Source organism: Myripristis murdjan, chromosome 1 (genome assembly GCF_902150065.1).
Source record: "Myripristis murdjan chromosome 1, fMyrMur1.1, whole genome shotgun sequence".
In the NCBI taxonomy this organism is placed as follows: domain Eukaryota; kingdom Metazoa; phylum Chordata; class Actinopteri; order Holocentriformes; family Holocentridae; genus Myripristis; species Myripristis murdjan.
This window is the reverse complement of record NC_043980.1, coordinates 4,712,555-4,784,643: the sequence shown is the minus strand read 5'-3', so window position 1 is coordinate 4,784,643 and position 72,089 is coordinate 4,712,555. Positions and strand designations below refer to the sequence as shown.

Sequence of the window (72,089 nt, the reverse complement as noted above, 5' to 3'; positions counted from 1 at the left end):
AAGGACGGACAGTGAAGGAAGTGGAAGCACTGCCCCGCCTAAAGCAGGCAGTCCCTGGAGTTGATTGGGCTGGCTGTGGGATCTGTACCTGTAGGCGATCCACGGCCATGCGTAGTATGTCTGACATGGAGGTGTCCGACTCCCCAAAAATGCTCTGTGGGCTTCGTACTGAAGAACGGGAACCCAGTTCTGAAGAACAGGAGTGTTTGTCCTCTTGCATACCAAAGTCAGTGGCTGAGGCTGCAAGAGAGAGTACATCCTCCTCTGGAAGCAGCGAGGGCATAGACGGGATCTGACATGACATATCTGTGTCTACTGAGGGAGTGTCAGACTGATGAGTCTGAAAAAGGGACCTCATCTCCGCAAGTTCAGCAGAAAGCCTCTGTACCTGCTCAGCAAGCTTGCTATCCGACTTCCTTGCTCCTGATACCTCTCTCCAGCGCTTCAAACGAGTAGATTGGGCTGGGGGCAACTTACCAGATGGAGGGAGGTCGTCTCCACCCCTTGGATGGTCTACCTGAGCCAACATAGCAGCCCTTGATGCAAATGACATACCGCTGCAGTTCATGCAGGCATTGTCGGAGAGTCCTTCTCGAAGGTGGTCTGGGCCGAGGCACACAGGACAGTGGTTGTGGCCATCATCTTCTGGCAGAGCAGTCCCACAATCAACACAATAATGTACATTCTCCATCATCGGAGCTCTGGTCCAAGCACCTAAGCTGAGGGAAGGCTGCGTACACACAACCTGCACAGCAGAGGGGTTCTAGGAGGTGCGGGTCTGTAGCAGGAGTGAGGGCGACCGCACTCACCGCTACAATGCGTCCGGCAGGAAGCTGGCTCGTAGCAGGAGAGGGGAGTGTAGATGCTGCCTTCACTGCCTCAAGCGTCTAGGGTGGTAGTGAGCCTGTAGCAGGAGCTGGGGTGAGAACGAGAACACAACCTTCACCGCTACAAGGCGCCCAGCGGGAAGCTGATCCCGTAGTCACAATATACTAATTATAATGCAACAGTGCGCAACAAACAATTATCAACGAGTGGGAGTGGGCTGCGCAAACGCTGCCTTCACCAACAAAAAACTGTTCAATGATAAACCAAAGACAACCGAAGCAAAATACTTCAGCAAATTCCCTCTTCGGTAATAATAAAACTCTATTATTCAAACGAAATAAGCTTACAATGGGAGCAGAAAGAGCAACGCTGACGTCACCAACAAATGATATAACAATCAAAACAACACGGTAATAAACTTTCTTTGCAAGTATGCAATTCTGGGGGGCAAAAGCGCACACACCAGCCTCACCACAATGTATCGGTATAAATATAAATCAAACAAACATACCTTGAATCTGGTTGTGAATGGAAGAAACAACAAACCAGCAAACAATCCCGAAATAGGAACGTGGTTCCGTTGCAGCCTCTGGAGGGCGAATACTCTGCAGCTCCGATCTATAAAGATTACAAGGCTACCAGCAACGGTAAATTATATTTTTAGCAAAAAGCGCTTAGCCTGAGCTACTACTGCCTGCTACTCGCACACGAGAAGAAAACAGGAAATGTTATGCCAGTTGACCCCGGAACTTATACCCTTTCTGGGTCATCCAGGTGTGATGGGTGACTTTTTTGGTATACATACTCGAACTGCGCATGCGCAAAGGGTCTATTCAGTGCTTAAAGCACCGCCTCTGGCGGTCAAAAGGGACTAAATGTCATGCCCTCTGCCTCCTAGCCTGTCTTTCTGTGTGTGTGTGTGTGTGTGTGTGTGTGTGTGTGTGAGCGCTTGATTGCAGGATTGAGGCCTGGTGTGCAGGGGTTGGGTCTCCTCAGGTGCCTACCTTCTGACAATCACCACTCCACTACAAAAGGCTTCCTCCATCAACCAGACCTCGCCAGATTGTGATACAGTAACACTTTCCTCCCCGGCCTCCAGCACCAGACCTGCCTCTACTCTGCCACCCAGCCGTTTCCAGCCAGCCAAGCCCTCCACCCAGCCCTCACCTGGAGTCCCATAGATCCACAATCCAGCCACCTCTCATCCCGGACTCAGCCTGCACCTTCAGTTGAAATAAACCCCTTCTTTGAACTGATCAGCTGCCTCACTCGTTTCCTCTGCCTTGAGTCCTCCTACCATACCCGCTACACTAAATAGAACTGTAGAACAAGAGCTTCTGCATCACATGACACCAGCACCCAGTCTCTTGACCAATCAGGGCCAAAGTTATTAGCATATCAAAAGACTGACCAGGTGATGGCAGTAGAGGTGGGCCCATCAATATATTAATTAGGGATGGTCCGATCCGATCCACTGGACCAGTATCGGGTCCGATCCAGGCCAAAATGACTGGATCGGGTATCGGATTTTTATATTAGAACCCGTCCGATCCGATCCATAAGCCCAAGCTATCTCATATATCCTCAACTTCACTTTACGTGACATGCCGTAACACAGATGAGCTGTCGCCATGGTTGCCATGTGCCTGTGTTTTCGTCACGTGAGCAGAAGCCGGCAGAGCTGTAGTCATGTCCTCCATTAACTTTACGTTAACGGAGGACAAAAGCGCAACGTTTGCAATATGAGTGTCTCAAGGGGTGGTAGCAAAACCGGACGTTTTAACACAACAGACTTAATAAAGCATCTGAAGAAGCCTCACGGAAAGGAGTACAGAGACTTTTTACAGGCGAGTGCAAAGAAAAGCGAACCGTTTTTGTTTTGGTGCAGCAAATCTTGGGTCTGTTTCCCAAGCAGGTTTAGTGAAAACTCTGAGTCTGTTAACCCTGAAATGAGGGAAACTCTGAGTTTTCCGTTTCACAAAGGGAGGCAGCTCAAACCAGAGAAAGAGGGGTAACTCTAGCCTGTTTCACAGAGGGAGGTAACTTAAGCTCTCGGTCAGTTACCACAGTAACAGACTCCATGAAACTAACCTGGTTGGGACCAGGTTTTTCTCATGAAACCTCGAGTTTCTCTCTGTGTCCGCCCTCTTTCAGCCACACACCGTATTTAACTTCCTCATTCATTCAGTCAGCAGGCGAGTTTTGGCGTGGTGTATTAGTTCTTATTAGTATTAGAAGTCCATTTGTAGTTAGATGGCGTCTTTTTTTCACGAACATGGCATGTCCTTTCGACAACGATCCCGTGGATGAAGGTGCAGTGTTACTGCGCAGAGAATTAAATATTCGTCGGGAGATGGTTATCAGACCATGCATAGATGTTTTAGCATTTCCAGACAATTATCTTTTTGAGCGTTACCGTTCCACGTCACCTAAATGAAATAAATTAATAGGCCAGCAGTAATTCAAGCAGTTTTACCCTGCAATATTATTGATTGCAACGGACTACATTTAAACTTACGCATTGACCCGAGCAACAATGTTCTCCCTCGCCGTCTCCCTCTGCTTTGCCACTGCAGCGGTGTTGCACTTTCTTTAAAAAACATGTTCAAACTCGCTGTATGAAAGCATTAAGATTTCCAGTTCAATTGGGGTGAAAAACGCAGCCTGACGCTTCCCCGTTGCCATGGTGACTCGTCTTATAGCTGTTGTGCACGTGCTTAACTCCAGGTGAAACTACTCCGAGTTGATAAAACTAACTCAAATGCAAAATTTGCAACAAGTTGCACTTTTATTTAATGTTACACATGACTTCAGTTGTTTTCACATATTTTCCTTCTTTCTTTAGGGGACCAGAATAGTTGTTGTACAGTGAATGTGGTGTTTTTAGATTTCAGTATCAAGCAAATTACATCCACGTATTAACAACTTTTAGAGTGACAAAAAGAATCGGATCGGTATCGGTATCGGCCGATCCTCAAGGCTGCAGTATCGGTATCGGTATCGGATGTGAAAAAGTGGTATCGAGCCATCCCTAATATTAATATAATACGGATACTGTGATATGAGATAAGATATCATGTGGGATTTGGGAAATGGTAATATCTTATGGCATCAGTGTTCTCCTGCTTTTAAAGGCTGCATTACAGTAAAGGGATGCAGTTTTCTCAACTTATTAGACGTCCTCGCTGCTCTGTTATTGGCCTCAGCCTGCTCGCTCATCATATCCATATTACTAATGACTGTTTAGCACTAATTTACACTTTCATCAAAGCACCAACCAGTCATCCTAACAATATCCTCACAATATGGATATCACGGTATTCAGTCAAAAACATGGTGACAGTTGACTGCGTTCATATTCCTCAGTCTTAGGGATTATAGACAGAAAATATCCTGAAATATACAAAATGTTCATTTGGCGTGGTCGTCTGTCAGCCTGCAGAGTTTAAACAAAGTTTTGCATGGGAAGTAAGTGAGCTGTGAAAAAGTGTGTGAAGATGATCAAAACAATAATCAATGAAAAACAAGAAGTCCTAAAGGTTTAGTTGAGGTTCAGAACAGTTACAAGACAACAGTTACCATGAGGGAATGTGATCAGGATGGTAAAAGATGGACATATCAACTTCATACCATCATGCCTAATCTGTGAAAGATACCAGAACGCACTGATATGCCCACATGGGATTTTTGTCCTGATGATTCATCAAAGAAAATATTGGAATCCTTTGCGAGTCCATAGTTGGACCAAGACCTCGATGATGGTGTCCTCTATATGTTCTGTGGAATTACCACAATAAATATCAGATTCCCACAGACAGAGGCCATTTGGATGCCTGCATGTTGAAATAATGTACAATATCATCACTGAAGTTCACAGTTTTTCAGTTCAACACACAAGGATTGTGTGAAAATGCAGTTTGACAACAATTTGAGATGTAAGCCTGTAAAACTCCTCTTCAACTAAAAGAATATTACATGTTCACACATCATTAAAAAGTACAGCCTGACCTGAGAATCTCCAGTCTGCAGTTTGGACTCTCCAGTCCAGCAGACAGCAGCTCCACTCCTGAATCCTGCAGCTGGTTCTCACTCAGGTCCAGCGCTGTCAGATGGGGGTTGGACTTCAGAGTCGAGGCCAGCAAAGCACAGCAGCTGCCTGACAACCTGCAGTGCCTTAATCTGAATGAAGAAGAAAATATGTAGCTATAATTTCCAGTGTTTTGGATATTTATCAGTGAGAGATTTTTCAAAATATTAAAAAAGGAAAAACCAATGAAATAATTATTATCAATATCAATTATAATATTGATAATACTAATTTATATTTTACACCTTTAAAGCAAAGTTCCAAAGTGCTTTGCAAAACCATCAGAGTAAATGAAAAGATAAAGATAACACCTGAAATGAAAAGACATCAAAATATTAAAAACACAAATAAACAGACAATGAAAGCAAGAAATGATAAAAGGTCCAAAATAATTCAAATTCAAATATGGTAATATGGCATCAGTGTTCTCCTGCTTTTAAAGGCTGCATTACAGTAAAGGTATGCAGTTTTCTCAACTTATTAGACGTCCTCGCTGCTCTGTTATTGGCCTCAGCCTGCTCGCTTATCATATCCATATTACTAATGACTGTTTAGCACTAATTTACACTTTCATCAAAGCACCAACCAGTCATCCTAACAATATCCTCACAATATCGATATCACGGTATTCAGTCAAAAACATGGTGACAGTCGACTGACGGTGTTCTCTATAGGTTCTATGTAATTACCACAATAAATATCAGATTCCCACAGACGGAGGCCATTTGGACCTCTGCATGTTGAAATAATGTACTATATCATCACTGAAGTTAACAGTTTTTCACTTCAACACACAAGGACTGTGTGAAAATACAGTTTGACGACAATTTGAGATGTTAGCCTGCAAGGGAGTGGGAAGGGTGGTGCTGAGGGTGCTGCAGCACCCCCTGCTAAGGAGGGGTGGAATAAATGCCAATTAATATTACCACAACAATGACACACACTGGCAGCTTGTGTCATTTGCTTTCTTTTGAAGATGACTTGATTGTGGCTGTCACTTAGGGTGTGAACTGGGGGAGAAAGTAAAGTGTGCATTAAGGCTGAATTATGCTTCAGCGTTAGAAGAGCGTACGGGGGTTGTGCGAAGCACGCATTTCCTACGCAGCGCGTGTGTGTCCAACATACCTCTGCAACACACATTGAGCAATTCTCCTCCCACCAACGTAGACCCTGTGACGTATGGTCACTGCTCTTCTGTATTGGCGAGTGGACGAGTCGTATAGCTGCGGGTACTTGCGCACCTCCTCGGCCAGGCGTTCTTCCGCGAGATCCAGCACTCTCCAAAGTTTTCAAACACAACCGACGAGTCGAGACACAACAGTTATTTTAAAAACGGCGCTGCCGGCCAGCACAACAACAGGATGTGATGCCGGTTGCAACGAAATGCCGGAAATGATGTACTTCGGCGGACCAATCACAGCTCTTGTGGGGCTGCGTAGGGTCCGCGTAGTTACAATTTTTGGGAGGCGCGCGGCAAGGCTCTGCGGCGGTCGCACAACCCCCGTAAGCTTCGCACAACCTCCGTACGCTCTTCCTACGCGGAAGCATAATTCAGCCTTTAATCTACTGCACCTAATGCAAGGAAAACGAAAAACATGTATACTGCGTGCAGAGGGGCAATCACGCTGAGACGTATCACCAGACGTCTCAACAAAACCATGGTGCCCCTGTGGCAATGCAGTTTGACAACAATTTGAGATGTAAGCCTGTAAAACTCCTGTTCAACTAAAAGAATATTACATGTTCACACATCATTAAAAAGTGCAGTCTGACCTCAGAGTCTCCAGTCTGCAGTTTGCACTCTCCAGTCCAGCAGACAGCAGCTCCACTCCTGAATCCTGCAGCTCGTAGTTATCACTCAGGTCCAGCTCTGTCAGATGGGGGTTGGACTTCAGAGCCGAGGCCACAGTTTCGCAGTGAGTCTCTGAGAGTTCACAGCCAGAAAGTCTGTAATTACAGATTTAATGTCAAGTTTGTGATTTTCTTGTGTTTATATTATTGTGTTATATGATAGTAATATTAAATTGTACTACATGATAGAAATTTTTTGAAAGGTGCTTCATGTATAATAACAGAAGAAACCAAGTAGCAGCAACCTGATGCTCAAGTTCAATTACACAGCAAGAACTCTGATTTTGAAGTATTGTAAGGGTAAGCTGCTGTGGGCATCACCATCATGTTGCCTCCTTTTTACCCTGGACTGCCTGACGTACATTTTTTTCTCTCAGAATCAATCCTTTATCCTGAATATTTAGAGAACTACATATCTTTATTCTATTTCTGACGGTGTCACGTATGGAAGCAGCTCTACACTGTTTGTATAATGTTGATTTCCCATCAGGACTAACCGAGCCTTCCTGCAGTTCCTCACAGCTGGGATCAGTCTCAGTCGTCCATCATGTGATGTGTTGTACGCCTTCAGGTCAAACTCATCCAGAACCTCCTCTGACATCTGCAGCATGTAGGCCAGAGCTGAGCAGTGGATCAAAGAGAGCTCCTTCTCTGATCTGTTCTCTGACTTCAGGAACTCTTGGATATCCTGATGTACTGAGAGGTCATTCATCTCCATCAAACAGTGGAAGATGTTGATGCTTCTGTCAGGTGAGGCACTGCTGGTGTTCATCTTCTTCAGGTTTCTGATGGCTGTCTTGATGTCTTCTGGTCTGCTCTCTGTCTGACCCAGCAGGCCTCCTAAGAGCCTCTGGTTGGACTCCAGTGAGAGGCCATGAAGGAAACGGACAAAGAGGTCCAGGTGACCATTTTTGCTCTGCAGGGCTTCAGACATGACGCTTTGCAGGAAGATATCCAATGATGGCTTTTGGTCATCAAAGGTGTAGCAGTGGAAGATGAAGACTGCAGCGAGAAACTCCTGAATGCTCAGATGGACAAAGCAGTAGACTTTTCTCTGGAAGAGCACACACTCTGTTTTGAAGATCTCTGTGCACACTCCTGAGTACACCGAGGCCTCTGTGACATCAAGACCACACTCCTCCAGGTCTTCTTGGTAGAACATCAGGTTGCCTTTCTCCAGATGTTCAAACGCCAGCATGCCCAGCTTCAGAAGAACTTCCTTGTCAGTCTCCATCAGCTCCTGCTGACTCCTGTCATGTCTCTCATCATACTTGTGCTTCTTCCTCTGTGTCTGAACCAGCAGGAAGTGTGAGTACATCTCAGTCAGGCTCTTGGGCAGCTCTCCTCTCTGGTCTGTAGACAACATGTGCTCCAGAACTGTAGCAGTGATCCAGCAGAAGACTGGGATGTGGCACATGATGTGGAGGCTCCTGGACGCCTTGATGTGCGAGATGATTCTGCTGGACAGCTCCTCATCACTGGACCTCCTCCTGAAGTACTCCTCCTTCTGGAGGTCAGTGAATCCTCGGACTTCTGTTACCCTGTCAACACATGTAGGAGGGATCTGATTGGCTGCCGCAGGTCTGGAAGTTATCCACAGGAGAGCCGAGGGAAGCAGATTCCCCTTGATGAGGTTTGTCAACAGCACGTCTACTGATGACGTCTGTGTGACATCAGACACGACCTCATTGTTCTGGAAATCCAATAAAAACCTGCTTTCATCCAGGCCGTCAAAGATGAACACGACTTTACAGACAGCGAGCTTCTCTGCTGTGACCGTCTGTAATATTGGATGGAAAACACGGAGCAGCTGAAGAAGACTGTAGCGCTCATCTTTGATCAAGTTCAGCTCCCGGAACGAAAGCAGAACCACAAGACTGAAATGTTGGTTTTCCAAGCCCTCTGCCCAGTCCAGAGTGAACTTCTGCACTGAGAAGGTTTTTCCAATGCCAGCAACACCCTGCGTCACAACTACTCTGATGTGTGTGTCTTGGCCAGGTAAGAGTTTAAAGATGTCCTGGCACTTGATTGGAGTGTCACTGAGGGTCTCCATCTTGGATGTTGTCTCCAGCTGCCACACCTCATGTTGGGTATTAACCTCTTCCCTCCGTCCCTGTGTGATGTAGAGCTCAGTGTAGATCCTGTTGAGGGGGGTTCCAGTTCCTGCTGAAGCAGTTCCTTCTGTCACAAATTCACATCTCCTCCTCAGACTGATCTTATGCTCGTCTAAAACCTCCTGCAGACCGCTGTCAACTGGGCTGGTTTGACTGCTTGTCTGCAGTCCAGGTCTTGTTCTTGATCTTTCTCCACACTGGGGACAGGCAGGATCTCCTGATGGATCAGACTGGTCCCAGTATGAGGTGATGCATCGTCTGCAGAACCAGTGTCCACAGCTGGTCGAGACTGGATCCCTCAGGGCCTCCTGACACAAAGCACAGCAGGACAGCTGCTCCTTCACATCACCTCTACTGCTCTTCCTGTCCCTGTGGAGATGAAAGCACTTTGTTTATGTTTAGACAACATTACGTCTTAACTGAAATCTTAAAATCTAAAAAAAAAAAAAAAAAGTAAAAAACAAACAAACATGGCGATGGGACACTTGTAGGGCTGTAGTCTGTTAGTCAACTGGTCGATTTATTGGTCAATATGTTCTTGGTTGACCAAAATCTGATTGGTAGATTATTTGCCATGTTAATTTTATCAGGAGTAAAGCACTAAGTACTAATGGGGGTGTTTTCAGAACACCCTGTTTCACAGGTTACAGTCTATCTTCCCCCCTTGTTTTCACAATTTTGGATTAGTCCAACCCACTGGTGGAGACAGATAGGTAGACCCGTATGTTCTGAATTGAAGAAAAAATTAGGCTTGGTTTTCCGAATATTTGCTTAATTATGAACGTTTAATGAACATTTAGTCGTTTACCATGGCAAAGACGTCGTTATTGTAGCAGCATTTTACCAAAATAGATGGAAAAAAAAGTCGAATGCAAACTCTGCAAACAACAGTTTGCGTATCACAGCTCAACGACCAACATGGCATATCACCTAAAAACGGTAAGCTAACATGTCTGCATTAGGTTGCTCCGTCAGTTTTGAGTATAAACATATCAGAATTGGCATATTTCAAAGTTAATTGCTTTATAACTGCAGGCGTACACACCCGCGACAACGGTAGCTTCCCCCAGATACACCCAGACCACAATGGATGTTAAGCCTCCTCTATCATCCAAAGGCAAAAATATCACGCAGGGTATTGCTGATTTTATTGCACCGGGTAATTCAGCCTCACTCTGTGCGAGGACACGCACAGTGCAGGCTGGAATAATAGTGGAAGGTCCTGTCTATTATTATAACACATGACAAAAACAGTTGTCTAAATTATGTTGCATATACCTCAACAGTTCTTGTGCTGATGTCACTAGTTGACATAGTACTATTTTCGGAAATCATAGGCTATGATATTGCGTAGGTACACATGATGCAACGCTGTCAGAGCTGACCGACTTAAGTGTGTCATTCAGTGCAAAATAATTAGGTCAAAAACGATTTAAAATACTGCAAATACTAGTTGTTTATGTTTATTTATAATTTGTTTAGGCGGACAAGGCTACCAGATAGGCTACTGCCCAGTTAATTATTTTTTTCTGTATTCCCGCCGCGCCCCGATTATTCCACTTCTGGTTGAAATTTCAGGACTTTAGTTGACCAATATTTTCTTTGGTTGACTACATCCCTAGACACTTGATATTTAGCCAAGGTTATTACAATTGTCAAGTGGTCTCTTATGTCACTTTCAGTGACTACATTTACATGGACAAAATTTCCCCCTGGGGACAAATAAAGTATGATTGATTGACTACAATATTCTAATATTAATGCAATTAAGATAGTATTTAGAAGACGAAATGTCCATGTAACAACAAAACAACAAAAGCAAAACATCTGAACAGATTGGTGTGCTGCGTTTATTTTAAAACTCTCCAAACTAAAAGAGGGAATAGGTGCAACTTCAGTGCACAGCTACAGCACAACCAGCCCACCCAGTGTTCCCAGTTAAGAAAGAAAAAACAACAAGCCAAGATGCAAAGGGAAGTGTTGGAAGTAGGGTTGGGTACTGAAACGCGGTGCCAATAGGGCACCGGTTTCGACGTAAACGGTAGTTACAAGACCGAATAAGAACAAAAATTTCGGTGCCACCCCTTGGTGTTCCGGCGTCAACTTGCGGTTGTTGAACGTGACGTCAGTGCTGCTACTCAGCACACTTGTTGATCAGAACTGATGGTGAGAGGATCAATAAAGATGCCAAAGGCAAAACACTCTAAGGTTTGGCTCCATTTCACGTCTAAGGAGGATGCAGACTGTGACATGCAACAGATGCCTTAAAGCAATGTTATGCAAGGGAGGTAACACATCGAATTTAATTAAACATCTGGCAACACATGGAGCCGAACAATGCACCGTGTTTGATAATCTACGTCAGCGGTCCCCAACCACCAGCCCAGTACCGGTCCGCGGACCAGTACCGGGCCGCGAGACATTCCCAACCAGGCCGTGCAGCCCGACTGTAACGCCCCCTCCCCCGCGGTTGCGCACAAATGGCACGAGTTTATTATTGCCATATGTTATTTGTATTTATATTGTTTAAATATTTAAGTTAATATTGTGTTCAGTTTGGCCCTGGAAATAAAAGGGTATTGTTTTTTGACAGTGTGTGCGTTTTTGTTTTTTTAAGTACCAGTTCGAGAACCGTTTAAGCACCGGAACCGTTTAAAAAATACCGAGTAGGCACCGGTATCGGATAAAACCCAACCGATACCCAACCCTAGTTGGGAGTGTTGACTGTTCAGGAATGTTAGTCTCTGTGCCTCTCCACTTCAACGTTTTTGGTTGTGTTTTTTTTTTTTATTGCTGTGCACTTTTTGTTATCAGGGCCAGTTGGTCAATTTTTTTGTATTCATAAGGTCATTATTTATTCATTTTGGTAATTTTACGTTATTTATTTTGGATATTTAAATTTTCCATTTTTGAATATTCTTGTTGAATAAATGATTATTTCTCTTTAAAAGGGTGTTCTTGCATCATTCTGCCTTTATTATCATACACTCCTGATCAAAATTTTAAGACCAGTTGAAAAATTGCAAGAATTTACATTTTGCACTGTTGGATCTTAAGAAGGTTCTAAGTAGAGCTTCAAAAGGCCAAATATTTGCAAAAATGTGGATTCAGTGTCATTTTCTCTCAGGTATCCACACTGTCATGACCTCCTGATGGCAAAGGCAAAAAAGCTTTCTCTCTTTGAACGCGGTCGGATTGTTGAGCTGCATAAGCAAGGCCCAACAACAAGGCCCTTGCAGCGTGCCATTGCTGCTGAGGTTGGACGCAGAAAGACAGTCATTTTAGACTTCTTAAAAGATTCTGAGGGTTATGGGACAAAAAAGTCAAGTGGTAGACCCAAAAAAATTTCACCGGCCCTGAGCCAGAGGATCCAATTGGCTGTCCGTCAAGACACGGGACGATCCTCGGCCCAAATTAAGCTTGTCACTGGTGCCAACTGCAGTCCCCTGCAATTTGGAGTTTGCACGAGAGCACCAAACATGGGACACTGAAAGGTGGAACAAAGTTTTATTCTCTGATGAGAAAAAAATTTAACCTTGACGGTCCTGATAGCTTCCAACGTTACTGGCATGACAAGGAGATCCCACCTGAGATGTTTTCTACACGGCACAGTGGAGGGGGCGGCATCATGATCTGGGGGGCTTTTTCCTTCAATGGAACAATGGAGCTTCAGGTTGTGCAGAGGCGTCAAACGGCAGCTGGCTATGTGGAGATGTTGCAGGGGGCATCCCTCATGACTGAAGGCCATTGTCTGTGTGGTAATGACTGGGTTTTTCAACAGGACAACACTGCAGTTCACAATGCCTGCCTGACAAAGTACTTCTTCCAGAGAAATAACATCAGTCTTTTGAACCATCCAGCATGTTCCCCTGATCTAAATCCAATTGAGAACATTTGGGGTTGGATGGCAAGGGAAGTTTACAAAAATGGACACCAGTTCCAGACAGTGGATGCCCTCCATGAAGCGATCTTCACCACTTAGAGCAACATTCCCACTAGTCTCCTGGAAACACTAGCATCAAGCCTGCTGAAAAGAATTTTTGAGGTGATTGACAAGAATGGCGCAGCTACTTACTGAGCTACTTACTATTACTGAGTCCTTTTTAGAAAATAAATTTTATTTCTATTTTAGGGGTTTTTTTTTTTTTTTTTTTTTTTGAGATATGGTCTTAAACTTTTGATCAGCTGATGAACAGCCTATTTCAGTTTAATGGTTGTTTGCAATAAATTGCTTACTCAAATTTTTTTTGTCTCACTCCCATTTCTTCTTTTTGGATTTTGAAGCTCTACTTAGAACCTTGTCAAATGTCAAAATTACAACAATAATAAAAATGGTCTTAAAAGCATGTTATCGCTTATCGCAATAATTTCTGACACAATTCATCGCACAGCAAATTTTGTTATTGTGACAGGTCATCATATTCCATCAGGCTCACAGTCTAACAGCTGTCTTACTTTGTGTCTGAAGGTCCAGGTTCAGCACTGAACTCTGGAGGTTTATCTTTAGACCAGTCACTCCTCATGGACAGACAGCTGGACACTGCAGACTCTGCTCTGTTGCAGGAACCTCTGGAAACACAAATGTTTGAAACATGTTATTACTTCTTGTAAATCAGGGCTCCAGACAAACTTTTCCACTGGCAGCACTGGTGCTCCCAGCTTTCCCAGTCGCTCACAGCAGCACCCTTTTTTTGTGAGGTGGGGTCCAGCTATAAGAGCGGATGTGGCCATATTTTTTGGAGGTGTTTTAGATGCACACAACCTTTCTGTTGTTGCACTGCACCTCTTTGCACCTCTACATAGGTATGTACTGTATATACAGAGTCTGTTGATAGAGTAACCAGTGGAAACCAGAACGCTTCCAAGACCAAAATGGTAAAGATGAGAAAATATTGTAATACAGGCCTGCAGTTTGTCTTGTACCGATTCTGATTTGCAGATCAGTAAATCTTTACAGTGAATCTCAACTTCAGACATAGGTGTGTGAAGAACTTGTGAGTGCAAGTGCAAGTGGAAATGTTCTCAGGTGCTTTGGTGCAAAACATAAAACAGCATCATAGTTTGTGGAAAACAGCACAGACCAAGATGGGTTTTGGTTGAACAGCTGGATTGCAGAGCAGGAAGCAGTCATTTCTCTCTTTGCAGTCTCTTTTCTTGGTATCCTCACTATTTGCTCTGCTATATAATGTCATGTCATCATATTCCATCAGGCTCACAGTCTGACAGCTGTCTTACTTTGTGTCTGAAGGTCCAGGTTCAGGACTGAATTCTGGAGGTTTATCTTTAGACCAGTCACTCTTCATGGACAGACAGCTGGACACTGCAGACTCTGCTCTGTGGTAGGAACCTCTGGAAACACAAATGTTTGAAACATTTTATTACTTCTTGTAAATCAGGGCTCCAGACTAACTTTTCCACTGGCAGCACTGGTGCTCCCAGCTTTCCCAGTTGCTCACAGCAGCTCATGATTTGGTCGCACCCTTTTTTGTGAGGGGGGGTCCAGTTAAAAGAGCGGATGTGGCTCATGATCTGAAGCATCAGTTTTGGTGGCATGTCTACTTTCTCCATGCGCCACAAACAGATTTCACAAGAAAACAGTGAACGCACACTGCACTTCAACAGTCGCTCTCTCCCTGCCTGCACTGTCACCATCAGCGTCAGTCAGAGAGTCTCGGTGGCTCTCCCTCCCCACCGGCCTCCTCCTCTCTCTCCACATTTTGCTGGTTAAAATAATCAGCTACACACCGCTTCATTTTGGGAACGAGGTAACAGCCAAACGGACTGTTTCATAAACTTTTGTGTCCTTGACTTTGGACAATATTAACCCCGGGCAGGTGAACAGATGCAGCCACGTGAGACTTGAACTCTCACGCTGCTTGCAGTTTGGAGCCCTGAGTGATGAAAAAAAATGGTTTGGAGGGGAAATTAAGTTTTACTGTGCAGGAAATTGTACCAACAGACACTCTGAGGATTCTGCTCTCCACTTTTTTTTGGTAAGTAGATTTAAATGTTACTGTTCTGCATCCTGTTAGCCAGCTGTAACAACTGATGTGAAGAAGCTAATGTTTGTCCATCTGTCCAGCTACATGTGATCCAACCTCAAAGCCCAGCAGCTCTGGTCTGACGACCACGTTATCCTGTTGGGACGAGGGCCGACCTTTCAGGTTTAAGCAGAAAGAAGCCAGAAAACGCTTCTATTTCTGTGTCTTTGATGACCAGTCCAATGCTTCTCCACACAAAACACAAACAGCCATATTTTTTGGAGGTGTTTTAGGTGCACACGACCTTTCTGTTGTTGCACTGCACCTCTACATAGGTATGTACTGTATATACAGAGTCTGTTGATAGAGTAACCAGTGGAAACCAGAACGCTTCCAAGACCAAAATGGTAAAGATGAGAAAATATTGTAATACAGGCCTGCAGTTTGTCTTGTACCGATTCTGATTTGGATTTGCAGATCAATAAATCTTTACAGTGAATCTCAACTTCAGACACAGGTGTGTGAAGAACTTATGAGTGCAGGTGCAAGTGGAAATGTTCTCGGGTGTTTTGGTGCAAAACATAAAACAGCATCATAGTTTGTGGAGAACAGCACAGACCAAGATGTGTTTTGGTTGAAGCGCTGGATTGCAGAGCAGGGAGCAGTCATTTCTCTCTTTGCACTCTCTTTTCTTGATATCCTCACTACTTGCTCTGCTATATAATGTCATGTCATCATATTCCATCAGGCTCACAGTCTAACAGTTGTCTTACTTTGTGTCTGGAGGTCCAGGTCCAGCACTGAACTCTGGAGGTTTATCTTTAGACCAGTCACTCTTCATGGACAGACAGCTGGACACTGCAGACTCTGCTCTGCCCTTCTCTTCCTCCACACAGTCACTCATCTTCTGATTTAAGTCAGTCTAAGAGGTGCAAAAACACACACACACACACACACACACACACACACACACACACACACACACACCAAATGGATAACATATGGGTTGATGTTCTAATTTCCTAATGGACAACAGGCATTAACTGTATTAAATGGAGTCAGTCACATAAATAATGTGTGTTTCAACATATTTTTGTGGAAACGTCACAGTTATTTTGTTGCTATTTTATATTTAGGGTACATTTATAATAATTTTTAATGTTGTTTTTTTTTATTATTATTTATTTATTTATTTATTTATTTATTTATTTATTTAGGTCATTCTTTACACTGATCTCATTTATTTTATTTTTTTTATTAACGTCTTGCTAATTATTTGTTGTATTTTTTACAATAAATGCATTTTTTTACAATAAATGCATGAATCTGCATAAATGCAGATTCACAAATAATTTCTGAGGCACAAATTCACTTTAGGAATGCACAAATGAAAGAGTGTGAATGCAGCAAAGCTCATGGACATGTTTCCCTGTTTCTGTTCCAATCCAGAGGCTGCGTTCCAGATGCTGCGCTCACCAGAAAATCCTGGTGTCGAGTAAACGGAATTAAACGGCTTTAAAAACGTGGTGTCTGACGTATAGAATTGGCTAACATTTGTTTTTACCGCCTGGTGAGATTTTTTTTCATCACCACAAGGAAAATGGCCACTGCTTTATTTTTTTAAATTTATTTCTAAGAGATGAACTCAACAGTGAAAAATGCAGCTTGAAAATGGCGTCGGTCAAAAGTGGCGACTCACAGCAGAAGCAGAAGTTGGTCTCATGATGACGAGAGTTTCTTTCTTTCTTCTTGGACTTGAATGCAAAGATAAAACAGAAATCCACTCCTGACGTCCGAACGTGAGCAGCTCTTCTAGATCATGACTGTGACAGAAACGCCCAAACCTTCCACCAAACTTTCACTTTCTTCTTCTTATGTGATGTTTATTGGCGGTTGGCAAACCAGCTTGAGGTGCATTACCGCCACCAACTGGACTGGAGTGTGGACAAGAGATGTAAGTAAAGAAGTAAGATGTTAGATGCAGTAAAGAAAAAATACTAGATTCTGTTGTCTAACTTTGTGTCTTTGAATTTAACAGTGTCGTAGTGTATTTTCCTTGCTGAGTTCCCCAAAAGCCCTGCTATTGGAAAATTGTGATGTTTTCTTTTCTTTAATTCCTGTCTAAGAGTCCTCCACTGTATGTCACATTTCTTGCAGTGAATTATTACATGTTCAGCTGATTCTGGTTGGTTACAGTGTGTGCAGTTTCCGGTAGAGTGTTTTCCTATTTTGTGTAATGTATGATTGAGACCTGTATGACCTATTCTCAGATGTGTGATGATGTTTTCTTCCCTGCATTTGTAGCCCACTTTCCTCCCATCACCCACATGTCTTTGTATGCTATATAAGTGTCTTCTGGTTTCACTGTTGTCCCAATATTCATGCCATGTAGATTGTGTATATTTCCTTATAATTGATTTAACTTCAGCTTTACTTAGTGGAATTTGAATGTCTATCTGTGTTATTCGAAGTGTCTGCTTGGCCAGAATGTCTACCTGCTCATTTCCTTCCACACCCACATGAGCAGGGACCCAGATGAATTGTGTGAATATGCCCTTAACATGCGTTCTGTACATTACTAGGAATATTTCATAGATTATTTCCATTCTGAATGCTGATCTGCCTGATCTAACACGTGAGAGTGCTGAAAAACTGTCTGATGCGATAACTGTTATTTCCTTCTCCTCTATCCACTGTAATGCCAATAGTATAGGCACCAGCTCTGTGGTGTATACTGAAAGATGATCTGATACCCTTTTCTTAATGTCTGTGTCACTCACCGGGATATATACTGCTGCACCTGCACATCCAGTATCTGGATCTTTGGATCCATCTGTAAAAATAACCACTGAATCTGAGAAATGCTCATCAAAATCATTCTGAACTATAGCCTACGTCATACCGGAAGTTTTCCTGACTTTTCCTTCAATTCTTGATTTATACTGAGGTCTACAGTTGGCAACAGTAGCGGTTTTAGGCACGGGCGAACCCGGGGCGGCATTTTTTCATGTCACGTGGGGGGCGGCACGAGCGCCAAAAAAAAAAAAAAAAAAAAAAAAAAAAAAAAAATCATCAGCGCTGCAAAGCAGTTTTCTATAACCGTATTCATCTGAATATAAGACCAGTGGTGGTTCTGCCTATGTTGCCGCCCTAGGCGAAATTACTGGCTTGCACCCTTTCATGTTACTACTCCAACCCCCCCCCCCCCCCCCCCCCCCCCCCCCCGCCCCCGCGGCACCATCAGGCGGCATCACGCGAGCCGGCCGCGTTACTAGCTGGCATCAGGCCGCTCACCTGTCAGATCCAGCAGACCTGACCGGGTGGGCGCGGTACCGGCCGGTGCCGCGGCCGGCTCGCGTGATGCCGACTGATGGTGCCGCGGCATATTACGGGTCAATACGGTAGTCTAGAAAACTGGCGATTTTTTTTTTTCTCGTGCGCCCCTAAGTAGATTGCGCCCTGGACGGTTGCCCACACTGCCTATAGCAAAAACCGTCCCTGTATAAGACGATATTTTTTCCATTGAAAATGCCCTGAAAAAACACCCTCGTCTAATATTGGGGTCTAAACAAATGCACATGTATTGTACTTGCATATGTAAACCAGTAGGTAGGCTCGCCTGATGCCGCGATTACCGGCGAATAGCCGCATTGCGCAGTCAATAATCAACCATGTTGTCAGTGTCATTGTCCGCTGTGCTGCTGCAGCCGCGTATGAACAAAAGTTGATTTATAATGAAAGGTATATGGCAGTCTGTGTGCGCCGCTCACCTGTCAGATCCGGCAGACCTGACAGGGTGGGCGCGGCACCGGTCGGCATTTAAGGCCATGAATAGGTAGGGAATTTATTTTATTTTTTATTTTATTTAGCATTTTAAGGATGGGTAGGGGGGATTTATTTTATTTAAGGTAAGTTTTAAGGCATTTGTGTAGTTGCCAGGGCCCCTGCTCTGGGAGGGGCGCCTCTAGCGGCTGGAGGGGCACCGGTAGCGGTACCGCCTGGGAAGTTCTCGTTGTGTGTGTGTGTGTGTGTGTGTGTGTGGGGGGGGGGGGGGGGGGGGGGGGGGGGGGGGGGATGAACTACATTGCGTAGTTGCGAACATTGCGAACTACATTGCGTAACACGGAAGGGCGCAAGGCATTTTGATTTGATTCTGCTGCTGATATGTACGCTATACACCCATAATCAAATACTGATCTCATGAGTGCCCAGTATATATTTTGTAGAAATGATCTACTTGCTCCCCACTCCTGTTCCACCAAACACCACATTACATTCAAGACCTTTTTACTCTTACTTATAACTTTACCTAAGTGAGTGCTCCATGTAAGTTTCTCATCAAACCAGACCCCAAGAAATTTGATGACTTTAACCTGTTCCAGATGCTGTCCATAAAGTTTTAATGAGATTGGTGTAACTTTATGTCACCTTGAAAAGCAAATCACTTGTGTTTTTGCCACCAACAATCTAAACCCCCACTTATTTGCCCACTCCTCCACCTCAAGTATTGCATCTTGCATTTTCTTACCCACATGAACTACATTACGGCCTTGCCGCAATGTAGTTCAATGTAGTTCATGTGGCCTTGCCCACAGAGCCCCGTTGCCCACATACAAAGATATCCCTATGTTTCTTTCTACCTTATTAAATGTGTCATTAATCATTATATTGAATAGCAATGGACTACACACACTTCCTTGTGGAGTACCATTCTCTACCTCATATATACCACAGTATTCTGCCCCAACTCTTACTTGTATTTTTCTATTGATTAAAAAATCCAACACCCAGTTATACGGCCTTCCACCAATTCCCAGTGATTTTAATTTAATGAGTAGACCTTCTTTCCAGAGCATGTCATATGCTCTTTCGACATCAAAGAAGACAGCTATCACCACTTCCTTGTTGGTCTGTGCTTTCCTAATGTCTGACTTTAAACACAATATAGTCCATTGTGTTCCGACCCCTACGGAAACCGCTTTGATATGGACACAATAGAGCTTTACTTTCTAGGAAATACTAACCTTTCTGTGACCATTCTCTCCGTGATTTTACACAGATGTGACGTTAAGGTAATAGGTCTATAGGTAGATGGATCTGAGGGGTCCTTTCCTGGTTTTTGCACTGGTATTATAATTGCTTGTTTCTAATGTTGTAGTACTCGAGATCGGTCTTGGTCTCGAGACCGGTCTCGAGACCACTTTTTGAGGGTCTCGGTCTTGTCTCGGAATCGAAGGCATTTTCACTCGGTCTTGTCTCGGTGTCGGACTGGGCGGACTCGGGATTTTTGATCAAGACCGGCCGAGACCAGGCTCCCACTACTTTGATAAGAGAAAAAAGAAAAGTGCAGCTGCTGCCTTCCCGGTGTCACACAGCCTTTGCGACACCTTGAGTGACATGCCCCCTGAACACGCAGAGTGGGTAAAGACGGCTGGAGAAGCGGTGGTTATGTTTGGCGTCCCCAGGAAATCGCCATGAAAAAATGTCGGCAAACTCTGGCTCGCTTTCTCTCTTGTTGCATAAGTTCTTCATGGCCATGCATAAAGTTGCCACCCGTCCCGTAAAATACGGAACCGTCGTTAAATTGACAATGAAATGTTGCGCAATTTGTCCCGTATTTTCATAAATGCCCCATACACGTCTGTCACACACACATCAACACTAAATAATGAACCAAATAAAACACAGGACATGTTAAAGGCAGCTAATTTAATCGTGGCAGGACCCCCATAGCGAGGAGCTGATGCAAGGTACAGTGGATAGACCTCCACCTCCCATGGCTGCGTCTCTCTCTGTGTGACTGTCTGCCGGCCTGCCTGCTCCTGTCACTGGTTGCCTAGTTACACACACCGACGCTGAGCACTGCGCGCACCAGGGCACCCGCGTGTTTTAACCCTATAAAGCCTGAACTATGAAAGAATTGGCAGAAAATTCCAATTTTTTGAACCCTTTATTTAGTCCTATAACAAAATATATTTTAAAAAATTTCAAAAAATATGTTATTACACGACCTTTCTGGTGTATGATATATGATATGTACTTGAAGTGCCAATGGTATGGTCCAGGGTGAACAGGGGAAGTGTTCAAAGGTGTACAACAGTATTTTGGTCAAGTAGGCTATTGATTAAACTGAAAACGAAAAACGGAATTGAAAATGTGTATCGTATATGATACAAATGGCTTTATAGGATTAAAGATGTCGGCTACACCCGACACTCCACCACGTCCCAAAAAGCAAAAACGTTTGCAAAAGTACAGACGTGAATGCGAAGAGGCGAACCCGTGGCTTGACAGCGTCAGAGGCAACGAGTACAAGGCAAATTGCAAAACGTGGCGGCGAGTGTTTTCTGTGGCTCATGGTGGACTGGCTGAAGTGCGGCAACATGCAGGAAGGCAGTGTCACAGTTTTTCATAGCTGCTAACTTGATTTCCTATATGGTTGTGTATATAGCAGAAGATGTCAGTGCTTATGCTGATGTGGGCATATACCCTACAGCACAGTTTCTCAAATTGGGGTACGTGGAGGAACTCCAGGGGGTACGTGAGATTTTTAAAAATTATACAACATAGATCCGACCGAGCAATCTGACTGGTCAATCAGACGTTTAGTATGTGCCCAAATGAGCATGACAGCACGGCTAGCCGTGCTCAAATGAAAAATACCTAATTACTGAAAATATTACTCCGCCTATATCTTATTGCCCGAGTCTGTGTGGTTTCCATGGCAACACGGAACATTTCACTGAAACCCGCATCAAAAACCACTGTCAACTTGTTAGTAACTTTGTTATTCGGATAAATGGCTGAACGAGGAAGACCAGACAGAACAGATAAAGCCGAGATATGCGAGAGTGACGAGTGAAGAGCTGGATCAGCTGGAGAGGTCAAGAAATGAAGCCAGGACGGCCCAGTCAACGTCTTGGGCTGTCAAATGTCTACAAGACTACCTGAACAACACCGGGCAAACAGCTGATTTCTCATGTGTAAGTAAAGAAGAGCTAAACAAGATCCTCCGTGAATTTTATGGAGCTTTAATTTCTATAATAAAGAGAATGAAATGTACGGACAGCACCTGCTGAGGCCGATTCAGCACCACGGACAGTACCCGCTGAGGCAGAGTCAGCACCACGGACAGTATAGTACCTGCTGAGGCCGATTCAGCACCACGGACAGTACCCGCTGAGGCAGAGTCAGCACCACGGACAGTATAGTACCTGCTGAGGCCGATTCAGCACCACGGACAGTAACCGCTGAGGCAGAGTCAGCACCACAGACAGTACAGTACCTACTGAGGCCGATTCAGCACCACGGACAGCACCTGCTGAGGCCGATTCAGCACCACGGACAGTACCCGCTGAGGCAGAGTCAGCACCACGGACAGTACCTGCTGAGGCAGAGTCAGCACCACGGACAGTACCTGCTGAGGCCGATTCACCACCACGGACAGTACCTGTAAGATTTTCCACGGAGATGGTTATACTTTCTTCTTGTTATTAATGTGTTAATGTTATCAGTTATCAATTATTGATTACCCTATGAATCGTTATTCATTTATTTATTCTTTATGAGTTGCCTAGGCCATTGATTTAATTAATTTGTCAATTTGTTTGCATCTGTACATTGAAATGAACATTTAATAAATCAACACATCTGTGAAAAGTGTTGTCTTTATTTCAGAGGTAAATTGATAACAGCTTGAAAAGGTGATTAGCAAAAGCCCCTGAAAGGTGGGGTTGAAATTATATAACTCTGTTCAGCCTTAATGTGACCATACTGTCATTACTTTTGCTGCTTAGCCACATTAATCGGAGCTGACGTTAAATTGGAGTGACACACCCCCAGCTGAAATAAAACATCTGCCGGTGAGTTTATGAAAAGATAGGTGTTTGTTCTGGCGCAGACACTGGAAAGCAGTGGCCCATATTTAAATATAACTGTTAATATAAGTTGGTTGTAGATAAAGATAAGCTGTGTTGCTGAGTCACTGTCACGGCACCTGTTAGATTAAAAATGACTGAGAAGTCGGCAGAAGTTTAACTAGCAGTCCATGAAAAAATGTTTTTTTTTTTTTTTTTTCAGTTGATATTCTAGTTACAACATGATTGAGCTAGCAAAGCAGTTTTGTGTTGCTATGTGTGTGTGTGCTATGTATTTATTCAGTTTTGATAAGCCCAAGTTGGCTGGCTGACAAGGACTAGTTAACGTCAGATCTCACGCATTTCCACCGAAACAGAGAGAATACTATAAAAACTTTTATATTTTGAGAGCGAAATGCCCACAGTATGAATACATTTTGATTATACATTTTATTTTGTTGGTAATAGTTCTATAATCGCATTATTACACTCGAGGGTGTGCTTGACTGTCATTGTAACTTCACATCCCCTCATGTAATAATGCTTAAATATATGTTAAAAAATAGCATCCATGCAAGGTTCCTTAAAAATCATTATTTAGCCTAATAAATATTCATTAAAATATAAATGGAAGTTTATAAATGGAATTTACATTCAGTATTCAATTTCATCGTCCTGAAAAACCCCGAGCCCTTACTTTTTTGCATCTTTGGAAATCTACTTGTGTCTTTTATAAGACCAATGCAAAAACTAAAAGAAGGTGTATCTTATTTCAGATGAAGATGTATTAATCTCTTTACACTCATTATGAGCCATATTCACCTGACAAATCCAGATTAACATCTTATTTCAAAATATAAACAAAAAAAAAAGCCTTAATTGCTTGAAATGAGTCAAACTATATCTGTCAAAGCACCAAAATGCAAAATGTTCTCAAATTGCTTAAGTTAAAGATCCATGTTCAAGAAACCTTGCTGAAATGTTTTTTTTTTACTTAGTTGAATTTGATTTATTCCTTTTTCTTTTAATCTTTCTTTATGAAATGACATATTTATCATTGCTTGTCAGGTCAGTGCAGTTTTAAAAAGTATGATGACATACTTTTTACAAGAAGTCAAACAACAAAATTTTCTTAGATTTGAGATTTGTTTCATTGTACTGGTTAGAAAACAACAGCATTTTGTTTTTGTTGCTGTTGCATTTGTTTAAATGCAAACTTAGTTTAAAAGAGATACCTGTCATTTTGTTCGATTTTGTTAGGATTTTTCTTTAAGATACATGGTCTTGGTCTCGTCTCGGTCTCAACCTCCAAATGTCTTGGTCTTGTCTTGGTCTCGGTACTCTCTAGTCTCGGTAATGTCTTGATCTCGGTTGGTGCGGTTTTGACTACAACACTACTTGTTTCCACACTGAGGGAAGTTGGCCACACTCCCAAACCCTATTAAACAACCTCAACACTATGGTTAGTGCCTCCTCTGTTAGATGTTCCAACATTTTATAACATACATTATCTTTCCCAGGGGTAGTTTGCTGAGCATTAACGATTGCTCTCCTCAGCTCAAACATACTGAAAGGCAGGTCTAACTGATCTCCTGTCATCTCCATTTTCTCCAATATGTTGGAGTTCCTTACTAAGGTTCTACTTCTATTCTGCCTGGCGGCCTCTGTGAGATTGTCTGAACTGTGAGCTTTCCTTTCCTAGTAATTCAGCCTTTTCCAAGTTGTTAACAGCCATTTTGTCCCCACTGTTTAATACTGGTAATTCATAGTTTCTTCTGTATGTTGCATGAGTCATATTTCTTTTTAGGTGACAAATTGTTGCCTCAGCTGACTCAAACACATAAATGTCCTGACCAAAATGACCAAAACTGGCTGGCAATCTAATAAACAACAACCACAACAAATCCTCTTTGAAAACAACACAATAGAAACAAATGGACTGCAGAGAGAGGAAAAAGGGATTCACACTGGAGTTTGAGTTTTAGGTGTTTCTGTTATTCACATTACAGACACTAAAACAGGCACAAACAACAACAACAACAACAACAACAACAACATGCAATAGGTGTAGAGGTGCAGATGTTTCAATCGGTGATGTGTTCCTCAGTGCACCCAGAGAAATGCATGATGGGACGCCCTGCATGTAGGTTATGCACACAGATACACCTGAGCAGAAGCAGGTCATTAACACACACATCACAACAATAGGTGTTCATAGATTTTTACACACACACACACACACACACACACACACACACACACACACACACACACACACACTGGTACATACACATGCAGAGGCTGGTTTGTCGACTAGACTTTAAAACTGAAGTAATTCTTCATTTGTACCACCAGGGTGCAGCATTTCTAGATAAAAGATTTATCTTCCTTCACACTGCAGGGGAAGTTTTTTTTTTTTTTTTTGTCTTTGTGCTCTTTTTTGCTGGTAAAGATGTTGACTTTTTGCTATTAGAGCATAAAGCCCAATCTGAGTGAGGAGAGGGACCTGTGGTGTTGCTCTGACATCCCTGCCAGATAGAGGGTGTGTGTGTGTGTGTGTGTGTGTGTGTGTGTGTTTGTGTGTGGTGAACATCCTTTGCTCTAGAAAAAGAGATAAGTGGGAGAGAACTGAAGATCCCTTTGCCGATGTCACCACTTGGATGTGACCTTGACGACACAGACATGACCTTTATGACTTGGACATGATGTTGACACCTCTGACGTGACCTCGGCAAGTCAGATAAGAGCTTGACTTTGACGACTCAGACGTGACCTTGGTGACTTGGACGGCACTTTGATGACTCGGACGTGACTTGGCACCTAGAATATGATCTCAAATTTAAACACTGATGGTTTGGGACTTAGTTTCACACAACATTTATTAACTTCTGTTATTTTTCTTTTCTTTCTTTTCTTCTTTTTTGTCTGTTTGCTGTTTCCAACTCCCTCCTGATTTTCTCCAGATTTTTGTTTTTACTCCAATTCTCCATTAAAAGGCTGCTTGTCTCTCATAAAAAGTTGTTAATTGCACTGATGTAATTGGCAAATAGTGGATGCACTATGACACTGTCAGCTTATAATACAGATTTCTCATCATGTCTTATTTGTTTCCTTTGGCTCTACGTGCTGTGTTTGAGGTCTGCTTGTCACTCTGCACCACCGTCTGTGTCACATCACTGCACCAAATGCCACCAGGACGGATTTCCCACAGAGATGGAAACGGAGACGCCGTCCCCATGTATGCCTTCCCTCAGGACGTGAAGCAGCTCCTGTGCTGTTTGCTCCCGGCCCGTCCGGAGCTGCAGCTCCTCTGTCCTCACCTGACTCCTTTACACATGCCTGCATTTTGGGGGGGAGGTAAGGGAGGGAAGGAGGGGGGTACACTGGAGCAGCCATACTAACTCCACTGCAGCTCTCAGACCTGGTGACGTCATCTGCACCCCCACCCTCCCACCCACCACCTTCACTTCCCCTTGCTCTGCCTGCATCATTACCATTAAATTACACCTGTGCCCATACCTGCACACAAAGATTTAGCAGCCCGGAGCCGGCGTCTATTTGCGTCCTGCAAAGCTTATTAAAGGACTAGACTGCGGCGTGTGTGTGTGTGTGTGTGTGTATAAGAGTGTGTGTGTGCGTGCAAGTGCAAGTGTAAGTGTAAGTGTGTGTGTGTGTGTGGAGGTGTGTGAGCGACTCCCGGGCAGCGGAGGCACAGGAAGCCGTGAGAGTCGAACTGCAGCGCGGGTAGCTCGCTTCCGGCGCCTCGGTATCACCTCAGTGTCGCACCGGTCTCTCTCTCTACCTGTCTCTCTCTCTCTCTCTCGGTCGGTACACCGTGTCGGGTCGAGCCGCCATATCTCCTTCAGTGTGAACGACAAGGCACACCGGCGGGACCATGCTGACGCTGCTGACGGCCATGTATGTGGTGGTGCGGGCGGTTTCCTCGGAGGTGAGTTTTTTTTTCTCCACCTGGCAGGGAGCGTGGGCGAGCTGGCCGCATTTGAACGCCTCATTTCATTTGTAAATTGATCAACATTGCCACTGACGCGCAGCGGGGAGTCTCCTTCACCTGATTATGTCCGTGTCAGTTAGGCCGATCTCATCATCCCGACCTGAAGGGACTGCAGGCGGCGAACCTGGAGCCACAACCAGCCCCGTTTCTACTCGAGGAATTGTTGTTTTTTTTTTGTTTGTTTTTTTTTTCCCGGGAGATTTCAGGTGCAAATGTTTGTCTTTGTTTTTGTTTTGTTTGTTTCCCACACCGGACACGAGCGGAGTGTCAGTGCAGGTTGTGTGTTGTGTGACCCCGTCATCATTAATGCAGTGAGGAGGCTTCAGGCTCCGTGTTCAGAGCCACGGTGTCACCTGGCCGAGCTGCACCGCACCACATCCGGCTGACAGCTTCAAAGTAAAAGTCACAAAGATGCGGTGCAGTGGCCATTGTAGGAAGAAAAAAATTTACAGAGCCGTGGGAGGGGGTAACACTCAAAAAAAGAAAAAAAAAAAAAAAAAGAAAAAAGAAAGAAAGAAAAACTCTGAATTTACAAGTGGTAAATTTACACAAAAAGTGGGATATTCTCTGATATTAAAGCCGTAAATTTTTTAGAAAAAACTCACAAGTTTATGAGAAAAAAAAACTTTTAAAATAAGTCTCAAATTTGTGCGTAAAAGCTCAGAAATTCTCTGAGGTTAAAGTGATAAATTTATGAAGAAAAAATTCACAATTTTACAAGAAAAAAAAAACTCTGAGAAATTCTGAGATTGTAAAGTCAGAAAATTATGAATTATAAAATTCTGAGAAAATAATTTTTTTTCTGGTCACGAAGCCAATAATAACCATGAACCAGTTTCAGCAAAGTGAAGCAATGTGGTTCCTTGACAAAGAAAAAAAAGTATAAATTTAAGCAAGCAAACAAAAAGAGATTCTAATAAAACATGATATTGGGGAAAATAGATTTCATTCATATAAAATCAATATAGATAAAAATGCAACACATTGGTTATTCCTCTTTAAGGAGTTGACATTACAGGTTGACAGTATTATTACTTTTTATTTACTTTTTTTTTTTTTTAGTGTTTATAAGTTTAATAATCTTTATACATTCTGTAAATTCACACCAAAAATGTAACTGAGGTAAGCTTTGTAATGCTGCATTTATGAATGTGAAACTGACCGTATGGAATCAATAAGTTTATGAGATTTATCATGTCTGATTTGTGGTCGTGCCATAGACTTTCAGAGGTTGGGTCATCATTTGTCCCCGACATAGAAATAGAGCTGAGTAGAGTCGGTGTTGTGCCGGGAGGTGGAGCTGCCGCTGAGCCTCCATGTTTCCATCCTTCAGGAATTAATTCAACAACTTTAGTTAAACTTTAGTCGTGACAGAACGAACGCCTGGCCAGGTTCGTAGGTCGCTCACTCTCTGTCACGGCTACAGCAGAGGGGGGAGTTGAACTTAACTCATGAAATGAATTAAAATCATCAGTGTGCTGCTAAAGTTATTTAGAAATAATCAGCTTAAGTTAATCCTGATCACCTGGTGAATAACGTTCTGATGAAGCCACCAGCAGCAGCCTGCCAGGTGAAGTTCACCTGCTCTGAAAAACAAAAGTTTGAATCAAAATCAAGAGCCAAAAGCAACATTTTCAGTTTTCAGAATTATTTTATTCATTATGAAAACACAACATGTTAGCTCAACCAAAGTCGCCTTACACTGATCTGAAACATCCATGCTGGTTTCTATGGTACTAAATTTAAGAAACTACCAGATTAAAGATTAAAAAAAGATTGCTTATAGGAGGAAAGACTGGGATTTTCTTAATTCCTTCAAAGTAATTCACGGCATTTGGATGTTTGGATTCTCCTGGATTTTCCTGCGTTGATCTGGAATTCCATATGTGGGCAAAAGTTTGTACATCTGACTTTTAAGGTTTTTGTTGGATGTGCCATTTATACACATTCATACAGTGCAGACACCCAGTGTCACTTTATCACCTCCACCTGTCTAGTCTAAAGCAGTTCAGGTCAACAGCTCTGCCATAAATTCTACATTTTAACAAAGTTTGTAATGTTCAGTTTTTGTGTAAAATAAATTTTGTGTTTGTTATTGAGGTTGTAGTTTGCAGACGTCTGGTACTAGACTGCATTATACTGAGAGGGGTTTCTCATTTTTTGTCCTCACCTATTTATTATGTACATGAGTGGGGCAGAATATTGGAAACTGCAGTCCAGTCCAACAGCAGCACTAACTATGAGCTCATTGTCAAACACAGAAGTGAATGAACTCCTCTATTACTGTAACAACAAGAAAAGCTGAGCATTATAGGCAGCAGGGAAGGAAACTTTACAGCACAACAGTTGGATTGGATTAGATTAGATTATACAGGTGGATCTAATGAAGTGGACACTGAGTGTATATAAAATGCTCACATCAGCCTTTTGCAGTCTGGGACTCCTGTCAGCTCCAGTGTTTCCCATGTGGCGGACTGAGCTGTGTATCAGCGCAGGCAGCCAGCGCTGAGGCCAAGCTGGCAGTAAAAATAGAAATGATCAGTTATATCACACTAATAGAGTCAAAACTGCCTTCACAGCAAGAACTTAAAATGATCAAATCCAAAGTAGGGCAAGAAAAATACTGAATAAAAGTGAAGACACTGCAGGTGGTGTTATAACGGTGTTTCTGTGCTAAGGTCGCAGGAGCTCCTTTTGGTTTCTTCTTAAAAATATATCTTTTAGATCTGTGTCTATATGTGTGTATTGTAGAAACAGCTGGATGGTGTTTGAGATGGTTCGGTTCTGTGGTGGAAAAATAAAGAATGTATGTTATTAAAATGTTAATTAAAGACGATAGAGGAGCAATGCGTTTAAGAAAGCAAAATAAATATATCTATGATGAATCTACAGAACATTAAAATAAATTTGAACCACATTCCCATTCATGTAAGCCGTTACAAGACCCTTCCTAAGATTTTTCCCCCAAAACGTTGCTGCATTGTAGAACTTTTATGTAGGTCTTTTATTTTGAAGGCGGATTTATCGACATCCGGTGCTGCCACGCGTGTTTTCCCGCGAATTTGACGTGTTTCCCGCCTTTGCGGCGCGAGCACCGCGGACAGCTCCCGCCTCGGCCGCTCAGCACGCGCCGACTCCAGGCCCGTTTTTAGCTACCGGTCCGTTACATAACCGGAATTAAAACACCGGAACACACACACACACACACACACACACACACACACACACACACACACACACACACACACACACACACACACACACACACACAGTGACAGATGGAGGGCTGCGCGGTGTGAGGTTTCAACAAAAGCCTCACACCTCCTCACTCCAGCCAATCACATTCCTCCGCACTGGAAATATTTAAATATAATAAAATATTAATGTATCCATAAATTAAAATCTATCTGCTTCCTTCTCTTTGTCGCTCTCCCGGTAACGCTGCTGTAAAATGGCCTCACTCCTCTCAGTTAACCCTCTGAAGCCTGAGCAACTTTACCTGATTTCTGTCAAAAAAATCTGATTTTTTCTTTTTTTTTTTTTTAATTGAAGTTAAACGACTAGAAGATCAACATCAAATCACCCCGAAAAGCAGGAAACAAACTAACAACAAAATTACAAAAAAAAAAGAAAAAGAAAAAAAGAAAAATCTACAAAACTTATACAAAATGTATTCACACAAACCACCACATTACCAAAGAAAGAGAAGAAAATTAAAACAAAAAATGAGTGAATAAATAAATAAATATTACTATTTAAAAGCGGGCAAACGTTTAATGTAATTAGAAATCTGTGTCAGTGGGATTAGATAATCTCACTTGAATCCAACACACGTCGACTTGAAATTTCTTGAATCAAGTGTCGTTTTCTTGATCCAGTGGCTGATCTGCCTCATTCTGTCGTGTTTCTACATATTTATACTGGTTCCCAGAATAATCTCTGAAACTGCACTGGAGACCAGTGGGCTTATCTCATCCAGTGGTCAGATTTTTTTTTACTTTGTTGGAAGAAAAACCAGATTAGAGCTGTGAGGACGAGACTGAATGACTTGTTTCTGTGTTGCTGAACAAACTGACTCAAAGGTGAAAGTGATCAGATCAGACGGCTGTGTGTATGTGTGTGTGTGTGTGTGTGTGTGTGTGTGTGTGTGTGTGTGTGTGCCAGCTGCACAGATTAAGTGGCTGAGCTGCTTCCTGTAGACTGCAGGGTGAACTTGACCTCAGGTGACCTCTGACCTCTGACACTGAAAACAGCGTCCTCATGTTTCCCCTGTCAGCAGAGTAGTACTCCTGTAGTACTCCTGTAGTATACCTGCTGTATTCCTGTAGCATTCCTGCAGTATTCTTGTTGTATCCCTGTAGTATTCCGTACTATCCCTGTAGTATCCCTGTAGTATCCTAGTTGTATACCTTAGTAATCCTATAGAATTCCTGTAGTATCCATGTCGTATTGTTGTAGTATTCCTGTAGTATTCCTGTCGTATCCCTGCAGTATCCCTGTAGTATTCTGTAGTATCCCTGTAGTATGCCATAGTATTCCTATATTATACCGTAGTATTCCTGTAGTATCCTGTAGTATCCCTGTAGTATGCCATAGTATTCCTATATTATACCTGCAGTATCCCTGTAGTATCCTGTAGTATCCCTGTAGTATGCCATAGTAATCCTATATTATACCTGTAGTATTCCTGTAGTATTCTGAGGAGGACTCTGTGAGTTTTGCCTGTTTGCAGTACTGCAGTATTTTCTCAGTGTGTGTGTGCTGTGTGTTTTAATGTAAGCTGTGAAATCTGCTGCTACATTATCACTGGACTTTCTGACAGTAATAATGATAAGAAGAAGAATTTGATTTGATTCATTTGATTGTTATTGAGACAAAATGCACCTCACCGTCCTGCTCTTACTGAAAACACAATCCAGATTAAAACACGGCGTCAGGTTTGCAGGGCGTCCACTTTCACCGATTCATAAAAACAAATAATTTGACTTGTAGCTGCTTAAATTCCCTTTTGATATTTGCAGAGCGTTAAAATGTTTCATATATTAATAAACTCATGAGGGAGGCTCAGGGGGGCGGCGACAGCCTGCAGCATGTAAACAAACTCACTTTAATAATAAATGTGATGAATGATAAGAATGATAGGATGGCTATTACAAAGTTGGATATTTTGAGGGGATAATATCCCTCAAAAACATGTTTATAGACAGCTTACAAAATATTTATTAACTATGAAACAAAGTGTTATGAAATATCTGCTCCATCTAAGCAGTGTCTGGAGATGTTTAACAAACAATTTCTTGAAGCTTTACAAATCAACTGAGAATAATTTAGAAATGCATAATACAGTATATAAAATGTTATAATGTGTGCAACAATAAACTGCTAATAAATAGTCCATATAGTAAATCGTGCACTGTGTAACAAGTAAACATTATTTATCATTTCATTGTTTGTTAATTGAAAATAATGAACTAAAGTTTAATTAACTATCATTTTACCATTTACTATTGACGGTTATTATAAAGTTTTACACACAAACTCTTGTATTTTGTTCCAGTCAATGAGAGCAGCAGGTTTTTTTTCTTGACAAAGGTCAGGCCATGCAGAACATGGAACAGAAAGCAAAACTAATTGCCAGCATTATTTTGCAAAACCAAAGCACATCACAGCGTGTTGTGTTTTTGTGGACAGAAACAACAAAGTCATGAGGGAGTCAGGTTGGATTTTCCAGCCTGAGACTCTCCCAGAGGCAGAAGTAACTAATTACATTTATGCTCATGTTACTGTAATTCAGTAGCTTTATTTGTGTACTTGTACTTTTTGGAGTATTTTTTAAGTCAGTAATTAGCCTTTTCCTTCAGTGTATTTTTGCTTGAGTTCTGTCCTTCACTACATTTTAAATCAGATCCATTACAGAGAGCAAATGATTAATGACAGACTGTGGAACCTTTTGCAATAAAAGCGGAGTCAGCAAAGATGAGAAGAGGAACCTGCTTCTACTTTGTTGCTTCTACTTCTTGTTATTTTCCAAATTTCACAATAAAAGCTGCACAATGGAAAAACTGCAGCAAGGACCATTTAGACTCAATTGGCAAAAAAAAAAAAAAAAAGTGTGTGTGTGTGTGTGTGTGTGTGTGTGTGTGTGTTAGAAACTGTTAGAAACTGAGGGATGTTTTTGGTGAGATTTTGGTGAATCTGAACTTTTTTGAAGCATGAAACACAAGTCCAGGTTATGGTGCCGGCTGTAGGGGGCGCTAGATCAAAACATTTCCACTCACTCCCATTGGTTTTAATTTAGGACTGGTTAGCGATCGAGTTACACACACATACACCTTCACCTGGGGGACACACACACACACACACACACACAAACACACACACAAACACACACACACACACACACATCTCTGCAATAGAACCGTTCATGTGATGATTGTAGTGTAATAAGTTTTCTCAATTCAATTCCATTCAAACAACTTTATTAGTCCCTCTAGGGCAGGGGTGTCAAACTCGTGCCATGGAGGGCCAAGAGGCTGCAGGTTTTCATTCCAACCAACAACTCCACCAGGTGATTTCACTGATCACCCTACCTCGAAACAGAGAGGCGGGACTAATCAGTGAAATCACCTGGTGGAGTTGTTGGTTGGAATGAAAACCTGCAGCCTCTTGGCCCTCCATGGCACCAGTTTGACACCCCTGCTCTAGGGGTAATTAGCACGGAGCGGCACGTACATAAAATACATAAATAAAACACAGTGACATACAGACAGCAATAAATTATGCATAACAGCTAAAGTATGAAATAAAGTCTAAATAAATACTACTGTTAAGCAGACTGATGCAAACACCCCCTGCATTATAATAAACTAACAAACATTGAAAGCAGTAAAAACTAAACTAAAACTAAACATTCTTAAAATAGAAAAACTAAACTGAAACGATCACCGTGGAAACTAAATTAAACTGAACTGAACTGATAACAAAAAAAAGATGAAAAACGAAATAAAAATACAAAACTAATGGGAAAATGCAGATTAACGAGCAGAGGCAGCGTGTCAGCCTGCGGCGCTGCAGTTCCGCCGTCGGCCAGCAGGTGGCAGCACAGAGCGCAGGGCCGCCGGGCTGAACTGACTGAAACGAGCCGGATTCAGGATTCACTGCCATATTTGGCGAACGTGGGCGCGCTCACGACGCACACGGAGCGGTGCTTGCTGGGAGAATGTGTTCCTCCCGTTGACTCGGCGGGGTTCAAACGCCTCGAAGGTGGACCAGAAGAAGACTACAAGTCCCGTTTCCCGCGCGGCCGCCTGTCACGCACCGCATGACTTTTCAACACAAGCATAGAGGTGACCGTGACCCTCCGTCTAGTCCGAGCAGGGAGAACAGGCTGTGAACATCAAACGCACCCAACGCCGCTAGAGAAATGGTAAGGCGGAGGCTCCCCTGCTGCCTGTCCGACACTCAAGATGCACTTTATTTTATTTTCCTTTTACTGAGCATGACGCGGCTAATGCATTATTCTTAATTCGTCTTGTTTGAGAAAATTGATGTTAGTGTGCTAAATGGCGCCGCGTGGCGTTGACATTGACAAGAGGAAGAGAGCAGCATCATTGGTGTTTTTTTTTTTAATCTCAGTTTATATGTGCATTCTTATCAGCGTGGTTCAGCTGAGGTTTTTTGCAGCCTGCATTGTGAATAATTGAAGAGCCCAGGGCAGGGCTGGCATACGCAGTTTGCAGTTTGTTGCGCAGTTACTGCACGGATGTGAGAGATGTGTAGGTTTCTTATTTACCTGGGGGGAAAAAGAAAAGCCGAGACTGACACGACACGCAGTCGGAAATCATATTTTCTGCTGTGTGTTTGCATTGATTTCCGCTTGCTAGAACCCAGTTTGCCTCCATTTTAACCGCGACGCTGTGGCGCGGCGTCCCAGTTACATCATCGCCTATTTCCCTTTATTTGATCGGGATAGCCAATCATGATCGGAGCTGCATCGGCGTGGAACCTCATTCAAAAATATGTTAATTTACTGTCTTCTTGCGCATCGGCTCTAGTAGAGCCTCCTTAAAATGTGAGTGAAGAGCTTTGACGAGTCATTTTGAGACGATCTTAAATTCGGCGTATGAATAAAACACTAAGCATGACCTTTTCCCCGTCAAATGTCAACTTTAATAGTTCACTTCAGCATCCCGAAAAGCAGCGAACTCAATTTAAAGCTGAAATTTATTGATAAAACGCACTGCTTTCTGGATTACATCTGCGCCGAATTATACGGCGGCGTCTAAAAATTAAGACTCATCCTTGAATTATGACTAATCTTGTGTTTTTCTTTGCTAAAATGCGAGGCCTCTTTCATTTGAGTTTTTTTGTGAATGGAGTTTGGCGGGGCAATCACTCCTCTGCAAGCGCTGGAGTTTGACAGGAGCAGCGCCACTGTTTAAAAACGCTTGCAGCATCACTTTGGGGATTCAGCATCTTAAAAATAGACCTCATGATGTGCAGAAATGCAAAGTGAATTATTATGCAGTTCACATCAACAATGCTGCTTAGTGCCGCTTCACTTCCTGCCTCCTATCTAGGTCACAGGGGTCTCATTGTTTCCTTTTTTTTTTTAATCTGATTGAGGACTCTTCTTTGTTTTGTCTGATTGTCTTTCCAGGCCGAACCAATCCGTGTTCTGGTGACCGGCGCCGCTGGCCAGATCGCCTACTCCCTGCTGTACAGCATCGCCAAGGGAGATGTGTTTGGTAAAGACCAGGTAAGAGTCAGCCTGCACGCCGGTTACATAAGCAGCAGCCGAGCCTGCATCCCATTCCTTGTAAATCAGCTTTGGTCCACAGCGCAGACAGCTGGGTGTTGCCCCATGTAGGTTATGGCTGTTATATAAGAATAAGTGAATGATGTCCCTTCTGACACGGTGGGGCCTTCGTCTGTTTAGAGCCGTGACCGGTGATGTGGTGAAGGGTAACCGAACTCCAGCTGGGATCATTTATGACACAAACAAAAACCAGCAGAGACAATGATCAAGCGTGTTTCCAGAAAAACATCATCCTCATATAACCCACATTAGTTTGATATTACCTACCATGAAGTGTACTTTGAATTTACTGCATTTTATTCAGATTTGAGGTGAATAAACTCTGTTCTCGGGCTGCAACTAACAATCCTATCCATTAACATCCCTCGTGTGGATTGTTTTTTCACTTAAACAGTTAATAATTTTGTCTTACGTGGCGGCAGTAAAGCCAAAGTCTGATGGGAAGTGATCAGAGCTCAAAGTGACGTCTTCAAATGGTTTCTTTAGTCTGACCAGCAACCAAAAAAACCCAAAGTATTAATTTTTTATAATCCTGTTAGCAGAGAAAAGGGAGACAATCTTGGCGAACAGCTCAGCTCTAATAAAATAAAACCTGGAAACAGTGGATATGAAAAGAGAAAAGGACGACGGTCTCAGTGATCTTGGAGATCTTGGTGAAGCTGCAGGCAGATGATGTTTGGTGTTTTCACTTGATAAATAATTAAAACATCAGTTAGTGAGCAGAAATCCTGATCGATAGGTTTCCGTTGCTCTGAGTAGGGCTGGGCAAAATCAAATATCACATTATGTTTGACCAAATCCCTCAACATCAATATTGTGAAGATGATTATTGGTGCTTTCACTAAATATCTATCCTAGTGGGATTTTGATAAATGCCTAGAGCAGAATTAGAATCAGAATCCGAAATACTTTATTGATCCCTGATGGGAAACTGGGTCAGTTGCAGTTGCTCAAGTTCAAATCAGATTTTAAGAAATAGAAAAAGAAATCAGAAATATAAAAATATGTGCCCTAAGAAATTTGTCAAAGTGTGTGCATTATGTATAAATATGTCCAGTAATCCTATAGGATAGTGCAATACTAATAATAATAGAATATGTAAGTGGGTTATAATAAATAGTAGAATGGCTGGAGCAGACTGACTTCAGAAAACATCAGATCACATTATTATGATATCAAAAATCCCAGATGATATCTAATCTCATATCACAGTATTGATTTAATATTGATTTATTGCCCAGCCTTAGTTCTCAGGATAAAAATGTCTGTTTAGGTGGGATGAGCTTCCATCATATGTCGTCTTTTAGATTTCATGTTACCTTGACATTTCTCATGAAACAAGTGCTTGAAAGTCACTGGAAAGCCCTTGACGAGCTCCTCCATGTGCTTTATCGGACTTCCTGGTGGATAAAAGTTGGTTGTAGCTGATTGGTTGACTCCCTGCTTGCCTGTCTTGTCTCCAGCCAATCATCTTGGTGCTGCTGGACATCCCGCCCATGCTGCCGGTGCTGGACGGAGTCGTCATGGAGCTCCAGGACTGCGCCCTGCCGCTGCTGAGGGGTGAGGGAGAGACGCTGTGTGTGTGTGTGTGTGTGTGTGTGTGTGTGTGTGTGTGTGTGTGTGTGTATGACAGGGTTGCATTGAGACATCAGGCCGTTCCTTGTCTTTCAATCAAATGCCAGAATTTACTGATCGTCTCCCATTCCTGTAGTTTTTTCTTTATTTTCTCCCTTTTCTCCTCCAAGTTCTCCATCAGGAGGTATTTTCATGTCTCCCAGCTGTTTGGGGGGAAAAACACATCAGTCAGTGTTTCTCGGTGTGGAGACGAAGAGCAGCTGCAGTGGAACCTGCCTCACGTGCTTCATACCGCACTAACACAGCAGGGTTTATTTAAGGCCTTCGATACGGATATTTTTAGCCTGAAGCCGGCAGCGAGGGCTGTCATGATACCAAAAATACAGTAGTCAGTACCAATACTCTTTTCAATACGACAGAAAAAAGAAAAAGAAAAGAAAAAATGCCATTTACTTCAGCATACACTCCTTTTATTAAAATCTGTTGAACATTCAAATATTTAGCCGTCAGCTATTTAAAACAAACTGTAAGTCAACTGTGGTTAAATAGCAGCTTTTTAGATTGTACACAATTTCGACTGCAGTATCCAGCAGAGACATGAGGAAATATGGAAATAACAAGTACGCAAATAGGCTCCCACATAAACTTCAGTGGCACCGTTTGCATATTTTGTTTTGTGAATTTATTATTGTTCCATGAGCATTTGCCTCATAAGTGAGATCCCTCCAGGCCGAGCTCCCGTCTTTCACGTGTGTTTGTCTCTTCTTTAGCGCACACCTGAACAAGCGTAAATTGTGTGTATGCTGCCCCCGTCAGGTCTGGAAGAATACGTTTCTGCCCGCTGAAGGCTAAATCTAAATAAATAATGAATCTAAATAAAAATGTCTGGTGCCCACAGTGCTATAGGAAAATGGTTACTGTTGTGTATTTGGACTATTGGTACCGAAGTATTGGCTCTCGTCCTACCTACTGTCAGAATAGTCCTTTTAACTAGAGAGGTGCAGTTTCTGGGGAAACTGCGTGGGCAAGCTGGAAGAGTGACAGTGGTGCTTGGGAGAGAATCTCCTGAAAGTAGTGGTCAAACAAATGCTTTTTCCTCAATGACAGTAAGTCCGAGCAGAAAATAAAATGTATCATGAGAAAGGTAAGGCTTTTGGCTTTTAAACTGTGTAAAAAAATATTTTTCAACTCCCCAAAATGCTCACCCTAGAGCGAGTTGAAAAAGTGTGTGTTTCTCCTTCTCTCCCCAGATTTTGGGTTCCAGATATAATGGCAGTCTATGGGGGAGAGAGCTGGCACTCCTGCCTCGTTAAGGGTCACCGTTTAAAAAGTTCAAGCGACTTTGCTTTTGTTTTTACATTTTTCAAAGCAAAACTAGTTTCCCTACTACTTTACCTGAATTTATGCATGTGGAGTGAAAATTGTGGCCAGGAGAGCAAGTAAAAGACAAAATTTTTAGACGATTTTCCAGGGCCGCTGCACTCTAGCCGTGATGTCACTCACTCTGGCACTCCGAACATTCCGCCATTAGTGTGTATTGCGACCAAATTTCGGCTTCAAACTGGAATTGCGGAAAAACGGAAAGTCGGAGCGCCTTGAAAATCGTCGCGCCGCTTCTTCTCCACAAGACGCACGTTTTTCGTATTTGGTGCGTGGACGCAAGTCAAAAGCTCTGCGCCTCAGAACCTTGGGAAGTTTTGGCCATTCATTTTGGATGGCCGAAATTTTCCGTAAAATTGGAATTTCGAGAATTCCATGAGTCGGATTCCTTATAAAAGTAATAGCACACTTCTCCCAATCGGGCCGCACATTTTTCCAATTCATTGTGTGGGCCTAAAATGATAGCTGTAGGAGGAGTTACGAGCCAAAAAAAAAAAAAAAAGTACGGAATAAGAAAGAAAGAAAGAACGAAATACTAGGAAGAAGATGAGTGTGCAGCTTGCCCACAGAATATATTGAATATCAACATAATATCATGAACTGTCAGCAGCTTCAGTGCAGAAGTCTCAGTTTCTGCCTCCAGCAGCTCAAACTGTGTCTGAACAATAGTGTGTGTGTTCTGCTCTGTGGCCTGATTGTCTCAAATGCTCCCTGTCTCTGTGTGTGTGTGTGTGTGTGTGTGTGGAGGAAGGAGTGTCTGCAACAAGGCCTCCCATTGGCTGTTTGCTGAGGCACAGTGGGAGCCGGCAGCCAATCAGAGCGGTGGTGGGCCAGCGGTGGTGTTGGGTGGGGGGGCGGTGTTGAGCCTCGGCTGAAGTCCAGGCTGATTGCAGCAGAGTTCATCCCCTTCAGCCAGATACCAAACATCTTATCAACAGCATCTGCAACCCCGGCAGCTTCTTATCTGCCGGATGAACTCACGATGAGACGAGGAGTTAATAAAGAAAGAAACTGAGCGGCTGGAACAGTGATCTGAATATGCAACGACAATAATCATCGTTATCAAAATAATTATCAGAGTGATATCTGTGTGCTTAAGAAGGATCGGCTGATATCGACATGAAATAGACTCTTAATTTCTTGTTTTGATGTACACTGTATGGACATCAAGTCACCTCTAAATCACTGAATTCAGGTGTTTGATTCAGTCCCGTCGCCACAGGTGTATAAACTCCAGCAGCTAGCCATGCAGTCTGCCTTTACACACATTTATGAAAGAATGGCTCGTTCTAAAGAGTCAGGGTTAAATCCTGCCCGTCTGTTCACAGCCTGCAGTTCATTCATCAGTATTTCAAAATCATAACTACTGTATAAGCAGATGTCCTCAGATGATTTCTAACTTCTTTTTTTATTTATTTTACTTTAATTCCAGATGATATTTTGTGAGAGTGTGACGCTGTTGAAAGTGGAAGGTGTCTCATGTTGATGGTTGTCTCTCTCCTCATCAGAGGTCATCCCCACTGACAAGGTGGAGGTGGGCTTCAAGGACCTGGACGCCGCCATCCTGGTGGGCTCGATGCCCAGGAAGGAGGGCATGGAGAGGAAGGACCTGCTGAAGGCCAACGTGGCCATCTTCAAGACGCAGGGCGCCGCGCTGGAGAAGTACGCCAAGAAGACCGTCAAGGTGAGCGACTTTCACTCCGAGTGCCATGTTAGCTAATAAGATCATTCATTAACACAAATAACGAAACTGCCAACCTCTGAATCCACTGAACCATCGAGCAAATCCAAAAGCTGCTGGAGGAGTTTGAAGGCTTCCTGTTACAAGAATAAAGGTCCAAACCAGCAGCCTGGTTTCATTTTTACCGTCTGATGGACGACCTGATGGGGGCGCCACCACTGCACCACATGACTCAGCCTGGATTATATTTATATTTCCAGCAGATTAGATATAATTTAATTTTCGGTCTGTTTTACACACCAGAGGTTTGTGATCAGCAGTGATGTCCGATACGTTCAGAAAACCGTATCTCCGCCTCTAAAACCAGCAAAAAACATTTCATACACCACATCATCACGTCACAGCGTCCAAAAGCCCAGACCAGACCGAGTCTTATGTCACAGTATTGATCTCATATTGATCTTGTATTGGTATGTGCGCACGTGGAGTCCTGCTGAGTTCACATGTTGCAGATCAGTGAAGGAATGAACGGCCTCCAGAGCTCAGGGATCAAAGTGTCTCGCTGCTGCACGCCGTGTGGAGTTTAAAGTATGCAATGTGCAGCATGTCCACACACACACACACACACACACACACACACATACATATTAGTGCGTCATGAGGGCCTCTAATGACCAAAGTCCCTCGGTGTGACGAAAGGCTCCTCTGCTCTGAGCTGAAGGTCAGAGCTCTGGCCTGCAGGCGAAGCGTCTCCCCTCCCGCCGAGGCCGTTTGTCGGCGCTCATATGACGCCTCAGCTCAGCTTAAAGGGTCAATGCCACCAAAATTACACACTCATATCACATATTCCCACGTCAGAAATCAGGGCAATGGTACCACGGTCTGTGAACAGTGTCATGAAGCTTCAAAATGTGCAGCGTCTGCAAGGAGAGATCACATTTCCCAGCAGTTTATGGGCTTTTTTTTTTTTCCAATTTGATTTTATTTTTTCTACTGGTGTGATTCTGTTGGAAATGCAGACAGGAGGGACAAACGTGAAAGAGAAATGATGAGTGACTTTGGTTAAAATCTATCAGAGATAATGGAGGGGGGTCCTGCTGGTCTTTTTGAATTTAATTATTTTATTTGGAAATATTAACAGGCACACAATACGGTGATGATATAGTTATTATTTTTTTACAGCATAGAGCAAAGCCCCACCTCGTGGATCAGAGAAAAAAACTAAACAATGAGAAAAAAAACTGTATACAGGCATGTGCATATCCACACACACACACACACACACACACGCATATATGTGGTCTGCTGGTCTTTTTTAAGCGTCTTAAACACAACGTCATGCTCTGTATGTGATGTAATAGCAGCTCCTAAAGGTCATTAGCCAGGCTTTATCTGAGTTAAAGAGGCTTGAATTTCAACAAGAACATTTCATCTGGTTTCCACAATGGATCTATTTCTGTTCCTCTGCCGTTCTGAAGCTCTGATCCTGCAGAAAATAATCCTGCCTTCACTCCGACCTGCAGACAGAAACGCCTCAGGGCTCAGGTTGTGTGGTTTGATGGATCTGGTTAATAACTCGTCGTGTTCCTGATTTGTCTAAAAACGTGTTAAATTGTGGTGCAGTTTGTCTTTGTGGCAGCTGCAGACATGCCGTGACAGAGAGGAGTGTGTTTTTATTTTTTATTTTTGAAAGCTCGGATGTTTGAGGCGTTTTCCCTTGTGCTCCTCTCAGGTTCTGGTTGTGGGAAACCCGGCCAACACCAACTGTCTGATCGCCGCCAAGTCGGCCCCTTCCATCCCCAAGGAGAACTTCTCCTGCCTGACCCGTCTGGACCACAACCGAGCCTCATCCCAGGTCCTCACACACACACACACACACACACACACTGTGTCTCTATCTCTGTGGATGTAGTTTGACTGTTAAACACCAATAACCAATATTTAGGGCCGATATTCATTTTGTAATAAATGTGAAAATTGCTGTTTCAAAATTCCAGTTTTAGACACAACAACACACACAAAAAAAATGAATTAACAAATGTTTCATTAAGATTGCTTAAAAAAATTGTGGTAAAACAATAACAAAAAACAGAAAATTACCACCAAAAAAAAAAATCACATGTAATTAAAAAAGAAAATGAGTTTATAATTATATTTTAAAAAATTAAAATTGATATTAAAAATTGAGATTGGCTCTGAAAAAATGGTATCTCTACATCCCTATTAGATGTACTAGAAAAGAGGTTTATTATATAAATAAGGTGAATATAAAATGTAAATATAACGTTAAAAACAATAAAATATTTGTTTTGCTTAAAGTTGAATTAACTTAAGTTGATACTAGTGGCTGTTTGCCTTTATGTTTGTTTTTTTCCCCCAGTGCCTGTAGCTGTGCACATATGACATCACTCAAAACATCCAGATACATGATGTTTTAATGCTTCAACCCAAAAATAAAACCAAAACATGGAATCGTGTCACATTTACTCTGAACTGACTCTCACACACTTCCTGCTGCTGTTGCTGTGTGCGGCCTGCAGGTGGCGATGCGCTGCGGCGTTCCTGCCAACAACGTGAAGAACGTGATCATCTGGGGCAACCACTCGTCCACCCAGTACCCCGACGTGCACCACGCTAAGGTCAACGTGCACGGCAGCGAGATGGCGGCGTACGACGCCGTGAAGGATGATGCCTGGCTCAAAGGAGACTTCATCTCCGTGAGAAGATTTTTTTTTTTTTTTATTGATTTATTTATTTTTCTCCTTAAGCAAACTGAGGATACACTGTGGTGATAATACTAATGAAAATACTGTTAATTCTACTATTACTAGTTCTTATATTAATAATAATAATAATAGTAATGATAATTATGCATTTGTAGCTCAAAGTGCCACACACAAAATATTAAAAATGCTCATAGAGCTTTACAATTAAAAACAAACAAAACAAAGTTAATTATGGGTAATTAAACTAAACAGTAAGAGTGACAGGGCAGAACATCGTTATAGAAGGACAAAAATATATCCAAGATAATCCAAGTTAATCCAAGATTTTAGATTGATCTGACCTTTATTTGACCATCCAGGTCACTTAAAGGCACATTCCTTGATTTTCGCTCAGAGGCAGATGTTACAAAAATGTTGTTGTTTTGGTTTTGAACTGGAGAATCGGCGTCCGTCTGGGTTGGATGTCGGTTCCTTCCTCATTTACAGTCCAAATGGTCCTCACTGCAGTTTGTCATGGTGCAGCTTTTATTGTGAAATTTGGAAAATGACAAAAAGCAGAAGCAACAAAGTAGAAGCAGGTCCTTCTCCTCATCTTTGCTGACTGAGCTTTTATTGTGAAAGGTTCCACAGTCTGTCACTGATCATTTGTTCTCTGAGATGGATCTGATTTAAAATGAAGTGAAAACTCAAGCAGAAATGGGCTGAAGGAAAAGTAAAAATTACTGACTTTAAAGAAAATACTCAAAAAGGAACAAGTTACCGTGACATGAGGGAATGTAATCAGTTGCAATCAATCTTGAATCTCTCTGCTCACAGTTTGTCCAGTGCCTCAGCGTTGAGATGAAGGATCCAGTTTGTTTTTCAAATTTTTTGGGAGGAAACATTTTATTGTTTTAACGCTCTGTCTCGTCCTGCAGACGGTGCAGCAGCGTGGCGCCGCCGTCATCAAGGCCAGGAAGCTGTCAAGCGCCATGTCGGCCGCCAAGGCCATCTGCGACCACATGAGGGACATCTGGTTCGGCACCAAAGAGGTCAGTCTGCCCACAGCCTCACGTTTCTCCGCTCCGCTCACACATCCCACCGTTACCGGAACAGGTTACGGAACGTGACACATTTAAAAAGCTGGCAGAGAAAACGAAGAAACAACCACAGAAAGAAATTCAGGCCACGCTGAAATGCATGAAACCAGAGGTCTCCACGGGTCCAAAAATCCATGCTGGAACCCAAAAACACCTGGAACTGAACCAGTCAACCAAAACCTTGTATCTCCATAAAATCAACTCTTCAGAAACTTGACGACTGTTCATTTTTCAGTTTATGTAATTATTTTTGTAAAGATTTCATAACCCCAAAGGCTTGTAGAACTTTCTGAGCCAACAGAGGAGCATGGAAATAGTCAAATTAAACTAAAATGTGAAAATCACCAAAATTGGAGATACAAGGTTTTGACCAGACAGAGACTGTTTGCCATGGCTGCTAGTATTATAATATTAAAAAGACGGGATCTGCATGCAGGTCCCGGGGCGGGTCTCGGTCTCGGTCCAAGGCTTCAGGTGGACCCCTGAAGATTTGCCGAAACAAAAACCTAAATCTTCATTAAATCGTTGTACATGTCGCCTCATTTCTAAAACACCGAGCAGGGATTTGCTTTTAGACAATGTACATAACATAACATAATGCACTGTGTGTGTTGCTTTTGCATTTCAGTGTGGTGTGAATTTCTCCTCATACAGATGACACTAAAACATCACATGATGCGTTCAAGTCAGTCGCTTGTTTAAAATAAATAATTAAATAAAAGGCATACGTAGACATTTGGACTCTCACGGTTTGACTGATGTAGCTGTTTGAAGTCCAACAGCGTTATTTCTGTACATTTCTGTTCTCAGAAACATCAGTCAAAAGGAACCTGATTAAATGTGTAAACTGGACGACACTGGTTTTAAAAAGTTTTTTAAAAAGCAGGCATATCTGCCTCTCTGTGTCCTGCAGGGCGAGTTCATCTCCATGGGCATTTACGCTGCTGGGAACTCCTACGGCATCCCAGAGGATCTCATCTACTCCTTCCCTGTCCAGATCAAGGTGAGAAACCTCCAGAAAAACGGTCAGGTAAAAGGTGTAGAGGACATACCAAGATATAACACATTCCAACAAAACACATTTCCATGACGAGCCGCACAAGAGGCCAAGTGAAAATCTTTCCTTCTGAGGAAAAGTTGCAGGGTTTTCACACAAAATATTAAAAGGGATGGGATCCACTCGTGTGCTTTGGCTGCATCCTGGATCAGCAGCTGCTCACGACCTCCCAGTGGATTCTGCAGCTTTAGCCTGATAAACATTTACAGACCGACAAACAGGCGTCTGGGCCGTGAGGACGAAAAACAGACCAGAGTTTTGTTGGGTTTTAACCTTTAGATTTATGAGTGAGTTTATGAAAAGCAAATGCCCAATTCTCGTCTCTCACATCAAATCAGTCTAATAGTGACCTGCAGATTAATTTAATAACACCATCCATGTTCCCCAAGATCAAGATCCAGATTAACTTTATTGTCTCACAAGGTGGAAAGTTCGTCATGGGCTCTTCACCCAGACTACAGCCAATCAGCATCATACATTCAACATCAAATGTGAAACAATGACACTCAGTTGTAATAAATATTTTAAAAGATTCTAAAACAGGTAAATAAAATAAAATCAGGTGCTCAGTGCCGGTGCAAAGGTGCCTCCAAGCTGATTTGCCACTATTGAAGAGCTTAATAGACACAGGGATAAATGAGTTTTTCAACCGCTTCAGTCTACAACGAGGAACTCATATATGCGATAGATAAGCATCGCCTTGAGGGAATTTCTTCAGGCATCCTCTTGGACTCAGGGATGAACTGATTACATTTTGATGCTCAGAGGTCAAAGTTCAAGGTCACTGTGACCTCACAAAACACATTTTTTTCTGGGCCATCACTCAAGGCTTCAAATGCAAATTACGACAAAGTTTCACACAAATGCCCTAACGGGATAAAATGATGATGTTGTGACCTTTTTTTTTTAATGTCCAAAAGGTCAAAGGTTAGCTTCACTGTAACATAATAATGTGCTGCTCTGTTTCGTCTGTATCCGTAAGCTCCCTGAAAACAGCACAAATCTGGACGAAATGAAAACGGTTTGATTTCTAAAGTTTTCCTACAGGCCGTGAGGGAGCTGGGAAGCAAGACGAGGCGTTTGGGAGTTGATTTATGTTCTTTTTTTTTTCCCCTTCTCTCTTGGTTGCAGGCCAAAACAAACAGATTAAATTAAAACCCACAGCTTTTAACTTTGTCTAACGTTATACAAAGATCCTGCTGCAGCCTCGGTCTGCGCCGCAAGCTACAACACTTCTCATTTTATTAATTAGTGAAATTATGAAAGATGATGGTACAAACTTGAGATGATACACACAGTTAACTAGGATTTTGCAGTCAGTCCCATTAATTTTTAACCAGATAATGCATGTTTGCTGTTTCTCGAACTCCTATCAGAACCACTTCGCAGCTTCATGACTGCACTTTTGTGTAGTTTGTGCAGTAACAACCCGTTTTCCAAACACTAGTGACCAAAAAACTTCAGGATCCTGAACTGAACTCAATAAAACCAAAAGACTTGCTTCCAATAAACAGATTTGCTGAATCTAGTAGGTCAGCTTTCCACTTGATTAAACTTAAAATGTCCATATGAAGCTCAAATGTTCTTGGGAAGCTCAAATCCTTTATATCAAAAAACACAGGGAAAACCCCTCCCTTTAAAAAAAAAAAATGTAAAAATGGAACTGAAAAACAGCAATGCATCACAAAAGGAAAAACGTCCGTCTGGCTCGCAGTTTTTGCTCTAGATTTGCCGTCATTTCAGTTTATTGAAACTTTTCCTTCAGTTTTAGCTTAAATCTGCAAACTAACAAACGGAAAACAAAACAATGTTCTCTCTCTGCTCACTGGTTTATGAATTCAACCTGCCAGTTATATGAATATGCTGATGATGTGGTGTTATTCGCTCTTACGCAGACAGGGGACAAAGTTACTCAGGCTACATATTTATTTATATTTCCTCCATTTTGGTGAGCTTTCTAAGTTGTGTGAAGACGGCGGCCCTCTTTATTAATGAACCTAAGACAAAGGAGCTGGTTGTTAAGAGTCGCCATTATCTTCCACCTGTTCTGATTAATAATCAGCCCGTTGAAGCAGGAGAGGAGGTTTAATATTTAGCAACCTTTTTAATGGCACTTTGACTTTTACAGCTAACACAGAAAACTTCTTTAAGAAGCAACGCAGCGCTTGTATCACATCAGAAAACTGGTTATGAGGAATGCGAGGAAATTTTATAGACTGTTTCCAGAAGTTTTGTTGAAGGTGTTTTAACTGTCTAATATGTGTACGTGGTGCGGCCACCTGGGGTCTAAGAATACAAATAGACTCTCCAGAATTATAAACATGGCCAGTAAAATTGATGGGATTTATATATAATATAAAATGCAGGTGAAATGAAAAGTCGGACAAATGCTGTCTAATCCTGTTCATCCCCTTTTTGAAGAATTCATCAAACTGCCCTCAGGAGGCGCTACAGAGCCGCCGCAGCAAACAAGATCATTTACAAAAAGTCTTTCATACCAAACACTCTGTTAAACTGGTAAACGCTGTTCACACTGGAACAGTGTCCCTTACAGCTGCCTGCACTCTGCAGGTGGTGTTTTTATAATTTAATAATGTTGTGATTTACTGTGAAGTGTTTTAACTTGTAAAGCTGAAGGCAGATTTCCACGTCTCTGCACAATAAAGCTTCCATTTTATTTTTCAACGTTACATTTTATTATTTACAATCTTACCTTATCTCGTCTCACACTCCGTCCCAAACAGTCCCCTGTTGTCTAGCCCCGCCCCCTCACAGGATCCACCAATGGGCTGTTGGCACGACCTTTACTGAGCGTGACGGTCCAGAAACACGAGGCCGATCTGACCCTGCAGGGCTTTAACACTTTAGTTCAACCATTTGAACTAAGCTTTCACGCTGGTGTTAATGCCACAAGTGGGAGTCGAACCCTCGACCCTGCTGATATCAGGGCGCCCCACTCTGACCCCTGACCTCTGACCTTTGACTTCTCTGCCGCCACAGAACAAGAGCTGGAAAGTGATGGACGGCCTCGCCATCAACGACTTCTCCCGGGCCAAGATGGACGCCACCGCGGCCGAGCTGGTGGAGGAGAGAGACACGGCGATGGCCTTCCTGTCTCAGTGACTGACGCCCCCCACTGGCCAGCAGCCGCCACAGCACCTAGATGCCCCCGACGCTCCCAGCTCGCGGCTCTGACCTCCAACTCTCCAACCTGATTATCATCCTCCTACCACGTCTGTGTGTCACCTCTCTCTGTCTGTCCGTCTCTGTGTGTGTGTGTGTGTGTGTGTGTGTGTGTGTGTGTGTGTGTGTGTGTGTGTGTGTGTGTGTAAACGTGTGTGTGTATGTGCGTATGTATGTGTGTGTGGGGCTCGGCCTCTTCTTCAGGTTTTTAGAAAAAACCTGTTTATTGACCACAACCTGGCCTTGGCCTGAAGACACGAGAGAATGTCTGTGTTGGTAGATGATAACGCACACTAGCTGTCCAGAAACTGTAACGGAACATGTTCTAACAATAAACAACAAAGAAACCGATAACCGATCAATACTGACTGGTTACTGACTCGTGCCTCTGGGATGGGATTCAGTGTTTTAATTTATCCAAGATGAACTGACAGCCTTGTGTTAAAATCAGTTTATTTGGTTCCATATGAAGTTATTCCCGAATCCTTCTGGTGGGGTTGAGATCATTCACAAAACATCCTAATCTGTTTGTTTTTTTTTTAATAATCTAATCTTCAGATTCAGGATAATCCAAATCCAGTTGCTGTGAATCTATCTAATCTATCTACTGTTGGTGAAATTTAGTTCTGGCGTGTTGCAGTGGTTCAGTTTGGCCACAGGGAGGCAGCATCAACTTGCAGACTGACTGCTTTTACTTTATTTCAATAAAATAAAATAACAATAACAATGATTCTTTATTTAAGCACTGCAAACATGACTTAAGGTTGTCAACATTTGTAGCATAAAACTGAAGAAGACAAAAATAAAAAAAAATGTATAAGAAAAATAAGATCAATGGCTTAAATTAACTAAAATTGCAGGTAAACTATATTTTAACACAAAGTATTCCTCATGCTGCTTGTTAGTCTCCATTTAACACGTCTACCTGTTTGCTGCCTGTTTGATCTGCATTGGAGTGTAAAGGTGTGAGCTGAGTTTTACCAGTTAATATATCCATTTTTAATTTGGTGAACATTAAATAAGTGAGAAACTAAAATATTATTACAGCTTCTAATATATCAGGTTCACTCTGTAGCCCAATGAGTGTCTCAAGACGACTAATAAACATTTAGTAATACTAAAATGATTACAGTTAGCAGTTAGTCTGTGTATGCGGGATGCGATATTTTACCTGTTAAGATCTGAAATGTCTCCAAAGTCTCCACACATCCTTTTTTAATTATTAAAACTTGATGCTTATATTTCTCAAAATAATCCCAGCTCTTCAATATTGCTCAACATTGATTTAGTTATATTCATAAGTGAGTAGCAGTAATCTTCAGTTATGTTTCAAATGGATAAAATCTCTGTTAAGTGGAAAAGGAAGTGGCAAAATAGGTAATAATAATGATAAAAAAACAAAAAACAAACAAACAAAAAAAAAACATAATTTTGAATAAATCATAGTGTGTGGTAGGGGCATTTTTTCTTTTACAAATGTCAATTGAAACATTTATTAAGTGAAACTGAATGGAACTTGACCAGAAAGATAGGGGCGGGGCGTGTTCCTGAGTGGGCGTGGCCGAGAGCCATTTGATCGACAGATATCATCCACCAATCACCGCGACCGTCTCCACTGCTCCTGTCGCATCTTCGTGTTTCCTAGGATAGCGACGGAATTTCTAAGTGACTTGCATTCATTCTCCACAACCTTTACCCAAAGTTATCCATAACCAACTAATGCCCTAAACCCAACATCGAACGCTGACTGAGTGGTTCTCCAATGCATCAGTAATGTATGAAATATTCCTGCAATTGAGTAACCTTTGACCAGTGTAAAAAATAATAAATACATAAATAAAATAATTTTAAAAACTCTAACTAAAAAAAAAAAAAAAAAAAAAAAAATGGGGATAAAAAGCTCCAGGAAACCCAGCAGGAAAACAACATAAAATCAAACTTAAACATTTACTTACATTTTTTTTTTTTTTTAAATTAAATTTAAATTGAACCGTCACAGCAGAGGCTAACCTTTTTAGGAAGTTCATATATCTTTCTCTTTATTATAATTTAATTCTTTTCTTGAGAATTTGAGCAAGTGTACCTGATCCAGTTTCCCCTTGGGGATCAATGGAGTATTTCTGATTCTGACTCTGAAATAATAATAATAATAATAATAATAATAATAATAATAATTGTTATTATTATTATTATTATTAATAATAATAATAATAATAACTAATTTAAAACAATGAAGTGAATTGGTAAAAAAAAAAAATATATTAAAATCTCACAGGAAATACAAAAAGTAACCGAGACGTTACAACGGGTTTAGTATTTACCCTTTTGTATGTCGCAATGAGAAACTTTATCATTATGATGTGAAATTATGTTGTTATAACGAAGGGAGAAACGCACTACAAAATAAAAGTCGCTCATATGCGGTCGCTATCCTAGGAAACGTATTCAGGCGGTGTGTCGTCACTTCCGCTCCTGCACCGGCCAGCGGAGTGATCTGTCAGCAGGCAGCGGCCGGGGGACGACGCTCCGCAGGTTGTGAAGCGTCTCCCTCCACACCTTGCGGTGTGATCTGTGTTAGCTCCGGCCTGAGCGCCGCTCGGACGCCCGCACGGCCCGCAGCACCTGGCCGACACCTGCCCAACACCTGTCCAGCACCTGCACAACACCTGTCCCGACGAGGTGGGTAGCTGCGACACACACACACCTGAGGCTGCGCGCCCAAAACACAACAACAAAGTTTGTGAGAGGCGACGCTTCGGACATTTTGGAGGAACACAAGTCAAAATAAAACACACGAGCAACAAGTCCGAGCTGCAGCACGAGTGTGTGTGTGTGTGTGTGTGTGTGTGTGTGTGTGTGTGTGTGTGTGCGCGCGCGTGCGTGCGCGCTTAGCCGTGTTTAGGAACATAGCGTTCACCCTAGCGGTGGCAGCGTGTGTGTGTGTGTGTGTGTGTGTGTGTGTGTGTGTGTGTGATGGGTGGGTACATGCAGTGTTGTGAGTTCCCATACTGACATAAACGAAAATACACAATAATAACAAAAACACACATGTCCTGCAAAATAGAAAAAAGTGGAGATATTTGTTTATAAATTGGTCAAAAGTCATTTTATGATGCAATAAACACCCATTTAAGTCAGATTCAGGGTCAGTAATCCATATGAGAGCTTTGAGTTGATGTAGTGTGTTAATTATAGCGCTGACGTCACTGCAGGTGTGTGTGTGTGTGTGTGTGTGTGTGTGTGTGTGTGTGTGTGTGTGTGTGTTTGGGGTGGTCCTACACATTTGTATTCAGTCTCAGATCAGGATAGTTTCTATTAAATCTCTTTATTCTGGCAAAGAGTTGGTTATTATTTCCTGACTGTGACACTGATGTAGGAAATACACACTGGAGGAAGTTTGTAGTTGTTTTTGAGTGGTCCTGTCTGTCTGCCTGTCTGTCTGTCTGCCTGTCTGTCTGTCTGCCTGCCTGCCTGTCTGTCTGTCTGTGTGAGACACCCAGTATGTCAGCATGTTGTCAGCAGCACTGTAGAGGCAGGAAGTAGGTCCATTGTCCAAAACGTATTTCAAATTAAAGTCAAGCGTGGCTGACAAAGCATTATGGGGCCATTTAAAGTGTGTATTTTAAATCCTGTGAACTCACAGGTCCAGGATTCCTGTGCTGTCGCCACACGAGGTGCAACGAAATCCTAATGGAGCATTCACACATAACAACCGGTTAAAAATGGAGTTCAAACTACCTAAAATATAAAAAAATATAAATGTAATTAAATTATTAAATTCAAGGACTATTTAAGGTGCCAAATGTGTAAGTAAAAATATATAAAATTTTAAAAAATGAACGTAAAATGTGTTTTCTGTATAAAAAGATCTTAAAAATATCATAAAAATACAGGGTTTTTGCAGTGATTTGGGGATTGCAGTGGCCCTGTGTACAGTGGTGGAATATATACATACAAATGATAAAAATACATTGTGGACAGTTATGGTAGGCATATTTTGTTACAGCTGAAACAAAACAAAACAAACTATATATATATATATATATATATATATATATATATATAGTTTGTTTTGTTATATATATATATATATATATATATATATATATACATATATAGCATTTCAGCACAGATCCTGCAGCCCCTGGCCAGTTGTTTTTTTGTTTGTTTGTTTGTTTTCAATATATTTTTCCCGCCACAGAATCTCTGCCTTTGAGATGTTTTGTGGTTTCAGTGTCAAAACTTAAACTCTGAGTCTCTGGTTGACGTGCCAGGAGTGTGTGACGTGTTGTGGGGGTCTGACTCTGCTCTGGGAGGGGCGAGGCATTTACAGTAACCCTCACCCACTCACACACACGCACACACACACACACACACACACACACACACACCTCCACCCGCCCCCCACACACACACTCGGAGCGGCAGGCCTTTATGAGGCGTCTGGCCTCAGATCAGTGTGTGTCCTGTGCCGGCTGGCTGCTTTGTTTTGCTGGGACCAGGTTTCATTTGAGCCACATGGACTCAGTGTCAGTCTGAGCTCCTCTTCACCTCCTCCTCTTCACCTCCTCCTCCTCCTCCTCCTGCAGCCCACACTTCCTGTCCGGACCACCAGCATTTACAAGACTTTTTCTTTTCTTTTTCTCTTTTTTTCTGGTCTAATCTGAGTCTTGTAAAATGTCTCTCACTGTGGCTGGTAAGTTTCCATCTGTGTTGCTGAAGCTGACAGTTTTCGTTCAGGACTTTGTGACTTGAAGGATGTTCAGGATTATTTCTCCTCCTCCGAGTGTTAATGAGACGTTTCTGCTTCACGCGGCTCCTCTCTCTGCTGTGTCTTTGAGTGTTTTCAGCTCATCTGGATGTCTAGTTTAGGTTCTCTGACTTTTAGAATAACCTGTTTGTGTCATTACATGTAAATGTGTGTTTTGTTGAAAAGTGACACATTTGGAGCTGATTAATCTGCTGATTATTGATCTAATTAGACAATAAAGGTGAAAAATAAAGCCAAACTGTGATGGGAAGTGCGCAGTATTACGGAATTAAGGAAGACAATCTTAGCGGACGATTCTGTCGATTAACTAAAAGATTAGTCGACTCATCTTCTCATCACTAATAAATTTTAAAGTTTCTCGGAACCTGCATTATGTGGTTTGACTGATACGGTTTTTACGATACTATATTTTTACACTGAATTTGCTGATAGCCGGTATTTTACAGCAATTTTTCTTGTCTAAAATTATGAATGAGTATTTTCATCACATTAAATTCAAAGTATTAAGTATTTAACCCAGATTTGAGTTCTTTTAAAGGTGGTAGGGCCTCTCAAACAGCATGTAGATCATCATTATTAAATATCATATGAAGAAAAACAGACACGACTGATGGACTGTATTCATAAAGGAGGCAGTTTGTCCTTTAGATGTTTTTAACGAGTGTTTGTGCAGCAGGACAGACGACAGGACCTTCTAACTGCAGGAGATACTTGTTCATTGTGAGCAGAGACACTAACCTGGTTGAGCTTCACCTCCTCCGTGTGTGTGTGTGTGTGTCTCTGTGTTCAGATCTGAGGGCCGGAGCCATGACCGAGTTCCAGGAGAAGCTCCGCGAGCAGCATGAGAAGTCCATGCACCAAGAGCTGGAGACGCTGCTGTCCACGGGCAGCCCCGCCAGCACCGAGGTGAGAGAGAGAGAGAGAGAGAGAGAGAGAGAGAGAGAGAGAGAGAGAGAGAGAGAGAGAGGGAGAGAGAGGGAGAGAGAGGGAGAGAGGGAGGGAGAGAGGGAGGGGGAGAGAGAGACCTGCAGGTTGGCTGAGTGCTGAGCTGAATCTGTGTGTCCTGCAGGGTTGGATGATAAACTGAAATACGACATATCGCGACACAGAAATGTGACAATATGTATCGCATCAACTCCATTTTATCTAATGAGACTAGGGTTACTAAGGGGCGGAAAATTTCTGGTAAATTTTCGGAAACATTCCGGAAACTTTCCATGGGAAGTTCAGCTGGGGAATTTGGGAAATTTTATTTTGTCATAAGCAGACATGCGTGCGAACTAATGACATTTTTGACTTTGACCTATTTTGAGTAGATTTTTTTTTCTCCATTCTTCAAGATTGACGGTGGATAAATGAATAGAAATAGGCTCAATGAATAGATGAACACTCCTCAGTCAGCAGCTGAATCAAACTATAACCTGCATTCTTATATGAAAACTGTATTTCTAAGAAAACTGGTTAGCAGAAGGCAGAACCAGCATCACATGTCCCTTTTCCACCAGAAAAAACCTGGTGCTAGTTCGGAGCTGGTGCTAGAGCCGGTGCTTAACTGGTGCCAACGAAGAACCGGGTTGTTTTTCCACCGGTCAAGAGCAAAGTGGAGCCAATTCAGAGCCACGTCATGACGTCTTCGGAAAACGTGATGACGGGTGCGCGAGACGCTCGCTCAGAATCACAATAACCATCATGAATGAATGAATGAATGATACTTTATTAATCCATTGCAGGAAATTACATTGTCACGGCAGCTTCATCACTTCAACACACATAAAACTGCACACTCATACTATACAGTGGCTGCAGCGTCTCTGTCTCTGTCCGCCCGTCCTGTCCTGAAGCCGGTGAGACTGATCAGTGAGTCGGGGATGATGTTCGTGAGCCGCGTCTCAGTCAAGCATATAACGCTGCTTTCCCGATACAGTTTCTGGCCCTGGGTGGAGCAGGATCTGGATTTATTAGCGATGCAAATACTGCTTGTGTCTTTACAAGCCTACATTTCAATACAGAGGCGAAAAACACAATTATTGCCGGCTACCTGTCGGATTCGCGATCGGAACGAATGACAGCGATGTTTAGTTATAAAACGGGTGCTTCTCATCCTTAAATGTAATTTGCTGAGCCGCGTTCCATGCCGTTGTAAAATCAGTATAACCCGCGGCTTCTCGGGGATTATTGTTTATGTTTATAGCGTTCGCAGTTCCTGTTTTGTTTTGTAACCCTGCCCACCAATGACGCGGTGGGCCGCGTCATCGGTTCTTTCTCTGGCTCCTGTTTAGCCCCTGCTCGGAGTCGGTGCTTGCCTAGCACCAGTTTGGAACCAGTTTGGCACCAGTTTGGCCCCAGCTCGGGCGGTGGAAAACCAAAAAACTGGTGCTAAGTCAGGCACCGGCTCCGAACCAGCCCTGGTGGAAAAGGGGTAACAGTGGAATTCGCTGGCTGATAGAAAGCCTCTTAAATAGCTACTAAACACATTTTGACTTATTTTTTCCAGTTTAACTTTAATACCATAGGTCAAATATATTTACCTCAGTCATATCATTAAAACCCTCCTTGACTGGATGTCGTTTGTGGGCTCAGATGGAGGCCGAGTCGTGTGGAAATTCAACTGAATTTGTATTAAATCTGTTTGTTTTAACCAGGATTATGCTGCAAGATGGTTTTTCTTCAACTACATTAAGTTCCCGCTTACAAGCCAACATGCAATTTTGCAACTTTCCGGATTATTCCTGTAAATTCCTGTTAATTCTCATATATTGCCATTAATTCCCATGGAAAGTTTCCAACCCTAAATGAGATGAGTCGCCCCTCACATTTTAAACTACACTGTTTGACCTTTGGAATGACAGCTCCTCTTAAAAACTGTTTTATACACAAGACAGTGCCATCAGCAGAAAGCCTGCACTGTCAGATTGTGATGTTTTTGAACTTGTCACGCTGTACTGTGGTTCTTTTGAATGTCTTGATTATCGAGAGACAAGCCTGTCCTCTGTTGACTGAGCGATCAGCCAATACGGTCAATAGCCACATATTTAACTGGGCGTAGTGATTGTTGGAAATTATTTTATTTTATTAGTATTTTTTAATCTTTAAATTGTGGTTAAATTCAGTTTCAGCGGGCATTCTTAAGTGTGAAGATTGCTTCTGTGAAACCTGCACATAATTAAATAAAATATCCTCACATGTACACGATGCACTCTGCACGTAACAGCAGGTCCACTGGGCCACTGCGGCTTTTACATATATGATACAAATAACCAAGTACATTGTTGATCCAACCTGCTGGAATTAGTGCAGGATCTACAAATAAAAATATATACATCACTCACTGTGTATTTTAGTGTACATTTGTGCATCAGTACCCATGATTAGTTTTATTTTTTTATTTCTCTGACAGCAGGTTCTGACGTCTGTCTTTGTGTTGCAGATCTCCAGAAAGGACTTTGATGGTTTCAAGAAGCTCTTCCACAGATTCCTGCAGGTCAAAGGTCCTTCTGTCGACTGGGCCAAGATCAGCCGGCCGCCAGAGGACTCAGTGAGTACACACCGCGACGTGCCAACACACCACCACGATACACCAACACAACACCATGACACACCAACACACCACCACGACATATCAACACACAAAACACCACCACAACACACCAACACACCACCACGACACACCACCACAACATATCAACACACCAAACACCACCACAACACACCAAACACCACCACAACACACCAACACACCACCACACCACCACAACACACCAACACACCACCACAATACACCAACACGACATATCAACACACAAAACACCAACACAACACACCAACACAACATATCAACACACAAAACACCAACACAACACCACGACACGCCAACACACCACCACAACACACCACCACAACATATCAACACACCAACACACCACCACAACACACCAACACACCACCACAACACACCAACACAACACCACGACACACCACCACGACATATCAGCACACCACCACGACACACCGACACACCACCACAACGCACCAACACACCAACACACCACCACGACATATCAACACACCAACACACCACCACAACACACCAACACACCACCACAACATACCAACACACCGCCATGACACGCCAACACAACACACCAACACACCACCATGACATATCAGCACACCAACACACCACACCAACATACCACGACAGCACACCAACACACCACCACAACACACCAACACAACACACCAACACACCACCACGACACACCACCACAACACACCAACACACCACCATGACATATCAGCACACCACCACAACACACCAACACACCACGACAGCACACCAACACACCACCACAACACACCAACACAACACACCAACACACCACCACGACACACCACCACAACACACCACCACGACACACCAACACACCACCACAACACACCACCATGGCACACCATCACAACACACCAACACACCACCACAACACACCAACACAACACACCAACACACCACCACAACACACCATCACAACACACCAACACACCATCACAACACACCAACACACCACCACGACACACCAACGTACCAACACACCACCACGACACACCAACACACAAACACACCACCACGACACACCAACACACCAACACACCACCACAACACAACAACACACCAACACACCACCACAACACACCAACACACCAACACACCACCACGACACACCAACAAACCACCACAACACACCAACACACCACCACAACATACCAACACACCACCATGACACACCATCACAACACACCAACACACCACCACGACACACCACCATGACATATCAGCACACCAACACACCATACCAACACACCACCATAACACACCAACACACCACCATAACACACCAACACACCACCACAGCACACCAACACACCAACACACCATGCCCAACATACCACCACAGCACACCAACACACCACCATAACACAACAACACATCACCATAACATACAAACACACCACCACAACACCATAAAACACCAAACCCCACAATACACAATCAGACATCACAACACACCACCATAACACTGACAAATACAGCACAGCACAACACAACACAGGGCCAAACACCACAGCCTTCTTGTTTGGTAGTAGCTGTTACATCATTGTTTAGCATTATGAATGATTGTGTTATGATGTAACATTTATTTGTGTGGACCTGTAGAGGAGTAGTTGTCACCTTGGTAGTGACTAATTGGGATTTAAATAAATAAATAAATAAACACACCACCAAACGCCATTAAAGTAAGTTTTTCTGTTTTACCAGCAAACTACAATTTCAAAACAGGACCTACAAAACTTGGTCACCAGGCAAAGTGACAGATCGTAGTTTTAGCTCTGCAAACATTTTCCCCAGAGGCAGAGCTGCTCTGAGGGAAGGAAGAATCTCACTGAAGAACAACCCGTTAACTGTTTAACACCAGAGGAATAACAAATGGGGATTGTTAAAGTTCCCGCCCCCAGCAGCTGTCAGTCAACTTGATGATGTTATTTGTCATCCCAACATCACTGAAAAGAAGCTATTTTAATGGGGGGAAATAGAGGGGATTTGGACTTGAACACATGTATTTACAGATACAGGCTGATGATGTGATGACAGTGTGTATAAAGTTATATACTTAGTTATTTTAATTGTTTTAAAAGTTGCATATTGCGCCTTTAAAGTGATCAGAGTTCCTCTTTAACAACAGTAGTACTACAGGATGGGACTGAGCATCAGAACCAGGCTGAGGTAATCTGATCCGAGGACAGGGAACAGCCAGGCTGAAGCCAGCTATTTATCAGCAGGGTGACATTTCACTATCACCCAACACATACACACACACACACACACACACACACACACACACACACACACACACACGTCCTCCTTCCGTCCCTGAGGCTCCCAGAATACGTGGCTGACAGAAGGTTAGGCCTAAGAATAGCCTGACCGCCGCAGCATTCGAAAGTCTGATGTGAGGGGGCCAGGGGTGACATTTGTCTCCTATGGGACCCTGGAACATTATGGGGACCCCACACACACACACACACACACACACACACACACACACATACACACACACCCCACCCGCCCCCCACTTTCCATCCGCTGTCGATTGTGAGCTTCAAAGTCCGCCGGGGTTTATGTGTGTTTGATTTTGTGGGTTGTGGTTACAGTCTTGAAGGTTGGATGGAGAATGTGAAACACTATATACACCCAGAATTAACCCGTGACACACACACACACACACACACACACACACACACACACTCACACAGATGCTCTAATGTGATTGGTTTAATAGGAAGCGTACGCACAGACCTGAACAAGATACGAGATGAAGTAAATGAAAGCGACGAGCACGCTCCCGTGTTTGAGCGGCGCAGGAGGAAGCAGTGAAGTGTGAAGCAGCTCCACATGTTCCAGCTCCTCCTCTGTAAAAGTGACACCGCAGAGGTCAAGCCGGTCAGGACGCTGTTTGTCAAGCTCAACTGCAACCAACTCCATTTCTTTTGAATGTAGTTCCCTGAAATTCATCCGCCACTAGTTGAAAAAAAAAAAAAAAAGAGAACATATCAGTCCTCATCAGTTTAGTTTTCAGATTCAGTTTTCTCAGCTCAGATGAAGCTGTTTGAAACACATTCAGGGATTTTAGAAAAGCAAATCAACAAAGATTCAGTGCAACAGCTATGAATGTTAAATTTTTAGTAGTAATAGTGGAGAACCACAACTTTTTGGGTGGAGAGTCAGCGTATGAATGGGTGAATGTGAAGCAGATTCACCCATTCAACCCATCAATTCACTAACAAAGAAAAAAGTAAAGAAAAAAAAAAAGAATTGCGATACTTAAGTGAAGTGATTTTTTTTCCCATATCCACTGCTGGAAAAAGAGACACTCCCTTCCTTAAAATCCTGATTAATTAACTAATTAAAATGAAAAGCCAAATGGAGCCAATTGACAGCTGTCTTCTTTCTACAACCCACAACTGTCGGAGTTTCAAAATCAGAAAGAGTAGTTATAATTTTACTAATTTCAAATTGACTTTGACAGTCCATTTACCATATGACTTTTATCAGCTGTCATTAGTTTCTTATACCTGTGCTAAGCAGGTGCACTGTAATCCCTGGTGTTTGTGTGTCTCTCTTCCTTGAAGCATAAACACTAAAACACCATCTCTCTGAGTGGGCTTCTAATTTCAGTTTCATCTTCATCTTATTTCTTCATAAGAGTGTGATTAAATAATAATCACACTCAGTTCACTGCAGTTTGAGTCAGGCGGAGCCACAGAAAATCAGTGTTTGACTCCTCTTATGCAGCTGTTTCGTTTTCATCATGAGCACAGCTGATTCCAGTTTCTGCAGCTTAAATACAGTCTTTGCTTGCATTAATCTTCATTAAGTTGCATTTTGTTTCATAAGAAAAGATTTCAGTCAGTTATGGAGTAAATGTTGATCCCCGGTGAGTTTTCCTGTCACGTCAGCAGTTCTGGTTCAGTTTGCTGCTGTGGCTTGTTTTGATGCTGATCCGGGTTGACACAGACGGGTTATTGATGGTTTGCTGCTGTTTGCCGTCTGATGTAACACTGACCTGCCAGTTCATTCACTTCGTGTCACTGAAACAGCGGCCAGCGCAAAGTTCAGCGGCATGTTTGCTGGTTTCCAAATCCCACAGGTCACTTCCACACAGCTGTGCAGGTGAAACGCAGAGAGCAGAGCTTCATATCAAACTCATGTAACCTCAAATCATACAACGGGTTGTCACATCTGACTGAGCTTTCTGTGGCAGGAGCCGCTTAACCTCAGTTTGTGCAGTGTATATCCATTTTGGAGGAAAAACACCCATTAAATTTAATACATCTAGAGGATCCAGCCTATAATGGTATTTTGTCAACCAGGGCTTGTATTGTCTGTCATCCTTCAGAAATCAATCTTAACTCAAAATCTGAGAAGACCACAAACCCAATGTCAATTTGAAGCAGATTAGTAGATTAGATTTTGAAAGTCCAACACTTGTGGACTGTAGAAAGAAGACAGCTTTCAATTGACTCCATTTGGCTTTTCACATCCGGGTAATTTTATGTTAATCAGGATTTTAAGAAAGCCAGTGTCTCTTTTTCCAGCAGTGGATATGGGAAAAAAATCGCTTCACTTAAGTATCGCAATTCTTTTTTAAAACTTTTTTCTTCATTAGTGAATCAATTTAAAGTAAAGATAGTGGTATCATATGAAATTAAATGGCCTAAGGAATGACAGAGGGACAAACTGGCATTTCCAGCGGGGTCCCTTGACCTCTGACCTCCAGATGTGAATGAAAATGGGTTCTCTGGGCAGCCACGGCTCTCCCCTTTGCAGACACGCCCACCTTCTGCTAATCCCATGCAGTGTGGGCCACTGTATGAAATGACCTACAGTGACCTCTAGGATTATCACAGCCTCAGCAGACTTTAGATCCACAACCTAGAGGATTATTCAAAAAACATACATCACAATAAATCGTATTATCGAATTGCAATACTTAAGAATGGCAATAGATGTTGAATCTGCGCCCGGCGGCAGCAACTTGTTGATGTTGGAAGGCCGAGTGCTGTCTGAGCTCAAGTATGACTGTGACGCAATGTGTTAAGGTCTTGAAAGCAGCACACACACACTCACACACACACACACACACACACACACACACACAGTCCATAAATACAGCTGTACTTTTTGTCCTGTGTGTCAGACATCTGTCAGGCCTTTAATCTTGTGCTGTCGAGGCTGTAAAGGCCACAGAGTCCGTCTGCCTCCACTCTGAGCACACTTTTACACTTTACACTTTACACTTTTACACTTTACACTTTTACACTTTCACACTTTCACACTTTACACTTTCACACTTTTACACTTTACACTTTCACACTACACTTTTACACTTTACACTTTACACTTTACACTTTCACACTTTACACTTTACACTTTTACACTTTACACTTTTACACTTTTACACTTTTACATTTTACACTTTACACTTTTACATTTTACACTTTTACACTTTACACTTTTACACTTTACACTTTTACACACAAGTTTTGGTTTATTTGTTAACTCACCTGTTTACAGCAGAATCATTCACATCTTCCAGCAGATTGTTTGCTCTGGGGCTAAGACTTTGGCCTATGTGATGTTTGTTTGATACTAGCTCCATGCTAACACTTCAACACACTGCTGAGTGATAGTGCCATGCTAAATAGATGTTTTTTTATGTATTTATCAGCTATTTATCATCTGTTTATACTGTAAATTTGCACATTGCCCACATCTATGCACATTGTATACATCGATGCACACTGTTTTTTTTTTTTTGTTTTTTTTGCTTATTGTTTTTTGCACATTGGGTACTTAGATCTTTAGATCTCGAGTGTCATCTTTTGTTCTTTATTCTTTATTTTTTTTAATTTTTTTTATTTATTTAATCTTGTACTCTGTGGATACTACTGAAAACTGTGAATTTCCTTCGGGATGAATAAAGTATCTATCTATCTATCTATCTATCTATCTAACGCTTTAGCATACACCGCTGCTGTGTTTACAGTGCTCGGAAAAGAGGATCACTTTGCTTCAAGTTCTACTTAGTAAAACTAAATTTTAGTACATATATGTAGATATGCTTCGTACATGTTGTGAAAATATGCTGTAAGAACTTACTAGCAGGTTTTACTTGTAAATATTACTCGATTGTAGCTCCATGCTAACAGTTTAGCATACATGATGAGTCATAGTAGCTCCATGCTAACACTTAAGCATACATTATGTTGAGTCATCTAGCTGCTCTATGCTAACACTTAAGTAAACCATGTTGAGTGATGATAGCTCCTTGCTAACACCTAAGCATGCATTAGGTTGAATCATCTTGTAGCTCTGCGCTAACACTTTAGCATACATAATGAGTCATAGTAGCTGCTAACACTTATACTGTGTTGAGTGATCGTAGCTCCTTACTAGCACTTTAGCATACAATATTTGGTGTGAAAGTAGCTCCGTGCTAACACTTTAGCGTACATGATGAGTCATGGTCGCTCCATGATAACACTGAAGATGCACTATGTTAAGTGACTGTCGCTCCATGCTAACATTTTAGCATACATTATGTTGAGTCATCTAGCAGCTCTATGCTAACACTTAAATCATCAATCATCTTGTAGCTCTGTGCTAACACTTTAGCATACATGAGTCATAGTAGCTCTGTGCTAACACTTACACTGTGTTGAGTGATAGTAGCCCCATGCTGAGAGTTTTGGTACACTGTTAGCTCATTTCCACTATAAAGAGCTGTGCCGTGAAGGGCTGTGCCAGGCTGAGTCCAGCACGGCCCTGTTTGGCCTTGGTGTGTTTCCATTGCTTATGGTACCAGCGGGTCGGCGTCATAGAATTAGAGAGGTGCGCTCGTTGCCATGGAGTTGTTATAGTAACAAGAGGAGCTGTCAGTTGTTAGCCTACATTAGCTTTTTGCCACTTTTTTTAATGGACAAAATCTTGTTTGAATAAAAAACCCACCGGTCAGCGTCAGGCGGGTCGGCCACAGCACTGGTCGGCGGGTCGGCCGCGGCTTGACGCCGACCGGTGCTGCGGCCGACCCGCCTGACGCTGACCGGTGCCGCGGCCGACCCGCCTGATGCCATCATCATCATCTTCACAGATGCTCTGCCATCTGTGCTTAGTGGTCACATTTCCATTTCCATTTGTAAGAAAAATGTAAACTAGGCTACACAACAGAAAAACCCAACAAGCAAATCAATTTCTTCCATAATCTCTCCAGAAACTAATATACTATTAGTTTCTGGAGAGATTATGGAAGAAATTGTACAATATATAATGTTTGTAATTAGTAATAGCCTACTGGCTGAAGGTTTAATGGTTGACACTTGTCACTTGTCAGTTTGTAGCAGCCTGGTTAACTGACATTCTAACGGACCAATCACAAAGGAGATCATATTTAGGCCCGCCTCCGCGGCCCCGTTCTAACCGGGCCAGCACCAGATGTCAAACCGGGCTGAAATCTTTCACGGTTGGTTCCCGGAAACAAGCGGGCTGGTGTAGTAGGAATGAATGCGGAACTGTGAATTTCAAGGCACGGCGCGGCACGGCACTATAGTGGAAAAACGCTATAAATTGATAGTAGCTCAATCCTAACACTTAATCATACATTACGTTGCGTGATCGTAGCTCGATGCCAACACTTTAGCATACATTATTTTGATTGAAAGTAGCTCCACACTAACACTTGAGCATACATGATGAGTCATTGTTGCTTCATGCTAACACTTATACTGTGTTGCGTGATTGTAGCTCCATGCTAACACTTTAGCGACACTATTTTGGGTGAAAGTAGCTCCACGCTAACACTTGAGCATGAACTATGTTGAGTGACAGCAGGCTCCCTGCTAGGTTGACCAGGTAACTTGTTGGTGAACAACCTATGACCTGTTTTAACCGGCTGCCCCTCCAGCCTGCAGAGGTAATCAGTGACAGACTGGACTTGTCTCTGTTTGAGTTGAAAGCGAGCGTCTCCCCAGGCGACCTCGACCGGCCGGTGGAGCCGCCGGCCTCACCTAAAACAAACTGAGCCGTGTTTACCTGCAGCCTGACACCTGCCTTGACCTCCGTGTGTTCTGCTGACCTGCAGAACACACACACACACACACACACACACACATACATACACACACAGCTTTATTTTACCTTAACATGTACTTCAATTTTCTGACTATTTGCCTCATTATTCATTTTGGTTTCCATTTACTGTCTCTTATCCAGTTCAGCTGTGTTTTGTTTCACACATGAATCAAATGTGGCTCATTGAATCCACAAGAGTCTCAGCTTTCCAGTCAAAGCAACTGATGCAGCTCCAAGACTGTTTAGGCCCCAGTCTGCACAAACACACCATTTTACAACAGGCCACAAGAACACATGTGGACTGCAGGCTTTGGGGCCCAAACTGCATGGGATTAGCAGAAGGTGGGCGTGTCTGCAAAGGGGAGAGCCGTGGCTGCCCAGAGAACCCATTTTCATTCACACATCTGGAGGTCAGAGGTCAAGGGACAGTGTTCATGATGTTCACGCTGTGTGTTGGTGCCCCGTTAACCCCGTGTGTCCCGTGTCCCGTCAGATCCAGCCCTATGAGAAGATCCGGGCGAAGGGCCTCCCTGCCAGCATCTCGGCCAGCCTCAACAAGCTGGTGGTGGTGAAGCTGAACGGCGGCCTGGGCACCAGCATGGGCTGCAAGGGCCCCAAGAGTCTGATCAGCGTCCGCAACGAGAACACCTTCCTGGACCTGACCGTGCAGCAGATCGAGGTACACACACACACCAAGCAGCGGTACCGTTAAAGGACAGGTCCGCGTATTTTCTGCAGCCTGGGCCTGGTTTTCCCATTGTTTGGTTGGTTTTGCCTGAAATTTCATCACCCACTTCCCTGCAGAGTGTGTTTAGCTCCAACACGGCGCTCTGCTGGGATCCAGCTCTCTCTGATTGAAGGCTTCCAGCTGCTGCAACACAATGCTCATCCAAGTCAATCTAATATATTTGAACCTGATATTTAAAAAATCAGTGTTGTCAATATATAGGAGAACCTCAGTGGACAGTATCTGTGGAAATGCGGTTTGTAATAATGACAGCAGGTGATTTTACAGCAAAACAAACTGTCAGATTTACTGTTCATGTAGTTTGTGTAAAAATAAAGCAGAATGTTTCAGGTTTAATGCAGAACTGCTTGTCTCTGTCTCTCTCTCTCTTTCCCTGTCTGTCTCTCTGTCTGTCTCTCTCTCAGCATCTGAACAAGACGTACGACACAAACGTGGCGCTCGTCCTCATGAACTCCTTCAACACAGACGAAGACACCAAGAAGATCCTGCAGAAATACACACACCACCGCGTCAAGATCCACACCTTCAACCAGAGCAGGTGCGCACAAAAAAATCAAGTTTACGTTGAAGTTCCTATGAGTTGTGCAGAAATTCATTTGGATAAAATTCAGATGATGTGAGTCTGGCAGAACAAATCATCGTCACAGGTTTTGTGAAGGCTGAAATGATCAGGAGAGTCACTGGTTTGCAAAAAATAAGTTCTCATTTTCATCTTTATTTTCTTTATTTTCAACTAGTTGTTTTTGTTATTTATCAAAAGTACGAAATATTTACTCATTCTAGCTCCACAAGTATAAAGTTTTCCTTGCTTCTCTTTTTAGCATTTGTTGTTATTTTTGATAATTTGTAGACTGAATAATTAATCAAAAAAACTAAACAATAATCAACAGTGAAAATAATCATTAGTTAGTAATAATGATAATAATAATAATAATAATAATAATAATCATGAGTTGCTTTACATTTCACTGCAGTCAGAAAAATTTGGTTTGAATTAATATGAAATCAATGAAATTATAAGAAATAGAAAAGAAATAAGAAATATAAAAATCTGTGCATTAGAAATTGCAAAAAAGTATGTGCATTATGTATAAATATGTGCATTAATCCTAAAAATATTACAATAAATGCAGAAATAAGAAATTGAGCGTCTGTCTTCATGCACCGTGTATGAGTTACTGAGCAGATGTGTGAGTTGAGGTGTGCGGGACGGGACTCGTGTTTCCTCCCTCAGGTATCCGAGGATCAACAAGGAGTCTCTGCTGCCCATTGCCAACGACCTGGGGATGAGCGGGGAGAACAGCGAGGCCTGGTACCCGCCCGGCCACGGGGACATCTACGCCAGCTTCGCCAACTCGGGCCTGCTGGACCAGCTCATCGCCGAGGGCAAGGAGTACATCTTCGTGTCCAACATCGACAACCTGGGCGCCACCGTCGACCTGTCCATCCTCAACCACCTGATGAGCCAGCCGGCCGACCGCCGCTGCGAGTTCATCATGGAGGTCACCGACAAAACCCGCGCCGACGTCAAGGTCCGTCTGCGGCCGCTTTTAGTCCACGTGGAATAAAAAAAACTAACCTGCTACCAAAACTAGACCTCCAACTAAATATAAACTTAATTAACACTTAACCATTTTAAAGAAAATAAATACTGAAGAAAATATACTGAAAGTGAAATAAAAATTATGACAACTCACTAATCAGCTACATAATAAAATGATACATAATTAAAAGTATAAAGAATGAGCAGGGACGCCCTGATACATGATTCACGATACTTTGGCATTGTGTAATTATTTTGATTTTTTCTTTTTTGTAAGTATTCAATATTGTGCAATTTTGGACAAAGTTACATTTTTTTAATTTTACAATTACTGTAATTAATTTAAGTTTAAGAAATGAAATTTAAAAAAAATACATAAATAATTGACTTAAGTAAAAAAGTAAAAGAAAGTTAAAAGAAAAATTTAACCAATAATAAGGATGTCACCTACTATGTAAATATGTTTTCTGTATATTTTGATGCAGCAAATATATTGTAATTTAATTTAATTGTACTTTAATTGTAACATAATTTTTTTAATTATATAAATACTAATATATTTATTTATTTATTTATTTTCCACTTAATTTGATTCAGTTTGATCCAACTATTGATTCTGGGTCAGCATGGCAAAACAAAAATCATCAGACAAAACTGAATGGATCTTTAAAAAATGCTGATCTATAATATTGGGCTCAAACGATTAGTTGAGTAAACGATTGACTGAAAATTAATCAGTCATGTTTTCTGGAGCTGATTAATCGTTTTAGTCATTTGTCAAGTAAAAATTCCCTAAAATCCAGTGTCTTATTCCAGCTCCTCTGAGATCCCTGAGATTACCTTCCCTTTCTCCGTTCATATCTTTATAAAATTAATATTTGGCGTTTTTTGGCTGCTAGTCAGACTGAGGAAGATTTTTGAAGACACGACTTTGAGCTCTGATCACTTCCCATCAGACTTGGGCTTTATTTTTCACACATTATATTATTACTGTATGATGTAAAGGGCCAGTGTTCCCCGTGTCTCAGGGCGGTACGCTGATCCAGTACGAGAACCACCTGCGGTTGCTGGAGATCGCTCAGGTGCCCAAGGCTCACGTCGACGAGTTCAAGTCCGTCACCAAGTTCAAGATCTTCAACACCAACAACCTGTGGATCTCGCTGCCGGCCATCAAGAGGCTGCAGGAGAAGAACTCCATGGACCTGGAGATCATCGTCAACCCCAAGGTCAGAGCGGCTCCAGGCCCTAAGCTCCAGGCCCTGAGCTCTGGCCTGACGCTTGGCGGCCAATGTCTCAGGCAGGGTCAGATAGTACATGTGGAATAGTATTAAATTGTACATGTGAAATGGTATTAAATAGTACATGTGAAATAGTGTAAAACAGTACACATAGTACATGTAAAATATTGTCAAATAGTTCACATGGTACATTTGAAATAGTATCAAATAGTACATGTGAAACGTGTCAATAGTACACATGGTACATGTGAAATAGTATGAACCTTTAAGCTTCTTGTAATAATTTATAAAATGTGCCAAAAAGGGAAAATAGAAATCATCATCTGGTGCTGTAGTTTATCAGCATGTTTACACTCGTTTGTAGTTGTTTTTATTTTAATTAATGTATTTATTTTGGTGCACTTTTTATGGTTATTTGTTTTTGAGTTTTTTTTTTTTTTAAATAATATAATAATGTCAAGTAAACAGTTAATTCAAAGCATGGTTAGTGTTAAATTTACTGTAAATGAATGCCAACTCTATGATACCTGAGCCGTAAGGCTCAGTGTGGGTCGGCTCACGGCGGGACGTCCCGGCTCGGTTCAGTCTGAGTGTCTGTCTCTGCAGACTCTGGACGGCGGCCTGAACGTCATCCAGCTGGAGACGGCGGTGGGCGCCGCCATCAAGAGCTTCGACAACGCCATGGGCATCAATGTGCCACGCAGCCGCTTCCTGCCGGTCAAGACGTCGTCCGACCTGCTGCTGGTCATGTCCAACCTGTACACCCTGGACGCCGGCTCGCTCACCATGAGCAAGAAGAGGGAGTTCCCCACCACGCCGCACGTCAAGCTGGGCAGCTCCTTCACCAAGGTGGGCGGAGACAGACAAACTGGAATTTCTCTTCTGAGAAATTTGGCTGAATTATCTCTGAAACCCTTTGAATCCTGAGCAACCTGAGGAAACTCGAGGTGTGATGATGGAAGGAGTCTGCACGTACTTCCTGATGCTGGTTTGTTGGTCAAGTTGATTTGAGACAAAATGAAATAAGCGACAGAGCAAAACATCGACCAACAGACGTTTTTCTACCGTCGCACGATACACATTGTCATATCCCACAGCCCTAGTTTCTCGCTTATTTTGGAGTCATTTACAGTTGAGTTGCTCACCGCCTTCACCCGTGTCTTTGAAAAACAAAATCAAATGAATCTGCTCAGGTTTCAAACGGTGGTGGGAAATGTGAGAAAACACCTTTACAAAATAAATGTCAGTCGAGCTACAGCTCCATGAACCAGGTTTGGAGGTTTCAGACTTTCCAGACTTTTTTTTTTTTTTTTTTGACTTGCTCAGGATCTGTTGAACATTAATAATCCTTTTTTTTTTTTTTTTTTACATTCATTTGTTGCTTTTTATTGTTTGTGTTTTTAGTTCATATGAAGCACTTTGAATCTCCTGCTGCATGAAATGTTCTCAAGAAAGAAACTGGCTGGACTTTTTTTTTTTTTTTAACAGAGTGAGATCTCTGCTTCCTCTGCCAGTGACTTTATAAAACCTTCTCCAGCTGCTGATGTGTGTGTGTGTGTGTGTGTGTGTGTGTGTGTGTGTGTGTGTGTGTGTGTGTGTGTGTGTGTGTGTGTGTGTGTGTGTGTGTGTGTGTGTGTGTGTGTGTGTGTGCATGCGCAGGTCCAGGACTTCCTGACGAGGTTTGAGAACATCCCCGACATGCTGGAGCTCGACCACCTCACCGTGTCCGGAGACGTCACCTTCGGCAAGAACGTCACACTGAAGGTACGACCGCTGCAGCAGAGACTGTGGTGACGTAAAGACGCCGCGACATGGACTCTTACTTTGTTGAAATGATGTATTTCCTGTTGAAACAGGAAGTTTGGGGCGGGACACGGTGCAGGGAAGGATCATTCACAAACGCAAACCAACAGGATGTCAGTTTGGGAGAGAAACACTTTTATTTTGAAGGGACAGGTGGATGAGAGAGGATGTTTAAAGATTTGTGAAGGTTTAATGGTTGAAGTTTTAGTGCAGGATGATGATGTCACTGTTTAAGATGCTCTGTTTGACAGGACGTGGAGGTCATGTGACGTCATTTCATGGGGACTTTAAGAAACCATTAATGTGATAACAATGTACACCGTATAACATAATAATCCAGTTAAGGTGATAAAATTCCTGCAAACATAATAAAAGATACCTGCCATTCGTTTAATGCGTTTTCACCGTTAATGTAACAATTATTACATTAATAGGAAACTCGAACATTTCAGTTTTCAAAAATATCTGAACTTATATCAACATCTCATCATTGAAAAGGGTTTAAATCGTTTAAAGAAAACAAACTATAAATAAATGTGTTTCTCTCTCTCTCTATATGTGTGTGTGTGTGTGTGTGTATACATGTGTATATACATACATAAATACATACATATCTATATACACAGAGAGCCAGCGAGAGATATGAAAGTACTGTCATTTGTTTGACGTGACTTTTTTTAAAAAAATAAATATACAAACTTCCTATCCCATAAATACTGGGATGAATTACATAATTACATTAACAGGAAGATTGAAATGTCCAGTTTTGAAAAATGTAATAATTAAACTGATATCTAACTATCAGTCAAAATCCAACAGAAAACTTTGATCCGTTCCCAGGTGTGTATGGAGCTGTGCAACTCCAGTATAATATCCATTAATATGATAATTATTACGTTAACAGGAAAAATATATAACATTAATGGTAGTTATCTTTTATTACATTAACTGGATTATTATGTCAGTGCACATTATTATGACATCAGTGGTTTATTATGTCAGTGGGAAGTTTTTAAATGGACGGGACTCGAGGCCTCGTCCAGTTTGCAGACATTTAACTTCACAAACTCCCTCAGGGTTCACTAAATAAAAAAAAAACAAAAACACACGTTTAGTTTCCTAAAACAAATGGGAACCGGGTCTTGTTGTTGTTGATATTATCATAATCTTCTTTGTTGGTGTTGGTTTCTGTGGTTAAAGTGTTATTTTTGGATTAGGTGGTGAGGTGGAGGTGAACTGAGAGATATAAATATTAGTAATACAGATATGAACAGGCTGTGTGTCGTCCTCCAGGGGACGGTGATCATCATCGCCAACCACGGCGACAGGATCGACATTCCCGCCGGCGCCGTGCTGGAGAACAAGATCGTCTCAGGAAACCTGCGTATCCTCGACCACTGAGGCCTTCTGGGAAAAACAGAGAAGCCATTTGCACCTTTGAGAGACTTGAGGAGGACGCCGCCTGCCCCCCGCCGGCCGGCAGGACTGTTACAGGGGAGGCGGCGGCGGCGGCGCTCGCTCCCCTCCGAGTTTCCCTCCGGTCGCTCCGGAGGCTCCTGCTGTTACGGCGCCGCGGCCTCCCGCCGTGTCGCTTCAATAAAAGTGCAATATGGGTTTTCCTGCATCGTGTTCCAGTTTCTTCATTCTGTGTTTCTCAACCTGTGGTGCGGGGATCCCCCAGGGGTCCTCAAGGGTCTTCCTCAGCAAAATGAGGAAGTTTAGGTGCTTTTCACAAGCATTTAAACACAAGAATCTGACCTTTAACTACAATCACTTGAGTCATTATACTTTAGTCGCTTTTTGAAAGTGGCCATTTATGTATTTTTTTTCCCCCCTCATTATTTCTTGTTAATTTGTCACCAATCACCTTTTCCCCATGATTTTGAAAGAAATCAAGTGAATTTACTGGAGAAAAATTAGCAAAAAACATATTGAATAAGCACCCAGATATTTTTGTGGTGTCTTGTGAATTGACCCTTTGAAACCTGAGCAAATTCGCTTGATTAAAAAAAAAAAAAAAAAAAAAAAAAAAATGGAAAATAGGTGTTTAGCAAAAAAGCAAAAAAATACCATAT

The 72,089-nt window shown here is 42.4% G+C and overlaps 3 protein-coding genes across 4 annotated transcripts in view; 2 read left to right on the top strand and 1 right to left on the bottom strand.

Moving 5' to 3' along the window:
• Positions 1-13,403, bottom strand: part of LOC115357811 (protein NLRC3-like) — a gene marked incomplete at its 5' end in the record, with an annotated part of 23,474 nt that extends 10,071 nt beyond the window's left edge. The window contains 4 exons of the mRNA XM_030049521.1: positions 4,837-5,007; positions 6,689-6,862; positions 7,264-9,249; positions 13,336-13,403. Of these exons, the coding sequence (XP_029905381.1) occupies positions 4,837-5,007; positions 6,689-6,862; positions 7,264-9,249; positions 13,336-13,403 (2,399 nt within the window). The remainder of the gene's footprint in view (positions 1-4,836; positions 5,008-6,688; positions 6,863-7,263; positions 9,250-13,335) is intronic.
• A 12,957-nt stretch (positions 13,404-26,360) lies between these two features.
• Positions 26,361-48,590, top strand: LOC115359372 (malate dehydrogenase, cytoplasmic-like). 2 transcript variants are annotated; one of them, XM_030051812.1, is made up of 9 exons: positions 26,361-26,666; positions 35,389-35,487; positions 37,011-37,107; positions 40,011-40,186; positions 41,916-42,038; positions 42,724-42,900; positions 43,827-43,940; positions 44,902-44,991; positions 48,046-48,590. In XM_030051812.1, the coding sequence occupies exons 1-9, from the start codon at positions 26,613-26,615 to the stop codon at positions 48,166-48,168; spliced, it is 1,053 nt and encodes a 350-aa protein (XP_029907672.1). In that variant the 5' UTR covers positions 26,361-26,612; the 3' UTR covers positions 48,169-48,590. The 2 variants fall into 2 exon arrangements, with proteins under 2 accessions (XP_029907672.1, XP_029907680.1); XM_030051820.1 differs by lacking the exon at positions 26,361-26,666 and adding an exon at positions 34,008-34,155.
• Positions 48,591-50,695: 2,105 nt separating this feature from the next.
• Positions 50,696-71,638, top strand: LOC115368091 (UTP--glucose-1-phosphate uridylyltransferase-like). Its single transcript, XM_030064082.1, has 10 exons — positions 50,696-50,907; positions 53,790-53,905; positions 56,427-56,534; positions 65,176-65,361; positions 65,835-65,968; positions 66,665-66,962; positions 68,002-68,199; positions 68,818-69,060; positions 69,871-69,975; positions 71,308-71,638. Exons 2-10 carry the CDS (start codon positions 53,807-53,809, stop codon positions 71,413-71,415), a joined length of 1,479 nt encoding a protein of 492 aa, XP_029919942.1. The 5' UTR covers positions 50,696-50,907; positions 53,790-53,806; the 3' UTR covers positions 71,416-71,638.
• Positions 71,639-72,089: the final 451 nt, after the last annotated feature.

Bases quoted from the DNA above. Each gene is read 5' to 3' on its own strand.
- LOC115359372 (XM_030051812.1), top strand. From the start codon at position 26,613: ATGCTGACGCTGCTGACGGCCATGTATGTGGTGGTGCGGGCGGTTTCC. The intron at 26,667-35,388 runs GTGAGTTTTTTT...TTGTCTTTCCAG, and splicing joins TGCGGGCGGTTTCCTCGGAG to GCCGAACCAATCCGTGTTCT. The intron at 42,039-42,723 runs GTCCTCACACAC...TGCGGCCTGCAG, and splicing joins ACAACCGAGCCTCATCCCAG to GTGGCGATGCGCTGCGGCGT.
- LOC115368091 (XM_030064082.1), top strand. From the start codon at position 53,807: ATGACCGAGTTCCAGGAGAAGCTCCGCGAGCAGCATGAGAAGTCCATG. The intron at 65,362-65,834 runs GTACACACACAC...TCTCTCTCTCAG, and splicing joins TGACCGTGCAGCAGATCGAG to CATCTGAACAAGACGTACGA. The intron at 69,976-71,307 runs GTACGACCGCTG...GTCGTCCTCCAG, and splicing joins GCAAGAACGTCACACTGAAG to GGGACGGTGATCATCATCGC.